This window comes from Lithobates pipiens, unplaced genomic scaffold (assembly GCF_037356315.1).
Source record: "Lithobates pipiens isolate NorthernLeopardFrog02 unplaced genomic scaffold, aLitPip1_a1.2 Scaffold_16, whole genome shotgun sequence".
Taxonomy (NCBI): domain Eukaryota; kingdom Metazoa; phylum Chordata; class Amphibia; order Anura; family Ranidae; genus Lithobates; species Lithobates pipiens.
Window position 1 is genome coordinate 580,312,729 of NW_027507748.1, and position 72,089 is coordinate 580,384,817.

Consider the following 72,089-nt stretch of genomic DNA (forward strand, 5'->3'; position numbering starts at 1 on the left):
TGCGTTATACATTCCTTCAGATTATTGGCTCTTGTGACTCAGCTGACCATTAGCAAAGGCTATGCACTGCATTATAGATTAGTTGTTACACACCCATGTCTGCTGACTGGACAATATAGATGCTGACCATCCCTGTCCCACTCTTGATGTGTAGAGCATGACAAGACACTGATATCAAGGCCAATCCAGGCACTTATGCTAGGTTTATTTAAAGTACATGTAAACCCTAGCAAAGAGGTTCTCTAATTTACTCCTTTTTGGTCTGCCAAATATATCAGTGAAAGTGTTCTGTTGTATCTGAATGAAAAACTGCAAAATAATACCATTTTATTCTGCTATGAATCTACTGTTGCCCCCTGTCATGTACAATTTTCTGTCTTATCTCAAACAACTTTGTTAAGAGGTCTGTTAGGACTATAAAATACCCACCCTATGTTTTGGAGGTGAGGTGAAGGGGAAGTGTTCTGTAGCCTTAACACACTCCCTGTCCTAGGAAGACAACACTGCTCCTCCATTGATACAGTACAGTGAGTAGACCTTTTCACCTTAGGACAGGGAAAGTGTCACTGGCTGGATAACTAGGTAATGATGGTAAGAATGAGGCAGGCATATTGTGGTATTGAGAAAGTACGAACTTCCATGTGAAACGCATCTACCTAACCTTTTCCCTCCCCTACCTGATCAGTTGTGGCTGTTTTTTATGGACTTTGTTCTACAATAAAGCTGTTTTCTGCAAGTATTGAGTGTGCAGCCATCCAATCATTCGTATACCAATGAGGCAGGCATGTTTTAAGTCCAGACTGTGTGGCAACCATGGATTCCTTCACAGATACAATGGAGAAATGAGTGTAGACACCCAGAAGCATTACATGTGTTATTTGCAAAATCACCATATAAAAATAATGAGGAAAGGGACAAAGAAAGTTAAAAATGTATGCAACCGCCACTTATAAAGACTGGTAAGCTGCAATATTACATATTGGTTCTTGGCTTTAGATACACTTTTAGAACAAAATGTAATCTTTTTTTATTTTTTAATATATATGTAATTGCATTTATTGCTGTATTTTTTATATCTGCATGTTTATAGGAGAAATAAGGGTTGGCATACAAGGCTCAGTGGCATATCCTCCATGGGTGTAATTTTTGCCCAAAGGAGTGGGCCCATTGTACTCTCACACATTGCACAACAACTCTGTGAACTCTGTGTCACTCCTGATCAGAGTTGAGGGGTCAAGAGTAAATGATGCAGAATATAGAGGTCAGTAGTGGCACAGAGTGCAGAGGTCAGAAGTAGGTCAGAAGTAGGTGACACAGAGGTCAGTAGTAAATGATGCAGAGGTTAGGGGGCCGGTAGTAAGTAAGTCACTTACTACTAACCCCTGAACAGGTGCCCAAACATCTAATGTTGGATCATGGCCCCTCCAATGTACCTCCCCAACCTAACCTTCAGGGGTTAGTAGTTAGCAACTTACTACTAACTGCTTCATAGGTGCCCCAGCATCTAATGTTGGCTCATGGCCCCTCCAATGTACAATACCTCCCCAGATACTGTGCTGTACACTCTTTATTCAACACTGTCTCATTCTATATTATGTAAGTAAACTAAGGGGGGTACACACTATGAGAAAATTTGAAGAAAAATTCCATACGAGGCACAATCATTCGAATTTAGTATAGTCTGTACACAACTTTCAAAATCCAATTCAGACTTTGCAAATTAAAATTTCCGAAGGAATAAACCCAAAAAAATGTTCTTGTTTGTGATGAGTGATTTTCATTTTACGTATACAGTTTTTGTGCGATTTCTTTATGAGAAAAATCAGAAATGAAAGACTGCACATGATCAGAAACAACAAACAAAAAAAAGCCTTTTTCCTTCTTTGGTTCTGACTTGGTTTGAAACTAGAAAAATCGGATGATCGTTCTCCCGTTTTTCTCATAGTGTGTACCAGCCTTTAGATTCTTTTTAGCCACACACCCTTAAGCCATACACAATACTCAGCAAAATTAGAAACATGCCCATTTTTTTCCCGCAGAGCATGCTAAACTTTCTTGTTCACGTGCAAGGGGGCACAAATTATAATCTTGCACACAGGCCCTCTGCTTTCAGATAAAGACCTAATGCTGGTCTGACCTGAGGAATGCTGATAATAATTAGGCCATGTAGCACATCCCTTAAGACCCCTACTGTAAATAAGCACCAATTATTCATTTTTTTTTTTCAATGGAGAAGAAAAAAACTAATTTATTGTGTGTACATCACACATGTTCATTGTTTGTGCTCAGTGGCCAAGCAGGGGGACACACATGGGCAAGTCCTGAGGTGCAAAGAGAGGGCAGCAGTTTATGTCCATTCTGAGTATAGGATTTAAATAGTAGTTTACTCCATCCCACTGACCCATTCATTTAGAAATGTTCCAGTGTCTCTTTGTCCTGCAGATGGAATCAAAAACTAGATTGAGAATCAAAAGCTAGGTGTTGAGAAAGAGCCATCAAAAGCATCCTACCTTTGATGATATATTGCTAAAAGAGCTATATGGAAATCAAGAGATGCTTTGACAGCCCAGCTCTGAAGGTGCAATAAAACTAAAGGAAATTGTCTGCTTTGTCATCACTCAGTGTACATAGTGATAACCCTACTCAGTGATTGCTTACTCTATCATTCTGACAGAATTTGAAGTTCATGGTGACATTTCAGTATCCCACCCACCATAGTTTATTTCACATGTGCACTTGACATTGCTTAAGGAAAAAGAGCATGACATATTTGCACCAATTCTGGGATTTGCACACGGAGGAAGTATACAGCATGAAGGATGATACATGTGAAGGTCACATTTCCAAAATATAAAATAGATATTATTCGAAAAATCATTATAGTATGCCAAGTACTGCAGGGGACACACGAAAGATTATGATTATTAAAGCAGAACTTTACCCATAACAACTTGATAAAAAATAATTATGCTACCAAAATGAGTGTGTGCTATAAATTGCCTCCAGCATTGCTCCTATTTCTTCTTGCTGGAGGCTGCCATTTTGCTGAAGCCCAAAGCCCCAGCAGTAAATCATAAAGCGGAACTAAACCCATCAATTTACTGGTTTAAAAAAACAGTTACCTTCCTGGACTGCTGGAAATGCAAACTGTCACATTTACTTGTGTCCTCAACCACACTGTCAAACCATTGATTGCTGTAGTCATAACTGATCACATGTGCAGCACCATGGCAGTGCAGTTCAAACAAAAGCAGCTTCCTTGGTTGTAAAGGATAGGAGCGTTGGGGGGAACAAGACCTGGGCGAAGTTGGGGGACTGTAAATTGTGTTGGCAGTCTATGCCAACCATCTCAGTCTCCCCCTCGTACAGGCTCTCTCAGCTGTTCATCCACAGATTGCTGTGGCACTGCCCCAAACTCTTCAGATATTGGAAAGCTATAACCGATATTATATCATCTGTTTTTCAAACCACTCTCCCTTTGCATCCAGATACTTGCTTACTAGGCATGGTTGATGAGGAATTTTTTACCCTTCCAATTAATGTGGCAGTATTGAGATTACTGTATATTGCCTGCAAGCAGATAGTTAGTTTATGGCTATCGACGAAACTGGATTGAGCAAGTAAATACCATTCTTTTGAAAGAAAAGCTGACGTATCAACATAGAAACATATAAAATGCTAATACATTTTATAAAATATGGCAACCTTGGCTAGACACTTCAGGCTTATTAACACCCTCCCAACTAGTCCTCAGTCAAATTCTTTAAATGTAATCTCTTAGTTTCTTTGAAACCATTGATATTCATTCTCACCATAACACAACAATGTATAGGCGTTGGGCTTGATCACGGAATTAAAGATCATTCTAAGTATCCCCCTTTTTCATTGGCCAGCTAACAGAGATATCCGTTGTAATCCCTTAGGTCTTTGTTACGGTAGAATTTCCAGTTTGTGTACCTTCCCGTTGGAAGGTAGCTAGTTTATCTATATTACCTTAGCTTGTTTAATTATGATTGTGTCCGCTAATCGGTTGTCCGCTCATCGTTTGCATTTATGGTGACAAAATCTGGGAAGGGGTACATTTGTTATAAGTATTCTCTGCTGTGACTGGAAATGGCATATCTTTGCTTGAACCATCTCATGTATAATACACAGTTTTTACTGTATATGCGGATATTTTCTTCTGTGCTATTCTTTTTGTACAACTGACCTTGTGACACAATAAAATCAAATCATGTGAAGTCATGACGTTCGTGGTGATGTTTACTGGAGATATAAGCTGCTCGGGTTGGCCAGCTGACCAATTCACATGGGCCATTCACACAAGCGGGATTCCAGCCATGCACTCGGCCATAGAATAATTCACAAGATAATTGAGTTTCACTCATACCTATACACAACACTTTTTGGGTCCATTTAAGCTTCACATTTCACAATTCACCACCATATGGTGCGTGTGGTTTTGGATTTATTTGTTGTGGGCATATGTATACACATTTTCCCTGGTTGTAGTCCCCTTGGCTAGTACACTCAATATCACTACAGTAATCACACACCATTCATCACTTCCACTCAGTCACAGGCATAGGTTCATCCCATCAATAGTATATTCATTTCACATGGTTCCATCTCCATATCCTTGCAGAGCAGTGTGGACTGTTAACCCCCCTGACAGTATTCCCGAGTGTGGCTTGGGGTGGATTTTTAGCACCAAAAGCGGTAACCCTGAGCCACACTCGGGATTGCATCGAAGGATCCAGGTACAGTTACTTACCTTGTCCCCAGGATCCTGTGATGTCTCCCTGCTGTGTGAGCGAGCCGTCCTCCGCTCGATCTATCACAAAGCCGAGCTTCGTTTCCTGCAAGCGTTGCGACGCATGGGGACAGAGAACGGCACCAAATTCAAAAAGCAAAAAACACAATACATATACAGTACACTGTAATCTTACAGACTATATTACTGTATCAATTAATTTCACATCCTTTTTGTCCCTAGTGGTTTGTCCAGTGCCCTGCATACAGTTTTATATTATAAATACTGTTCATTTCTGCCTGGAAATTGGAGATTGTCCATAGCAACCAAAACTGTCCCTTTACATCAAAAGTGGTTTTAGACCAGCTAGAAAACAGAGATAATAAATTAGAATCACTTGCAGAATTGAGCGATAGTGATTTGTGGGGAAATCCATCATCTAACACTGAAAGTAATGACAGCGACAATTCTGCAACTGAGCAAATTTCAGTGTTTTTGATTTGATTACATTATTGAATATTTTTTATTATTATATTATTATTTATTATAATTATTTATATTTATTAATTATATTATAATTTATGATTTAGTTTTTCAAACTTTATCATACCCGGGATGTCTACTAAAACTCTTGTTTGGACAGATTTAAGTGAGTTATTCCTATGAATTACAGACCTACAATATAAAACGCCAAATTTCCATGCAAAATAATTGTACCGCTTTCAGCATAAAAAATCTGAAATAATCATACCGCCTGGGAGCTTAAGCACAAACCAGATTCACATGGTCGTGATATGGTCGCCTGGTCTTCACCTGGCTGCTGTCTCTGGTCTGGATGGGATTCCTCACCTCAGATCCGGGAAAGATTTCCCCCTGTCTTCCCTTGGACATAGGTTGGGTGTCAATACTGGGCCGCATTGTAAGTTATAGACCTTTTTTTGAGAGATACCCAGACAAGTTTGGCTCACCATGAGCAATTGCTTAGATTTATTGAATCATTATGAAAGGATGCGTGTTTTTATGTACCTGTACTGCCAATCACGTTGTATTTTATTTTGTATAACAACTGTATATTAATACCAGCATATCATAGTAAATTTTGTCCTGTATCACAGATTGACACTTTTTATAACGTGATTTGTAATTAATAAACAATTCAATAAATAATATGAATAAGGTATCCATTCAGTGACATGCCTCACACAAAGTCCCATTCCTTTTTCTTCCGTATCAGGGATGAAGGCTTGCCATTGCTATTACCAGGTTGTGTCAGGTCGCATTACTATATAGTTTAGCATGATGATCAGTATATGCTTGAGCTGTACTTTCTTATCAGTTCAGTATTCTCCGAATGCTGAATCAAATTAACAGAATTTTAATTACTTTATAAAGCTTGGTGGATAATGTATCCTGTTATGTTGCTATTAGACATGTGCAATTCGTTTAGTTCCGTTTAGTTCCAAATTCGTTTATTAACGAATTTTAACAAACTTGTTAATTCCGAATTTCTGAAAATAAGAAAAAAAGAAAGAAAATCTGTTTAATTCTAAATAATAATAATAATTTAATAGTTGTTATTTAGAATTAAACGGATTTTCTTCTTTTCTGATTTTCGAATTTCCGGGAAATCCGAAAAATTGAAATGTGAAAATTCCCGAAATTTCCGAAAAAAGTGAATGAAACGAAAATGAACTCATTTTTTGTCAGTGCACATGTCTAGTTGTTATGTTATGTTATGCTGTTTGAGTTTTTTTTTTTTCTATGGTAAATGCAGTGGACGTTTAAAAAGTGTGTGCCAAACTAATAAAGTTTCTTCGAATTTTGAATAGAATGAAGAAGAATAAGAACTCCTGTATAGTTTGTACTGCAACCCAGAGCTGTGTTAGGCCTCGTTTACTACCACTCTGAAAAGTGATCTGCCCTCTGAAAATCTATACAACAAGGACTGCTTTTCATAGTTAGTTTTTCAGGTGTACAGCAAGTAATACTGCTGCCTTCTTAAGTGTCTGTTTTTTCTTTTTGTTTTCAGTAAAAATCTCTCTAAGGCTAGGTTCACACTGCTGCAATCCTATTTTGATCTGATTTTCAGTGTGATTATGTGATGCAACTCAGATGTGGTTTGCATATTCTATGGGGCCAAAATTGCACTGGGATCACACCAAAGAAGTACAGGAGCCAACATCACACTGTGCTGAGTTGTATAGATGTGAACAGGCATCATTGAAAACAATATGATTTCTGTTGTCATGCAATTCTGTGTGACTCAAGTTGCATCTGAAATCGTACTAGTGTGAACGGAACGTCGCTGAACTAGGGAAAGCAGTACAAAGCTGACAGGGACTTCTTGTCTTTCCCCACTGTATCCAAAACTAAGGAAAAAAAATGGCTGGACATACACTTTTAGACCCCTTTCACACTGCCAGTGTTTTTCAGGCGGTACAGCGCTAAAAAAAGCGCCTGTATAGCACCTGAAAAAAGCGGCTCCATTCACTCCAGTGTGAAAGCCCTCAGGCTTTCTCACTGGAGCGGTGCGCTGGCAGGGCGTCAGAAAAAGTCCTGCCAGCAGCTTCTTTGGAGTGGTGAACTTACTGCTCCTTCACTGCTGCTCCCCATTGAAATCAATGGGGCAGCGCTGCGATACCGCCAGCAAAACGACACTCCGGCGGCGTTTTGCGGGCAGATTTAACCACTTTTTGCCCACTGTTCGGCCCCTTTTTGCGTGCTAAAAAGACGGTAAAGCGGTGCTAAAAACAGCTCCAATTTACCGCCAACGCCCGGGGCAGCTCGGTGCGAAAACCCTCTAAACTTTTGCAAAGCAGCAGTTTTTCCTGTTTGGCTTATAATGTATACCTCTGCCTTGCCAAAATTATTGCATCAGTGCATGAACTGTAAATTGTGTGTTACACTAATTACATATTATCCTAACCATTCTTAATTAAACAACAAGTTGGGCTTACAGGGAATATATTATATCAAATGAAGCAAGATATCATTGCACATCAATTTTCCACAGTAAACAGAAAATGTAAATCTTCATTAAATATAACTTTGCCTTGTGGACTATTGTAAAATATTAGTTACCTGTTGATTTTCATATATCAAATCTCACCTGATTCAGTTGTATTCATTGAATGGGAGTGGGGGGACCTAGACAAGTCCATGTATAAGCAGAGGGCTTTTAGGCTATAGTAATTAAGTCTTCAAAAAGCAGACTTTAGAACATTGGGTTCTGTAAAATGATGGTTACAAATTAAATGGAAATACAAGGTTGTTCACCCTCTGTCACTGGGGCCATGCTTAATTAAACAACAAAAGCCTCCATAAATCTAGTATTTCTACTCAGATTTTAGAAGCTGAAGTAATTTAAGACCTTGCTTATTCCTTAGTGACTTGTCTTTTTTCCTGAAAGGGATTCTTTTTAATTTAGAAGATAATATATGTCTGGGTAACATGTTCTATTAAATCTGCTGCAATCCACTGGGCCTTCTCCCACTGTGGGCTTATAGCCTATCTCTAGTCATCATTTTTGTAGATTTGGATAGAATAGAGAACGGTTAGAAACACTTTTGCATCTTTATTTAATCTGTGTCCATGTTAGGGAGACTTCTGCTCATTTCCTGTCTAGGTGCCAGACAGTGCAGGAAGAGATGAGGAAATCTCCCCAAAGAGAACACAAACAGACCATTTGGCATGTGCTCCAAAACGTTTTGGCCGATGATGGGCAATCAGTATTGTAATTTATAAGTATATTTGGATTTGGAAAATATTTACCCTAAACAATATATAAAAAATAAAAAGAAATTAAATGTAAGCAGTCAGCAGTATTGCCTAACTGGATCTAAAATTAATTACAAAATCCTAAATAGTATACAGTATATGTTAGTTGATTCTCTAAAGGTAAATGGACTGTTCACTTGATTGAGCTTTGTAAATATGGTGAAGCTCTGCTGACTTCCATCATCCAATCATGTTCAAGTAAAAATTTAGTTTTTTTCCTTGCACGTAAATAGGAATCCTTTACAAAGTGAAACTTCATCCTATTTACTAAACTCTTGGACAAATTCCCCATTATGTCTACTGGCCAACTTTCCTAGCAAATATGTTTTGAGAACACCTCTGATCCAATCTAACCCTACTTAGAGACATAAAACTCTCAAAGATATTGGTCTTTAAATAACTAGCTACAGGATAATCTAGGACATATGGGATAGCTGGCAAATATGAAAAGTGTGGTCGTCATCAAATCAAAATGAATAAGTTACCCATTAAAGTGATTGTTAAGCCACTATCTCATCTTTATATTATCCTCATACTAGTGCTTGTGCTTTATAAAAAAAAAGAAGAGATTTCTACCTTTTAACAGAATCTCCCAGCATTAAGATGACTCCAGGCTCTCGGCTTTCCCCATGTGATATCTCCAGTGGATGGGACCGAGATTCCACCGGCTGACGTCAGGCAGAGAGGAGGGGAGGAGAGGAGCTGAGAGCCTGGAGTCATGTGATCACTAAAAGACACCGTTAAGACAGGTAGAAATCTTTTTTTTTTTATAAAGCACAGGCACTAGGACACAGCTTTTTATCTGACAGAGAGGATGATATACAGATCAGTTTGGTTTTAAGCAGTGGGGATAGGAGCAGATCAGCCATACTGAGAGATGACAGGCAGGGAGGGGCAGGAGGAGGACAGAGGGAGACAGGAGAGCTGCACATAGCAGCATATGATGGAGGCACATACGCTGACAACAGTATCAGGGCTTAGCAGCCCTGATATATCGTGGTCACTGTACAGAGGTGAGGGTAGAACCAGGCAGGATCAGCCAGGTATTTCAGGTGATACGGGGGGGGGGGATACAGAGCACAAGCAACGTGCTGTATAACATGCTTTAAAGGATCTTTATTTATTTTTTTAGGGTTAACAAATGCTTTAAAGGGCTGTACACACTGTACAACCACTTTTACCTACAGGTAAGCCTGTATTAAGGCTTACCGGTAGGTGCTTGAAATATCTTCTAAACCTCTACGGTTAAGGAGTTATTTACTAAAAAGAGAAACGAGGACTACGACGAATGTGCCCTTTAGAAAGGACAAATCGTACCGTTTCTAATAGGGGTCATGCCGTGACTAGTGACTCCCGCGTGCGTACGTGGAAGTGACGTCACATGACGACCAGTCACAGAGCCGAAGTTCGCGGCCCCAGAAGGAAGAGGGGCGAAGATGGACGCTCTGTGCTAGTGGGGACAACGGCGACATCGTGGGCATCGGTGTCAGGTAAGTGACAAATAATGGGCTACTATGTGATGCATAGTAGCCCATTATGCTTTACCTTTGCAGGGAAATAAAGAGGAAGTAAAACCCACCAGGGTTTACCTCCTCTTTAAGTACTTCCAGGAAAAACTGTAACTTTGCTAAAGTTTGAAAGTCCATTTAATTTACCATAGAAAAGATCACTCAAACTGTATAACTTACATTATACACTAAGCATTAAAAAGAATTTGCGATTGATTACATACAACAGAGAATAAAGAATACCACACTGATAAAGCTACCCAGCTACAGCGGATACTGATCTACTTGCGAAACATGTGAGTATAATAATTATAATAATAATTGTCATCTAATTACCAGAGCAGACCTTATGCTGTTTTCATATTTATAACTCAAAATTGTTTTGCCCAGACCTTCTTGTCTATTCCATTATTGCTAAGTCCTGCTGAAAGGGGCCTTGTTGAACACACAAAACAGTCTGGCTGTTTTTTTTTTTAAAAAGCCTGTGATGAATGAATGTTATCTGGTCTGTCAACAATATCTAAGAGGGCTGATAATGTTATGCCAAGTAAATTGATACCCAACATGTCATGCTTCAAAATTGCGCCCGCTCATGGAATGGCATCAAATTTTTACCCTCAAAAATCTCCATAGGCAACGTTTAAAAAATTCTACAGATTGCATGTTTTGAGTTACAGAGGAGGTCTAGGGCTAGAATTATTGCTCTAACGATTGCAGTGATACCTCACATGTGTGGTTTGACCACCGTTTTCATATGTTTGAGCTACTCACTTATGTGTGCCCTTCTGTGCGCGAGCTCGTCGGGCGGAGCGTTTTAAAAAAAATAAAAATTTCTTATTTATTTTACTTGATCTTATTTATTTTTACACAGTTTTAAAAAAATAAAAATAATAATTGGGTCACTTTTATTCCTATTACAAGGAATGTAAACATCCCTTGTAATAGAAAAAAGCATGACAGGTCCTCTTAAATATGAGATCTGGAGTAAAAAAAGTCCTCGGATCTCATATTTGGACTTGAATGCAATAAAAAAAAAAAAAAAATTGTCATTTGAAAAAATTACATTGAAAAAATGTGCCTTTAAGAGGTATGGGCGGAAGTGACGTTTTGACGTCGCTTCCACCCTGCAGTGTCATGGAGATGGGTGGGGGCTATCTTACCCTCACTCGTCTCCATGCACAGCAAGTGAGAGGACACGAACGCCTCTGCCACTGCTGACGGAGGGCACCTGATTCGGTAAGCGACAAAGGCCACCTGATCGTGGCGGGAGGGGGGCTTTGGGGCTAACACTGTATTTATGCTGTGTATATATGTGGCTTCCTTGTGCCAATAACTTTTGTATTTTGACTTTCTTTAATAATAAAAAAGATTGAAAGAAAATTGTAAAATATCCTTTATTTCCATCAAACTTGAGCTATAGGGCCCTAGTTTTGTTAATAAAAAGGTAAAAAGGCTACAGGGAGCCCAATAATATAAAAAATCCACAAAAAAAATTAGCAAAGCATTTAATAGACAAAATTCAACCACCTTAGAAAATTTGTCTCCGTGATGGATTTACATGTGCTATTAAAAAAAAAAGAGACACTCCACAATCCTGGGAGCAAAAAAATCCCCCGAAATCGAGGAGGTCACTGTCCAAGGCAAACTATTGTGGATGAATAAAATATCCCCAATTTGTTTCGCCGCCAAGGCTTCTTCAGGGAAGAAGATGGGAAGTTGTAATCAGAAAACAAAAATTGTTGTTGAAATGGTAGGACACTAAATGGGTTTAAAGTGGATGTAAATCCTCACATATACCCAGAGATGAAACAAATCTCCCTATATAAGTTTTAAATGTATATCTTCTGTCTTCACCTTTATATACTGTTTAGAAAGTGCACATCATGTTAGATTTTTCACTTCCACCATTGATCTGTAGGAGTGGATTATTGCTAGACACTGTGAGACAGCTGATTGGAGGAAAGGCATGCACCAGCTCTCCAAACATGCAGAGCTTGCCTGCGAAAAGTTTAGCAGTCTGCTAATCTATTTATAGCAACCTCCCCGACACACACTTCTATCTCCTGTCTCGGAGAGCTTGTCAAAAGTTATCAGGCTAATAAGAGAAGAATGGAGCAGGACAAAGCTATGGGACTCAGTGCTTTGAAGAGAGATAACAAAACACTACAGATACAGTATATGTGCCCAGCTCAAATTTCATGAATAGGGTTTACATTCACTTTAACCGCTTCCCGCCCGCCCTATAGCCGAATGACGGCCTTAGGGCGGGCGGCTTCCCTCGCCTGGCCGTCCCTGGACGGCCTGGTGTTTACTTCCGCAATGCGCGCCGCCGCGGGCGCGCATCGCGGAAGTTCTGTGTTTGCCGTGTCCCCCGGGGACAGGCAAACACAGATCGCTGTAAACGGCCAATCACAGTGGCCGTTTACAGCGTGATCGGCGTGTCCAATGGGAGATGATCTCATATGTAAACATATGAGATCATCTCTCAGCGCCGATCTCCCTCCTCACACAGACAGCGTGTGAGAGGGGAGAGAAGAACGGCTGCAGCAGCCGTCAGTGTACAAAAGAAAAAAAAAAAAAAAAGTAAAAAAAAAGTTTAAAAAAAAGTGCCATCCTCCCCCAGAGCCATCCTCCCCCAGTGCCACCCCCCCAGTGCCATGCCCCCCCAGTGCCATCCTGCCCCAGTGCCATCCGCCCCAGTGCCATCTCCCCCAGTGCCATCCTGCCCCAGTGCCATCCTGCCCCAGTGCCATCCGCCCCAGTGCCATCCACCCCAGTGCCATCCACCACAGTGCAATCCACCCCACCCCAGTGCCACCTGCCCGCAGTGCTATCTGTCCCCAGTGCCACCTGTTGTCAGTGCCATTTGTCCCCAGTGCCATCTGTCATCAGTGCCACGTATAAGTGGCATCTGTCATCAGTGCCACGTGTTATTAGTGCCACATAGTGCCATCTGTCATCAGTGCCACGTATTAGTGCCATCTGTCATCAGTGCCACGTATCAGTGCCATTTGTCATCAGTGCCACCTGTCAGTGTCACGTGCCATCTGTTGTCAGTGTCACGTGTCATCAATGTCACTTATCAGTGCCATCTGTCATCAGTGTCACGCGTCATTGGTGCCACGTATTAGTGCCATCTGTCACCGGTGGCACGTATTAGTGCCACGTATTAGTGCCACATGTCATCAGTGCCACGTATTAGTGCCACGTGTCATCAGTGCCACATATTAGTGCCACGTGTCATCAGTGCCACGTATTAGTGCCACGTGTCATCAGTGCCACATATTAGTGCCACGTGTCATCAGTGCCACATATTAGTGTCATCTGTCATCAGTGCCACGTGTCATCAGTGCCACGTATAAGTGTCATCATTGCCACGTATCAGTGCCATCTGTCATCAGTGTCACGTGTCATTGTCCTGGTGCTTCAAAAGTGTAATAAATAGTCAACAAGTTAGATGTGTAATTTATGCTTCTAGAACACGTGATGGCGCTCCCTGCATGTTGGGCCTCTCTATGTGGCCAGGCTGTGAAAAAGTCCCACACATGTGGTATTGTAATACTCAGGAGGAGTAGCAGAATTTTTTGGGGGGTGTCATTTGTGGTATACACATGCCACGTGAGAGAAATAACGTATTACAATGACAATTTTGTGGAGGAAAATAAAGAAAATGAAAAATCTTCATTTTGCAAAGAATTGTGGGAAAAAAATGACAACATCAAAAAGCTCACCATGCCTCTTACTAAATACCTTGGAATGTCTACTTTCCAAAAAGGGGTCATTTGGGGGGTATTTGTACTTTCCTGACTTGTTCGGGTCACAAGAAGCGAGATAGGCCACCAGTACATCAGATGTGATCAATTTTGTGCGATTCGCACCACAGCTTGTAGACTCTCTAACTTTCACAAAGACCAAATAATATCCACTAATTTGGGTTATTTTTACCAAAGATATGTAGCAGTATAAATTGTGGCCAAAATTTATGAAGAAAAATTAATAATTTGCATAATTCTGTCACAGAAACAAAGAAATATGCGTTTTTTTTCAAAATTTTCGGTCTTTTTTCATTTATAGCGCAAAAAATAAAAACCCCAGAGGTGATCAAATACCACCAAAAGAAAGCTCTATTTGTGGGAAAAAAAGGACACAAAATTCATTTGGGTACAGTGTTGCATGACTGAGTAATTGTCATTCAAAGTGTGAGAGCACCGAAAGCTGAAAATTGGTCTGGGCAGGAAGGGTGTTTAAGTGCCCAGTAAGCAAGTGGTTAAAGACCGTACTGCCCAAATTCTGCTTTAAACGATGGAAAACCTAATCTAAGAAATAAATTATACGCTGAGGGTACGTCAAGTGTCCTCATGTTGTTCAATCAGGGTACGTCCTGCATTTAGGCCAGTAGCAGTTAAATCACTTTATACACAAAAAGCAAAGAACAGAAACACTTTCCCACTGAAAAACAAGTTCAAACATCCAACACTTTTGAGGACATCAAAACACACTCAAAGTAGTTCTTTGGAAATGGAAGACGGTGCCAAACAACCCTGTAGTATGGTCTGAGCAGTGGATGGGGACATAAATCTACAAATGAAAATAAGGGATGTGGTGGTGAATACCGAACTCTGCCTCTGACATATTTCATGTAGGTCACATGATGGTTTACATGTAAAACTAAACAATTTGCATAAAATAAATCATACTGTCATTAACTGAAATTACTTCAGATTATTCATTTAGATTATATAATCATCATCTTCTGTATGAACACAATAATAGATGAGAGCAAACAGAAATAATTGTATAGACAGGGCCCATTGAGAACTTTACTATGCTTTCATGTGCAGCACACCATCAACTCAATCGAGAACACACTGTTTAGTCACAGCATCAAAGAACAACAATATATATACCGATGCCTCTCGGTCAACATTTAAACTTAGGGCACAAGGCAAATGCCTCCTTAAACTCACCTTTGAAAGTCTTCTGAAAAAACAACATAAATTTGCCGACATATTCACCCGAGCCATAAAGAGACAGCAGCCGCTTAGGCCAATTGTTCTTAGAATTGGATTTCGATGACAAGGTTAATAAGTTATAACATCAGTGTTCAGAAGTCCATGACTGAGGCAGCCACTTCAGAGGAACAATTGTTACATGTTCACGTAACACACGGCTCTACATCATTGTAATCCGAATGTGAAAAAAAAAAATGATTCCTATCAACAAAATTCATATTAATTAGAATGTGTGAATGTACAGAATGTAATATGTAAGGTTCTCCTTATGTATGTAAGAAGCTGGGAAAAGGTATACAAGGCCCCATGCACATGGCCCAGGGAAAGGGAAGTAATGTACTCAATTGAAGTAACATTTACCCATGTACGGCATATGGCCAGGTAAGAACACTCTTATCTGAATCTTCCAAAATTATCTGGATCAGGTGATGTGGATACTAGACATGTGCATTCGTTTTCGTCCGAATGCATTTTTTGGCCGAATTTCAGGTATTTTCGTTATCGTTTGTTGCAGAATCCGAAAAATGAAAGATCCCACATAAACAAAGGCTTAATTTTCGTTTTCGTTGTTACAACAGTTCATTATAGATGGATGATTCAACGTGACACTGACAATAACAATCTGTGTCTATCGAAACTGTGGTCGAATGTGCCTAACCTTAACTCTATTAGTCCAAGATTATTCTACATAGAGAGAAAAGATTTGACATAGAGAGAAAAGATTTGACATAGAGAGAAAAGATCGCTGCTGGAATTGGGTGGGGGAAGTAAAATAAAAATAATGATGATGATGAATATTATTGGCTGATTGTAACCAAAGAGGAGGAGCAGTAAAATAGCTAGAACTGAGTACACACGTACAGCCAACTTACTTTCACTTATGATTGCTAGCAGAAAAACACACACACTGAATCATATCAGAAGACAGTCAATCTTAGCTGGTCCGTTTGTCAGAGAACCTGAATTATTTAGCAATTAAGCATAAGCACAGCAGCAGAACAATAGTGAAGCAAGCTACAGTTCAACTTAACTTTTTCATAATAATCTGCTGCTATTGTGTTAGTGTTGTGATACTAGTGTTGCAAGTGTTGTTATAGCCTCAGAGGCTACCCGTGTTGTGGGGGGGGGGGGGGGGATTTATTATTATAGATTCTATATTATAGATTGAGATTCTATATACCCTATCTTGTTACCTGTCTGATCAGCGATCACTATCACCAGTCCATTTTCTGTTTGAACTATATACATTCAACATGAACGACAAAGATTCGACAAAGCAGCAAAAAGCATGCAAATGTCGAATCTTTGGCTTATGGTGTCTGTCGACAGTTCTAAGAAGATTAGACGGAGCAGCTAAACTATACGGCGTCGTAGAGTTTAGCTGCTCCATTGAATCTTCTTTGAACATTCGACAGACACCATAAGCCTTTAATGACAGATTCGACCTGAATTAATTTGGATTTTCGGACGAATGTATTTTCTAACGAAAAACTAAGTAAATAAAAACGAATTTTGGGAGTAACTAAATAAATGTATTTTTCGGACGAAAACTAATTTCGGAAACAAAATATTTCAGTGTGCACGTGTCTAGTGAATACCATTAGGTGCCTATGAACATAATACATTTATTTCTCTCATTGAAGAAAGCATGATGCCTAACTTGCTGGGTATTTTTGTTATTATTCTACTGAGATAAGAAGGTTAATAGGGAGGACCTGCAGTCCATACAGACATGCATGCTTGTATAATATGAGTTTGCATTTTAAATGTATAAAATATATGGCTATATGTCAGAATTTCAGAACACTTAAAAACCCCAGCTCACCTCTCTAGCCCCCTAACCTAATGTAAGCTAGAACTATCCATGCCCCAGTACTTATTTACCTCTTCGTAACAGTGGCAGCCTCCTTCAAAGTTTACATTCTGTAGTCCAAAATCTTCTACAGTGCTGACTGTTACTGCTGCACTAAAGTTGATGAAGGGTTTGTAAATGTATAGTTGTCATTTAAATAATTGTCTTACGTCCACCCTGGTTCTGCTGCAATTGTGTGGCAAAAGAAAACTGTTCAGTTTTGCTTGAACAAAGTCTTGTGCGCCTGTGAACTACTGTTCTGTAGCAACTGTATGATTGTAAACGGTGAAATTAATTTAGATCCTGGAAAGGGAAGATTAGAGGTCTATATTTAGGACATACTATTCTAGCTTTGTGGAATACCAAAATGTTATTCTACAATGTACTTTGCCAGCTTTTTGTTGTCCTGTCCCAACTTTTTTGAGATGTGTTGCTGCCATCATTTTCAATATGACCTTATTTTCTTTCTTATAGTTTAATATATTTTCTCAGTTTATACATTTGATATGTCTTCTATTTTCTATATTATCAATAATATATGGTTTTATGAGATTTGCAAATCATTGCATTTTGCTTTTAAGAAGAATTTACACCGTAGGGTTGCTTTACTAAAATTGGAGAGTGCAAAATCTGGAGCAGCTGTGAATGGTAGCCAATCGGCTTCTAACTTCAGCTTGCTTAATTAAACTTTGACAAAAAAATAACTGGAGGCTGATTTCTATGCAGAGCTACACCAGATTTTGCACTCTCCAGCTTTAGCAAATCAACCCGGTCCCAACTTTTTTGGAATTGGGGTTGTAAGAATGGTAAGCTGAAAAATTGTGGAGGAACTATAGGCCTGCAGGAGAAAAGCTAAACCCTTACCTAAAGATGGATACACTCTGGTTTTCGACCATTGAAGTATGTCAATAAATAAAGCTACAGCGGGACCATGTTTGTTTGACAAATTTGGACAGCAACCAGGCTATTAGTGGAGCAATAACAACTGCAGAGTTTAACCACATGGTTCTTTTTCTTTAGCCCTAGACTGGGCATTTTCAGTAGACAGACAATTGTTTCAAAGATGCAGTTAAAGCAACATTATAGGAAACAACCCTTAATAGATATATACATAAACACTGGATGTACTTGTATATGTGTATTCTAGGCTAAACATAGATTACTCATTGCTTGGCACATTACCAAAGTGACAATTTATGGAAAAAACTTACACTTATACTAAATTCATTTTCTTATCAAGCCAGGGTGGCTAACTGCACTGGGAGATCAGCATTCATATTGTTAAAATTTTACTGCACCTTGATAGCAGATCATTTAGCATGCACTGATTACTACATGCTTCAGCATGAGCTAAAGGTAGGGATATTACTTGTGGTCAAATAATGATATATGATGCCTGACAAATAATATAGTGGTCACTGCTGTAAGTGTTACAGTAATTTCATCAATGTGCTGCATATAGCCTGTTCAGAGAGCAGGGGCACCATAGAGCCACCCACTAAAGGCTCCCTACAGAATACTACAGAAGAGGGTGGATACAAGACCAGTCACCCTGTACAAAGAGAGAGCAGCAGTGACCTGTCTGTGTTTAAGGAAATGCTTGCAAAGAGTCAAAATGAAGGAGTTGTTTCATGCTGGATTACTGAACAAATGTGGAATACATGGAAGAAGGACCCCAAGATTCCGGTAAGAATGCACATGGCTCCTGTATGTAGACAATGTTTGTTTAGCCTACAGCTCAGCTTTAAGGGCTTGTTCACACCAGCCCCTTTGAGCTGCATTGGGCGCTATTGACCTATGCTGTCCAAACCCAAGAACAAGAGATATTACTTTATGGCCCATTGATTCAGTTCAGACAAATGTGCTGTGCTGGTGGTAAAAAAATAGGACGTCTTCATGTAGGTCAGCGCGTTTCAACTAGCTGCAACGCATTGTGATTGCACTGCAGCATATAGGAGTTACAATAAGCAAAAAGCTAGCAATGCCTTGTAACAATGCATTATGTGCTGTATAATGTGAATGAGCCCTAAGGGGTCAGTCATACATTCGTTTTATTTTTTTAATTACAAAGAAGTTCATCAGGTAAGGGTGAAAACTCTTTTACATTCAATGCTGTCATTTGTTGACTCAGACATGTTCTCTAATATAGTTAGATTATTTGATACATTTATAAAGTACAGAGCAGAAAATGTTCCAATGGCCAGCTTTAAAGTAATTAAGTATATTTTCGGTTAATAAAAATTTGTTTGAATACTATGTCTATACAAGAGCAATTCCCCTTCCTGGCTCATTCTCATTACCAAAGAAGGCATTTTTCTTTCCAACTTGTTATATACTCATTATGGTTTTCCAGAACACAGAAGATAAACTGTGCAGCTAAAACTTTATAGTTACTAGAATACACATTTGTAATAAACATATATGGGAAATTTGAAAATGACCTCTCTTCAAGGCTCTTGAAAAACATTAACCCAGTGACTGCAATCTACAGAGCCTTATTTATTGAGAAGTGAAAGAGAATTGTACATTTTACAGAGACCTGAACTTAAACAGGTCTTATTTGGCGCTTACAGATTAATTATTTAAATGAGGGTAAGCTGTTTGTCAGGAAGGGTAGTCCTTTTTTTGTACAAAGCATTTATCAATTATTTCTTTTATTATCACACCACACACATCAGACACTCTCAGACAGCTGGCTATAAACATATATCTAGCTTTTATAAACACTTCTAAGGGACTTGCAGTTTTCTAAATAATAGAAATGATGCGTAAAAGTGAAACAATTCCCCGTACAAAGTCCAACCCTAGACACAAGAAAAATATTACCCTTGCCCCTCTTCATTGCAAAAGTTAACTGCTATTAAGTCTAGGGGTACAGGGATAAGAAATAATTCTTGGGGTGAATTCATACAGGAATGGAGAGCTGCCAGAGAACTTTGTCACTCTGACAGCTGTCTGTTCCCCGCTTCAGTGGGGGGCAGTGTAGTGTGCGATTCAGCACATCACATGGCTCCCTTTCTTTTGTACAAACTTTATGTGCAGTGTACAAAACATACACTTCATTCATGGCAATGTATGACACTGTGATACGCTGCTGTACAATATCATGCAATTTGGCACCTTGCACTGCAATTTCATTTAGCATGTCTGCATTTTATAGCAGCACAGCCCTAGGCTGCATTGCAGTGTGAATGGGACACATGGGAAGCAATTGTTTCCTGTGTGCCCTTGCGGTGACAGATGTTTTGCGATTCGGTAAAACGTCTGTCACTGCACATAGTTTGAATTCAGCCTTACTTTGCTCATCGCTTCTGTAGGCTGTGTGGGGGATTTTTTGATTGAGGGGTACCTCCAAATTCAGTGGTAACTATGTGCTATGTTTTACTAAACATTTTACATATATTATATCTTGTTTTTAAACAAATTTGATATATTACTATAAATCTTCTCTCTCTTAGCAAACTCATCCTCTGAAGAGACCCCAAACATTATGGGTCGAAACACGTCAGAACTGTTATGCAATAGTCATTATTATATGCTGTGTATAACTCCCATGTTTGCTACTTCCTGGATTTGGTATGGATATATTCCCATTCAAGCTCATATTTTAACACTTATGTTACAACCCATTCCACCTTTCAATAAAGAAATTTTTATTCTCTACCCAACATTCATCTTTCAAATTTTTTACATCTAGCTGCCTAAAACCATCCCTAGGGAAATCTGCCCATTATCTCTGTCTATATTGGGGTGAGCAGCACCAGCATCTCTCCTTAATGTGTCTTCCCTTTGTTATCGCTTCTGTAGGCTTCCTCTGTCGGCATCTGGCAAAGCCTTCTCTCTAAGGTGCTCTTGACCACAGTTGCATTCCTGCTTCTTCTTTGTACAATGCAGCGTTGATAACTCTGCAGTGTACGTGATGATCCAGAGGGACCACCCACAGTCCAGAGCATCAGGAAGATAAAGGTACTGCCAGTGTAAGGGTTAGCCCCTCCTAGATGTGCAGTGTCAGAGGGAGGGGAAACAAACAGGTTTTTTGTCTCCCAAATTTTGAGTTTTGGTGTTTTAAAACTGAACTCCAGGCAAACAGCTAAAAAAAACTTTTAAAATACATATACAGTATCTCACAAAAGTGAGTACGCCCCTCACATTTTTGTATATATTTTATTATATCTTTTCATGTAACAAGACTGAAGAAATGACACTTTGCTACAATATAAAGTAGCAAGTGTACAGCTTGTATAACAGTGTAAATTTGCTGTGCCCTCAAAATAACTCAACACACAGCCATTAATGTCTAAACTGCTGGCAACAAAAGTGAGTACACCCCTAAGTGGAAATGTCCAAATTGGGCCCGAAGTGTCAATATTTTGTGTAGCCATCATTATTTTCCAGCACTGCCTTAACCCTCTTGGGCATGGAGTTGACCAGAGCTTCACAGGTTGCCACAGGAGTCCTCTTCCACTCCACCATGATGACATCACGGAGCTGGTGGATGTTAGAGGCCTTGTGCTCTTCCACCTTCTGTTTGAGGATGCCCCACAGATGCTCAGGCGTGAAGACATACTTGGCCAGTCCATCACCTTTACCCTCAGCTTTTTTAGCAAGGCAGTGGTCGTCTTGGAGATGTGTTTGGAGTCGTTATCATGTTGGAACACTGTTCTGAGGCCCAGTCTCTGAAGGGAGGGGATCATGCTCTGCTTCAGTATGTCACAGTACATGTTAGCATTCATGGTTCCCTCAATGAACTGTAGCTCCCCAGTGCCGACAGCACTCATTCAGCCCCAGACCATGACACTCCCACCACCATGCTTGGCTGTAGGCAAGACACACTTGTCTTTGTACTCCTCACCTGGTTGCTGCCACACACGCTTGACACCATCTGAACGAAATAAGTTTATCTTGGTCTTATCAGATTCAGACCACAGGACATGGTTCCAGTAAGCCATGTCCTTAATCTGCTTGTATTCAGAAAACTGTTTGCAGGCTTTCTTGTGCATCATCTTTAGAAGAGGCTTCCTTCTGGGATGAGAGCCATGCAGACCAATTTGATGCAGTGTACACTGACAGGCTGACCCCCCCACCCCTTCAACCTCTGCAGCAATGCTGGCAGTACAGCCGTTTTCTCTTCCAGTCTAAGCACTGCTGAGCGAGAGAATACAAGTCTGATACAAAATTTATTTCAGATACTTACAATATAGTAGCTGCATTTAAAAAATACTTTTCATTGTGTTTTCATATAATAAGAAATATGGATTCCCATTACAAAAATATATGCAGAACTTTTATAAGTGAATCTGCACTTATAGTTTTTACCTAGCTTCCCTACAAAGTCCCATAAATACCTATTGATCTTGCCATTAAAGCCCACCTAATGCAGCCCCCTGCAATTTTGTGACAACTATGCTGCGCTTCTCCTAAATTCAGAGCAAAATTGCCACTCACGTGTAGGCTGTGCCTGTTTGCATTACAATGGGATGAAACAAAATTTTAAAAGGTTATGGAAGTCTGCGTTGCTGCAGTTTCTGAATACATAAGTGTCAATATATATATATATATATATATATATATATATATATATATATATATATATATATAATGATGGCCTGAGGAAGGAGAACACAAACCCACCTCCTTTGCCCAGCACCCAGAAGTGACCATTCCCATGTCCCCAGCCGGAAACCACCAATGCCAGCCGCCAGCTGGACCCCCGAGACATGGACACACAGAGAGACCTCCCCTGGATGATACTGCAAGATCATTTCTGATCACAATGCGTTTACCTGTATTCCTTTGTGAGTAGCCTATTTACCATTTTTATCATTAATCACTTGCCTACCAGGCCAATTCTGACATTTCTCTCCTAAAAATCATAATTTTTTTGCTAGAAAATTACATAGAACCCCCCAAACATTATATATGGTCTTTTAGCAGAGACACTAGAGAATGTCAGAAAATGGCAGTCGTTGCAACTTTTTATCTCTCAAGGTATTTTTAAAAAAAAAACAGCAACGTTAGCCAAATTATTTTGCACAATGTGAAAGATGATGTTACACCCAGGGGCCTCATGATAGTCTTGCATTATATCATACTTGCCAACTGTCCCAGGATTTGCCGGGCCAGTCACGCTTTTTACTAAGCAGTCCCAGGATGGCCGTGTCCTGAGCAGCATCCTGGAAGCTGTACTGTGCCCTCCTGATCCCAGTATTCTTCCCTCCTGACCCCCCCTGTACTGTGCCCTTCTGCCTCCACCCCTATACTGTGCCCTTTGTGATTTGATTAGTCTTTGATTTATGGAATGCTTTTTGTATTGTTTCAAATCAATTTTATTGAACGATTTAATAAATAAATGCTTAATTCCATCAACTATGGAACTAGTGCATTCCATCAACTAGGTGCATACTAGTAGGGGCCAAGTGCATTACTTTGCTCAAGGGCCCATGATGCTGTTGATTTGGCCCTGCCTACAGGGCGCTGGGCAGGCTAGTTTCAGGCCAACAGCACCCCAGACCGGCTCCTATAAATGATCCGGTTGGTGCCGGTGTGCAGATCTGTGCACTGTCAGAGATGGTGGTGACACCATTGCGGTCAGATATCACTTCCTACTTGATGGTGTCACCCCCTCACCCCATAGCGACGCCTCTGTTACTACCTTTGTACTTGGTATGCTAGAGCCATCATTTTAGTGGATCAATGGAACAAAAAGATGCATTTCTATGTTTCTGGATGTGCTGTAAAGATATACAGTACCAGAGCTTGTTTCGTATGTATGGTTGGTTTGCTGCAAATTCCTTTCTACAGGCTGATAAAACATTGTTTTATAAAGCATAGTATCTTGCAGGTTAGCGATCCAGAGAAAGGGTCACTACGCCTCAGGAATCTCAGTACACAGTGAATGAGAGCAGCTACCATAGATCACTCAGTCATGCTGAATTAACCCATAACCCCACATGTACGCTGTAATAAGGCAAAGCTCTTAGTGCTGACTGATATATGTCTCACATGCCTTTTCATCAAGCTCTAAAATTGCTTTTGGGTGTTATAAAGACTTTAGTAAAGTCATTGTGATCATATAACTCAAAAGTACTTTGCACCTACTATATTTTGTGTGTTCACATTGTAATTTAATGTAAAAGATTTTGTAATGCTCTGGGGAAAATTCTGTATATTTTTTTGTTTTGAGGTCTGTTAGTTAAAGGCTGTTTATTTTGCTGTATTTACCCAAAATAATAATAAAAAAAACATTCATCTTTGCCTGCAGGTATTCACTGGAACAAGTTTTCTGAAATGTAACGGCTACTGTAAATGGGATTTTGAGATCAGTTTGTATTGAGTTTGTGATGCATTACATTGATACCTTCATTACCACTAAAGCAGAATCCAAGGCAAAAAAATATCAAGATGACAATAAATAGCCTATTAAAATATAAAATAACAAAACCAGCTTTTGCTGCAATATTCAGCTTCAATCCACGGATTTGCACTTTTTACTGCCACTGGTGTGCTCAGTCTGATTGCCAGCATCAATCAACCCACTTTCTCTGAGCCCAGGTTGCCCTGGATAAGCCCCAGCGTTCGATCGGACAGTGAAAGGAGAAGCAACATAGTTATAGGCTCATCTCTCTGTCACTTTCTCTTCTTTTCAGCATTAGTCATAAGCCGAGTTGGGTTTGGGGTGGGCTTAGTAGACTGCACTTAACCACATGACCTCCAGAAGATTTACCCCCTTCACAACCAGGCTATTTTTTGTGATATGGCACTGCATTACTAAAACTAACAATTGCGCAGTCGTGCGACACTGTACCCAAATGACATGTATGGCCTATTTTCCCACAAACAGCTTCCCAAATAGCAAGCAATTGTGCTGTAAGTTTGAAAATGACTTGCTAAGCTATTGTTAGACTTGCCAGGCTTCACAAGTTTGTTGCACAATTACAGCAAGTCCACATTGCATGATTCCAGATCAGCTTTCTTTGTAAACAATCTGCAAGTCAGCTGCGAGTTCTGGTTCAGTTATGTTGTGCAATACTTCACAATAAATTCATACGACAACACCACCCTGTTCTCTATATAAATACAAGCGCTTATAAAAAATTATTATATATATCCGTGCATAAAAAATGCAAAGAAAATGGAAGCGGTGAAGTTTCAAACAGAGTGACCAAAAATAAATAGATTCTCATAAACAAACAGAGATTCAAACTGCAGCTGCTTATACAATTATTCAAAAACTGAATAACTCCAATCACTTAATCATTTCCAAACAGATGAAAATCCAGCAGCACTTATTCATTAAATAAAAAACAAAATCAACTTGTTATAGTGCAATATAGCCAAGACTAAAACATTAAATGCTGTCCTTATAGTCCATATATTTCAATGTCAGACCACTCCAGATTTTCTCTCTCTTATTCACAAGTGAATATTACAAACGTCAGTTTCACTGTAGCCAAGAAAGTGAAAGGCTGACACCAATGATGACCACCTCCACACGTGCGTAAAAATGTAGGTAAACTCAAAGGGGAATCTGTGACAGAAGAATCCCCTTTGGTGTTGTGCTTACCAGACTTTCAGGGTTAATTAGGCTCATCAGACAACCGTAGGTGTGGTGTGGTATGGGGCTTATCACTACTTCCAGTTCTGTATATCCTTAGTATCTCAAAGGAATATATAAAGACAAGCAAAACATAGTGTAATCCCGCAAAGGCATTGATTCAAATCCTTTTACTCAGTGCTAGGTGTGCATAGGCATTCCTACCACCATCACAGGTGTTCGTAGACTCTGTTGCAGCCAATGGGAGAAAGCCCATCAATCATACACAGCTATCGTCAATCCACGTCGTATGGCTCCACTCTGACGCGTTTTGTCATTCCGACATCATCTGAGGGTGGAGCCACACAGCGCTCACTCTCATTTATGCTCACGGGAACGGCGGATCAGACATTAACCCTTTACTGTCACATTATATCACATCTGACCCATCCCACCAGCATTTAGCCATATGTTGTGCAATAGTCATCCCACCACAGGGGGTCACTGTGGCTGAATTTTCATGCTGTAGACTTGCAGAGCTCATGCTGTAACTGCAACTTTGCTCTTGCTAGAGACTTGTCATGCAAATTTGCTACAAATTGGGAAAGTTTCAACTAGAACTTGTGCTTTAAGTGCTCTGCAAGTGTACAACATGCCAGTGATCTATCTGGGTTTCTTTTGGTGGTATTTGATCACCATTGCTTTTTTATTTTTTGCACTCCCTCCTGTCAGAACGGCGATTTGCCTTGTTTACATAGGCGGATCGCTGTTCTGTCTCTTTGGCTTATGACCGGCGGGTGCCGGCAGACATCTAGTCAGCGGGCCTCGCCGATCAGCTTCCACTGTGTGTAAACACAGTGGTGGCGAGCCACCGGCAGCACGCATGGGTACCCCCTACCCGGAAAGAGTCGGATTAGATATATATACCTGATCTGGTGTAGAGGTGCCACCCTGTATCAGTAAAACGGTTATGTTCAGATGCTGAATCTGAATCCCTATGAAGCTAATAGGAGCCAAATCTTAGAAATCAGTCATCTAATTTTTCAGACTAATAGGCAGGGGAATGTCACACAAAGGACATGAAAAAGCTAGGCACTAACATTGGGGGACATACCCACCAAAGCATACTAACAAAACAAAAAAAAATGAACTTCTGTTTGGGAGGAACCAGAGATTTGAAATATTTCTGAAAGTAAGATTTTAAAAATGCAAAATTCCTTAAAATAATATTTTGGGGGTGCCCTTAACCTGCCTGTGAAATGGTGCATCTGTATGATGTAAGCAACCCACTGCAGCAAGACTGACAAAGAGAAAAATAAATGCCATTTCAATTGCAAGTAAATGACAGCTGCCTGCTTACTTCTTTCTTCCACACAGTGGCTGGCAATTCCCTTCATCCATACCTTTATACCAGACCCTTATGCTAGATGTTAATGGAGCCCCCCCCAAAAAAGGCATGGGGTCCCACCAAAAAATGGCAAGCCGGGCAAAGGGAAACAAGCGTGTGCCCCCCTCCTGAAACATAAGCAGGCCACGAGCCCTAAATAGGGAGAGGGTACCTTGCCAGGGGGGCTTTCCTAGCAAAGCACCTTTTATTTGTATTTAGTTTTCATTTACGTATGCATGCTACAAATAATGTTTATTTATCAATGAAGCCCCTATATAATCTGCAGAACAGCTGCATTTTATAAACAAGCATGAGGTTCACTACAAAACCTGACAGAGTCCAGAGGTGCTGAGGATTTAGCTGTAATCTGCTAAAATAATGAGAGCTGGACAATGTGTAATGTCATTGTCTAGCTCCAATTTCACCCATTCATTATATGGAATATTTTCTCAACCCAAAAGCTGTTGGCTCCTGTTTTTTGTAAAAAATATAGGAAATATATTTTTACATTTAAAGTGACAATGAGCTCTGGTTTAAAAATATAATCTACTCAACTAGATATTTTAGAATTCCAAAAAGGAGATTCTATTGTTCTTAGCATCCTCCAAATTCATTTTTTGCTCTAGAGGCAAGTGTTTGTTGCCCCCCCCCCCAAAAAAACTATACCTTTCACCAAGCTTATTTTTGATGTTTCAGTTGGGTTAGCTATGCAAAGGGGGAGATTGACTAAAACTGGAGTACTCAGAATCTGGTGCAGTTGTGCATGGTAGCCAATCAACTTCTGGCTCGGTTCACATTGGTGCGATGTCAGACATAGCATGTGATTTGCACCGCACTGTTGTGCAAATTACATGCGATAAACCAAACTGTTGTGCATTGGCTAATTATGCTGCTGAATAAAATGCATATTTTCAGGAGGTGATGCCATTGGTGGGATTTGAACTCATGGCTTAAACCTTTGAAGGTAGCAGGGCATACCACTATGCTACAGAGCTGAGCACTATATGGAATAAACCAAACTGTTGTGCATTGGCTAATTATGCTGCTGAGTACAATCTGCATGATTAAGGATGTGATACCATCAGTGGGATTTGAACTCAAGGCTTAAACCCTTGGAAGGTAGCAGGGCATACCACTATGCTACAGAAATGAGCACGTTACTTGCCATGTCTGTGCAATGTGAATTCAGCCAAACAGATTGTATGGCTGAATTTGCATCACATTCAGACCAGAGTCGCGCAGGACCCTTTTTTTGGTCTGCACTAGAATCAGATTGCATGGATGTGAACACCCATGCAAAACAACTCCTTCCTGAATTGACAGTTCGCACTGCAATATGTGAACCAATCTGGGGGTGTCATTAACTTTGTATTGACACCTGCAGCAGTTCGCATAGGGCAGTGTGAAATGCCTGCGTTTTGTATGCGATGCAGGAACATATAATTGATTTGCACGGGTTCTCACATCGCACCAGTGTGAACTGAGCCTCGAACTTCAGCTTGTTCAATTAAAGCGGAGTTCCACCCATATTTTTAATTTTTTTGTCACCCGTTCTGCTGCTAGGACTTAATACTGTAGAGCATGTGATTAATAAAATTGCTGTTCAATAAAAAATTTTTTTAACCATTTGCTGACCACCCGCTACAGTTATACTATAGCTGGCCAATGGCGCCCACAAAAGCTGTGCGAATTGCTGTACATGTACGACAGCTCGTGCACTAGCTTTTGTGGGTGCCAGTGGCCAGTGGGGAGCCAATCTGTGGGTCCGGTGGACTAGATGTCCGCAATCATTCCCCGCAGTGACAGAACGGGGATCTGCCTGTGTAAACAAGGCTAATCTCCGTTCTGACAGGGAAGATCACACAAATCCTGTCTTTCTGCTATGCAGGAAGACGGATCTGTGTGTTGTCCCAGTGAGCCCTTCCCCCATAGAGTTAGAACACACAGTGAGGGAACACAGTTAACCCCTTGATTGCCCCTCATGTTAACCCCTTCCCTGCCAGTGTCATTAGTACAATGTCAGTGCATATTTTTAGCACTGATTACTGTAGTAATGTCACTGGTTCCCAAAAAGTGTCAGTTTGGTGTTTGATCTGTCCACCCCAATGTGGCAGTCCCACTAAAAATCACAGATCAATGCCATTACTGGTGAAAAAAAAATAATAATAATAATAATGCCATAAATCTATCCGCTATTTTGTAGATGCTATAACTTTTGCGCAAACCAATCAATATACGCTTATTGGTATTTTTTTACCCAAAAAAATATATGTAGCAGAATACATATTGGCCTACACTGATGAATACATTTTTTTTTACATTTTTTAGTTAATGTTTTGTAGCAGGAAGTTTTTCTTCTTCTTTTTTTTTTTTTTTAAATTGTCGCTCTTTTTTTTGTTTTATAGCGCAAAAAATAAAAAACGCAGAGGTGATCATATACCACCAAAAGAAAGTTCTTTTTGTGGGAAAAAAAGAGCATCAATTTTGCTTGGGTACAACATCGCAAAAAATGGCCTGGTCATTAAGGGGGTAAATCCTTCCGGGGCTGAAGTGGTTAATTGACTTACGTTTGTTTTGTGCATTCCTGAGCACTTCCATCTTTACTCTGGGCATGTGAAGCCTACTAGGACTCAATCCCGGGATAAGGTGCTGCTAGCTACTCAGTATGCACCTACCAATCTCGCACGTGCACATTCCACACAGGTTGTAGCGCAGAAATATTATCCGCGGCGATGCCCACTGACTCCTGGGAATGATGACACACATCGCCAAGGCGCCGCAGGATATGATGTACATCGCCGTGGCCCAGAAGAGGCAGATTACAAAGGGACACCCTAGCAACAAGCCACAAACAATAAGACATTTTTTATTTTTTTTTATATACCAAATGTTGTTATACTTGCAGCAAGGGACTGATCCATATAAAGATTTAAATAGTGATGGCACTCTGCTTTAAAGCGGAGGTTCACACAAAAATGGAACCTCTGCACTCTGCACACAAAAATTTGGCACCTTTCAGGGGGGGGGGGGGGGCAGATACCTGAATAATACAGGTATCTGCACCGAGTTCCAGGCATAGACTCCCGTGGGATTCACGCCCCTTCAAGTCCCCCCCACCGCTGTGTTCTGGGAAACACACAGGTCTCGGAACACAGAACGCGGATGGTGGCGGCGGCAGCTGAGAGCCAAGCGATTGATCAGTTTGGTTGACGACATAGCGGGCACCCTGGCCAGGTAAGTGTCCATTTATTAAAAGTCAGCAGCTGCAGTATTTGTAGCTGCTGGCTTTTAATTTTTTTTTTTTGAGTGGACCCCCGCTTAAAGCATTTCCAACAAAACCTGGAAGCCGATTTGTTTCTTTGCATAAATGCACCAAATTTGACATGCTCCAGTTTTAGTAAATCTCCCCCCATTGTGTGCAACTTGACCTCTTCCTCCCACAGGCCCCACACAGGGGGATAAATCAATAGGTTCTCAATGGGTGTAGTCAGTGGCAACCTGTCCATAAGGGGTGCCCGGCCCCTGCCCCTCTCTCCACTCCACCCCCCTATATGCAATGGATAGATTCTTGCATAGCATGGATCTATCAAGGCCTGCCGTGACCACCCCCTATTTAGGCGTCCGGCCCCTTTCTGGGCATCAGGCGCATTAATTACAACGGCCAGGTTTTTTTTTTAAGTACCTGATTAGAGCCAGAGGGTCTAATAGGCTTCAAAATAGGGTGGGCTCGGGTCGCAGAGAATGTGCTCCGATCCCACCCTGGTGTGTTACAACAGCGATTGAATATTCGCTGTTGAAACACTGATCCTCAATCCAGCCAATCAGAAGAGAGTGTGAGACCCGTTTTCCGATTGCCTGAAAAGAGAAAACTCCTGATTGGCCATTGACGTGGAGGGAGGAAATGGAAGCCGCCACTGTCGCCGTGATGACTGTGGAGTGCAGGAGAATGGGAAGCCACCAAGCAGGGGAAGCCGCCTGTGATGGGGTAAGTACTACTAACCAGGGGGTGTTGACATACTGCTTGTCGCCCCCCCAAAAAATAATTTCCACTGGCTGCCACTGGGTGTAGTGCTGAAATGAATGACATGACATTGTTGAATATTAATTTTTGTCTTATGTTCTCCTGAAGAAAGTTTTTTGGGATATATTGACTAACTATTAGCCCCTGTTCACACGGGTGCGACATGTTGCACTCTATTTGTGTCAATGGAACCATTCAAATTGGTGTGCCTCTGAATTGTACTGATTTTGAAAACGTTCCTGCACTATTTTTGTTGATTTTATGTGTGACTTGTGGCTTAGGTCATACATTTTAAACCTTTTGTTCTTATGTAATAAAGATTACAATGTATTTTATATAATAGTTTTGTGTGGCATGTTCTTTGGCATCTTAAAAATGCCTCACCCAGGCCAAAGATATTTTGTTGTATGCGATTTATACAGGGATGTGGTACCCAATGGCCACCACCTGCACCAATAGATTCTTATGTAATATTTACAAAGTATGGAAACTCATAACGGGCAATCAGATTTCACTTTCACGAGTTAAAAATAATGAGAACAATGAATGAAGAGTCCGCTCTTTGCACTAATAAACAGTCATAATTACTCACTCTCTGGTTAAAAAGGGTAGCTAAGATAGCTGAGATGGAGGAACTCATTTACATTGCCAAAGACTCACCGCACAAATTCGCACAGATCTGGGATAAATGGATAACTTTTCAAAGCTGTCACCCCTTGAACTCCGGAGCTAACCCGACTAGTCCTTCACTTGATGGGTGATCGCATGTCTGAACTGGGTAACCCCACCTGCCTCGACTCACACCGATCGTGCGGTCCCAGGATGTATAGGCTAGATCGCTTTATCGTTCTCGCCCCTCATTCTGCACATGGACAAAGGGGGGAGCCCGGAGAGAATACCCCCTCCCCAACCGGGGCTCCCACTACCCACCCCCCCATCCCCTCCTCTGTTGTTCTCCCTTTCATACCTGTTCTTTCCTTCTTTCTTTGGACTTTGCTACCCCCCTGTACGGGGATTAGACCTTTGACGCAGACACCCATCCCTGAGAACGGTCGACGACTTCCCACTGACTAAGTGAACCCCTCCCCGGCCCCATGCGCCTCTCTTCTGGCTAAAGTTTTACCACCTTCTCACCACTTCCCTCCATTATGACTGGGGGTAACGGACCGAATGACATGGGAGACTGAACATCCCCGGGTCGAGCAATAATGTTACTGACCTGATGCCCCTTAACACTTATTATGCTTGCAATCGTGGAGAGGAAAAGGAAAGGAGTAGAGACGTAAGGGATATGAAACTATGTTAAGTTTGAATAGGAGATGCTGGGAAGGACTCACCTTCGCTCCCCACTATAAAACCATGCCCTGTTTGACTGTTCACCTGTTTTATCTATGCCATTGTTATTGTCTGTGATACCGACTTGTACTTTTCTTACTTAGTACATCAAGTCATGCTTGTTAAACCTTTTTCTTTGAAAATAAATAAACATTTTATGGAAAAAAAAAAAAAAAAAAGAATATCACATAATTACTCACTCTCTAACATTGGAAACCTTCTACACAACCAAACTGTTGCTCACTAAGTGCAAAGTGTGTAATGACATGCAATTTGGCATTGTCGTGAACTGAACTAATGGGACATAAGGCAAATTGTCTTGCACGTGCATTGGGACTGCGTTGGGCAATGCTGTCCATTTCATATGATGTAAATGGATTAGCACACTGTTCAGTCCTTGCTTCTGCTCCTCTATCAGTCCCAGCTGTTTCACTGAAGAAATATCTCACATGGATCACATACTATAAACAGTAAAAGTGGAATTTTTTAACTGGTAAATCTTTTTCCTGTTCCCTGAGCTGACAGTTGGTTTGCACAGTAAAATACAAGTTGATATGACTCTATGCAATTACCTTGTCGTTCCTAAGTAATACAAGAAGTATTGTTTCCATTTGGACACTGACCTAACATCATATTAAGAATGCGACAAAATCAATAGGGTCATTGACAATAAAATATACTTTTACTAACTGATCAATGGAAAGGAAAATGTTATTCATCCCTTGAATTTTTACATCTGATCTGAACTGTTTAGCCTTGATAGCCATGATTGCTTGTAGTATTCTCATAGCTCCTGGGATTATCCCAAATTATTGGTACTGAAACATGGAGCATTTCACAATGGGGTGTGCCAGACTAAAGCCTTGTACACATGATCAGATTTTCCAAAGACACAGCAACAGACTTTTGTCCGAATGGCATGTGCCGTGAACTTGTCTTGCATACAAATGTACTCAATTGTCAGCCAACAAGCGCGAACGTAGTGACGTACTACAAGGAATTACAGCTCTTCAGAGCCACCCTTTGGTCACCTTCTGCTAATGTCGTGTTTGGTGAGCACTGATTCTGAGCATGCGTGTTTGTACTTTTGTATGACGGTCTTGTGTACACACGATAGGAAAATCTAACAACAGACCGATGTCCGCAGAAAATTTATAATCCTGCCATCCAACATTTGTCGAGCGGAAAGTCTGACAACAATTGTCTGATGGAGCCTACAAACGGTCAGACTTTCGGCCAACAGTCTGTCGTCACACAATTCCCGACCGAAAATCGAATCGTGTGTACGAGGCTTAAGGGTGAAGCTGTCTTAAATGAACAATATTTATAAAGTTAGGTTGCCATCTTATGTATATTATTTCAAAGAAAACATGGAAAATGCTTTTTCCAAGTTGTTCTTACGGGCATAAGACTGACACTTCCCAGATGTTAGTTCCAGGGGATCTCAGTGCAGACACTGTGAAGTTTCATAAAGTAGAAATACAATGAAAAGAATGGTCATACACGTATCAATTTTCAGTAAATTTTACACATTCGAACCACAGGGAATCGCAAATAACATTTACTGAAAGAAAAAAATTGATAAAACTATGGCAATTTTGGAACAAGCAATTCAATTGTTCCGCTTCATTTTATCAAAGTGATTTGGATCCCATTTCCTTGAAGTTTTTAAAATCCGCCATTTGATGTATTTTATAGAAAGATCAAATCTCTATAAAATTTTCAGCTTTAGTGGCTTTAAAGAATGAATCTCAATTCAGTTTTTTTCAGTGTTCTGTCTCCATGTAGTATTTTGTCCTATGTTTCTACATGTTTTGTAAGCCCAGCAATGAGTGTAAGTGGGGATGCAGCATGGTGCGGTGCCACTAATTCACAAAGCTAGATACAAAGGAAAACAAACCCAGTGGTACAGCTGCCCAACTGGGTGCACTCACAGTTTCCAGTTATTTGAAGAGATCGGGTATCAGCTGACTTGACAGCATCTGTAAAGTGATTGGAATATGTCCAAGGAAGGTGCGGATCTACATTTTCCCTTCTCGTCAGGAACCTTTTCCTTACCGCTTTTACTTTCCCTAACAGGCGGGGTACCTGTTCCTACTCTACCAAATTGCATATGTGCACCAAACCTGAAAGCCAGGGCCTTAAATAGGCGTTGTCTGGCCCAAGGTGGCTGCTGGAGCCACATGGGGCAGAAGCATCCAGTAGGATTGCTTTCACAATGACCCAGCAAACCATAGAGAAATCCTGTTCCTCTTGACTTCCTCTCCAATAACATTGGCGCTACAGAGAAAGTAGACTGCATCTGCCTACGCGTGTCTATCTGGAAGGGAAGAGAGGCACTCTGTCCAACCTTGCAGCTAGTTTTACAAAGCACATAGGAACATGGTACAGAGTGCTACAAATACTTTGTGTCCTGTGAAACTGAAAACTGAAAGAAATTAAGCGAGGTTCTTCTTGACTAATAAAGTTAACCTATGAGGCCATTCAGGCTGCCCTTCTTGTGAATATGGGACAAAAGGTATATAGCATAATCTTGGTAATTAAAGCCTAACAAAACTACATTTTAAAGGGTTTAAAAAATGAAGCAGGAAGAAGGCCAGAAATGTATTTGGGTTTTTATTGCTTATCATGATCCCAATGGGAAGATTTTTCCTCATTTTTTTTATCCATGTGACATCAGAAAAAGAAATGGGGGGAATGAAAGTTCTGAAAGTCCTCTGTAAAAGGACGTCACAGACACCAACAAAACAAGACAGGGGTTCAAACCTTTCACCACTCAACTAAAACAAATTTTGGTTCTCTTTCTGACCCTACTAAATATATATTTTCCACTACTTCCTGTTCCTTCAGCCCCCCCATCCCAGAACACAAACAATTATAACAATATTCTAGAAAAAAATGGGAATTCTTTACAATATGCACGCACCTTGCATCTGCACAAATGCTTTACCCTTCTCCAAGCACTATTCTCCTCCCCCCAGCAAAAATGGCCACCATCCCTCAGCAAAAATCCCATAAATTCCCCAAAATACCCCATCCCCTATCAATCCTTGACCCCTCATCCTCATCAGTCAAGCAATAGTTCCCCCGCACCCAACCCTGCAAACAGCCCTCCACAAGGGCCTGCACAGGGTGGATACTTTACCACAATGTAGGTGCTTCTGTGTAGCCATGGACAACATGATTCCCAGCCTTGCAGAGTGGTTGACCTCCCTGGTAAGTCACTAATCTAATCTTGTTTTTTTTTTCTAACTAGATCACATTGTCACTTATTCAAGTAAGTCTACAGTACTAGAAGATCTCAGAGGTGCTTGTATACAGTTTCTGGGCATGTGGTTGTTACATTAGGAAAATTACAATTAGTTTCAACCCATTAAATACATTGCAATGTGTTTTCCTGGTGAGGGAATTTGAAAAAAAATCAATTAATCAATGCGTAATTTGCACTTAAAACTGCTAACTACAACCCTTTATGGTCTTATTACCACAGGATGTATTGAAGCGTTAATTTCAGTCAGCACAGTTAGCGTGTAAAGGGAAAAGTGCCTTCATCGTGTGTGTAAATATACTTCCAATAATGCTGGAATATATAATGAATATATATGTATTTAGCTACCAGAATTAGTCGTGTCTGCATTCCCCTTCTGGCAGAATATTTTCTCTATAAATAAGGTAGAGAAAGGAAGTAAACAAATTCCTTTCCTAAAGCGCATTTTATTTTGTTAGCAGGAAATATGGCCATGCTCAGAGAATCAATAGAAGCCCATTCCTCTTAGCAGAAATATTACTGCTGGGCTGGCTTATCTCTCTGCCAAACTCTACATTATTACACAGATCAGGTTGAGTACAGCCAGTGTACTGTCTAAGGACATTTTGTGGGGGTGCCCCAGAATCTTCGGGGGGTGTCCCAGCCACACATGTGAAACATAGAGCCATAGAGTCACCCTATTTGTGCTAAGTGCTAACATCAAATTAAACAGCTGCTACCAAATACGTTTTTTTACTTTCTTGCACCAACATTGTATACTGCTATACTTCTGCTCACTTGGCATAAGATTTGTCAAAGTGTACATTAAAAATGCATTTAAAGCCATACTGACTTTTCACTGAGACAACAGTTATATATTTACACACCGGATGCACACTTTGAAAATGGCAATAGGTGTTTGAAAGCATCTCTGATTTAACACAAGCTCCTGCCAAGCTGGCCAGGGGTTCTTCCCATCTTATTCATGCTCAGAAAGGGAATGGGGTATGCACACACCTGTATAGCTGTATTCTCTGCCATCTTTGCTACCAACCTCTGATAATAAAGGAATGTCCACATGAGCAGCCTTTTCATGATTTTACTGTAGCAACAACATATTAGGGATCTTTACATCACACTCTTCAGCTCCATAACTTCAAGTGCACTAATTCAGTTCACCGCAGGATAGGGACATATGAACAGAGTGGGGGTTATTTATGAAAGGCAAATCCACTTTGCACTACAAGTGCACTGCAAGTGCTCTTGGAAATGCAGTCACTGTAGATCTGAGGGGGATATGCAAGGAAAATAAAAAACAGCATTTTAGCTTGCACATGATTGGATGGTAAAATCAGCAGAGCTTCCCCTCATTTCAGTTCTTCCCCTCATATTTATAGTGACTGCACTTCCATGTGCACTTTCAGTGATCTGTCAAGTGCACTTGCAGTGCACTTGTAGTGCAAAGTGGATTTGCCTTTCGTAATTCAACCCCAGAATGTCCAGTCCTCAATGTAGCTTCCCTTAACAATGAGTTCTCCTTCAAAGTCTATCCAGGCATACCCCCAAAGGGTTCTCTTACTCAGGCTACAGACTTATATGATGTACTGTATATCAGGGGTAGCCTGTTCCCAATACTTTTCTGTCCATGAGCCCTCCAACATCAGATTATATAGGGGTACCATACTCACCCATTAGCTCTACCCAAAGGAGGGACCTTATGAAAAGGGTTACTAACCTCTGCTTACATGCTTATTAGGGCAAAATGTAAAATAAAATTCAAACACGTGGTGTTAGGCATGGGCTAAATCCTTAGTGGTACTCTAATGCCGCGTACACAGGACCGGACTTTTTGACGGACTAGGTCCGACGGTCTTCCCGACAGATTTTCAGTGGAGTTCAGATGGACTTTCCGGACGAACGAACTTGGCCACACACAATCACACCAAAGTCTGATGGATTTGAACGTGATGATGTACGACCGGACTAGAATAAGGAAGTTCATAGCCGGTAGCCAATAGTTGCCCTAGCGTAGGTTTTCGTCCGCCAGACTAGCATATAGATGAACGGATTTTTCGACCGGACTTGAGTCCGTCGGAAAGATTTGAAACATGTTTTATTTCTAGGTCCGTCTAACTTTTGGGGAAAAAAAGGCAGCTGGAGCCCATACACGATCGTAATATCCGACGGATTCATTCAGTCGGACATAGTCCGTTGAAAAGTCTGGTCGTGTGTAGACAGCATAAGGAGAACATCTGGCACCATGTTTTTTTTATTTTTTCAATATGACAGGTTCATATTTAAGTAAATAGCATACGGGTTTGTTTAAAACTGTTTATCCACATTTAATGTAAACTGGTACTTAAAGCTGAATTCCAGGCAAACAGCGGCATACATATACATAAATACAACAGATATAAATATGTATATGGGTTAATAAATTTGCCACATCCACTGTCTCATGTAGCACACCTAAATGTCTTCTAGTTCTGGTCCTCCCTTCTTTAGTCTGACCGGTACTTAACAGAACAAAACAAGTCAAAGGCTTTACAGGCTAATATCAGGTTCAGGTGCATATACTAGTTGCATTTAAAAATATATTTCATGACTTTTTAAATAATACAATACATGCCTACATAATTTGGGATCTTTTCTTTATTTGCTTGAAGTTCATCACCTGTGAAAAGTAGTAAGCCACGGTTACCACCAACATAGGGTTCCAACTCTTTGAAGGGTATCATTATCTCTGCTTACTAGATAAATTCCCACAATAATGAAGCATTTGACAGTCATGTGAAGGGTAGCAGTGATATCTCTTTGTATATACAGTATATGTATCTATCTGCAGCACCAGATTGGTATCTATGGTTGTAACATCTGAGAGATTTTCACTCCTATATACCCTCATGGCTCTTCTCCATCACACACTGGATGCCCCTGGCATCCGCCTGGTAGACAGTATTAAGGTAGCAGTGTCCGATATTCCAGCTCTCTCACATGTTTTCTACCTTTAGTACATCTCCTCCAAACTCCTGAAGAAGTGGAAATCAAATCAGTTGGGCTAGTCACAGTCATGGATGTTTAATCCACTATTGCAGCTATAGTCATATAATTGTGAATTGTTATTACACTACATGCATGGGAATATGACTTTATAATACTGGAAGTGCGACATATGGAGGTTGATGTTCTTAAGGTGTATACTTGGCTCATTTTAAACAAATATGTTGTTTTTAATGGATGTACAAATAAAATATGTTCTATTTTATATTTTTGCCAGTGGGTGCCTTAAAAGTTAGTTTTGGTGCATATGTTGATTTCTTCATTTTGTGAAATACACCACAAGATAAAATGATGTACATCAAAACACATTTGTTAAATTTCTGTAGCTGCAAAAACTACACAGTGGAACAATGTTTAAAGTGTTAATCTAGTACAGTGGTCCCTAAACTGTTGCTGGGGGGGAGGGGGGTGCAGATTCGGCCCTTTGCTGTCCTGTATCCTGCCCTTGAGGCACTTTGCCTCCCACTGACATGAGACTCTAATCCTCCCCCTAAGGGGTCATAATATCTGCTGCTGACATCAACAATGGGATACTATTTCCCCCACTGAAACCAACAATGGGGCACTATTCTTCCCACTGAAAACAACGAATCCCAACCACGACACTACCTGCCTGGAGTTTGCATGTTCTCCCTGTGCCTGCGTGGGGTTTCCTCCGGGTATTCCAGTTTCCTCCTACACTCCAAAGACATGCAGGTGGGTTAATTGGCTTCTGTCCAAAATTGGCCCTAGTATATAAGTGGGGACCTTGGATTGTGGGCTCCATGAGGGTAGGGACCAATGTGAGTGTGCAATGTACAGGGATAGGGACAATTGTAGAAACTCACTCAGGTTGAACTGGATAGACTGGCGTCTTTATTCAACCTTACTAACCATGTAACTATGTAACGTTGGGGTACTATTTTTCTCCCTTTTACCAAAGATGGGGCGCTGTTACTCCCATTGACACCAGGATATTTTTTATTCCTACTCCCCACAGTCTGGTTCCCCTAAAATCTGACTGGCCCTTTGTTTAGAAAAATTGGAGACCCCTGACCTGGACTGTACCTATCCCTGATGCTGGTTGAAAGCATGACAATGGTTAGGTAATATCAGCCACATTCAATTAATTAAAATTATAAACACAAACATAGATCAAGGCAACCTACCACAAATGGTATTTGTGTAACAATCCACATTGTTATTAGTGGGCTTTCTAAATCCATTATTTTTCACTATAGAAAGCTTTTAAAAAATTGTAAAATTTATGCCAAAAAACCTCTGTGTATGGCCAGCACAACAGTGGGAGATCGTCAGTGGTCTTTACACTTTCATATTAAGTCCCATTGTGCACTAAGGTATTTTTGCCATTTGATTTTCATTAATTGGTGGCAATCTAAGGAAAGTTGCCTATTATTCTAATAACAGGCACTGTATACATTTGTTCTCCCCTAAAAATCTCTAAGTTAAAATACAGAAACCACATTTTTATTTGATGTATTAATTTATACAGCTCCATACAATACAGTATATATAACTATTTATATCAGTTCATGGCCCCAGTGGAGCTTACAATCTACATATCACTGTTACAGTCCTACAGTTATACAATGCTGTACACATACTAGAGTCAGATTGGGTAGAAGTAAACTCTCCTTCTCAGAGCTAGTTTTGAAAATTATTTGGTTGAACTCTTCTCTTTTTGGAGCAGTACTAATGAGAAACATATAAAATCTACAGTAAAAAAAAATATATTTTCCCAGGGTAGCTATAAAGTGTATACAGCACTGTGAATACTTATTATGGGCAGTAGTCCAATTTTCCCATTGTCTCCTGGTTTCTTCTGCCTTCCCTGAATGGGCAAACTAGGAATCCAGTTGCTGTCAGTTCCCGCTATAGTATATTAGCACATATGTTGGAATGTGGTAGAAACATAAAGAGCCTGTACAAAACTCAGGCAAGCATATGAGAGACTATAGAAACACCATACAGAGAGTGTCCCTAGTGGGATTTATAGGGAGGCATTCTGTAGATGTAAAATGAATTTCACTGCTTGTTTTTCAAAGGAAGATTTATCACCATTTTCGGTATACTCTCACAGAAAGAAACATTCATTTCCAATAACTTGGCCAACTACATAAATGATTTTGAGAGTCTTCAGTGAATGAAAATGTTGAGTGAGCCAGAATTTTAAAAGAATTCCTGAAGATTTTAGAGAAATCCTTTGAAATTGTTTTTGTTGTGTTTATTTACTTGCTGCATATACTGTACATGTCAAGCTTTTCACCAGCATTGTCCAGATTTTCATCTGATCAGCTGAAAATTTCTGGCCAGCACACGTTTGAAATGTGAGTTCATAGCCTTTATTTTGCTATGAGTCATTTCAGGCTTTGTTAAAAAGCAAAGAGTGGTTTCTTTTATTTGAACATGCACTGTACAACTTGGTGGCTTTTTTTCAGTTCAAAAATTGGGGATCAAATTTATAGGACTTGTAATGTTGACTTACAATACAAACATCGCTTCCCTAATCCTAGAATATGAACACATGGACTTCATTATTTTTCCTTACTGAGAAGTTTGCCCATGAAGATTTGTATAGAACTGTTGCACGTAGCTGTTTTTAGTACAGATTCAAAGGTCTCACTATAGTCATTCTTTCAGAATCCATCTCAAAGTGTAGACTAAAGAGCTGAACCGGATCATGTAGGAGCTCATTTGGTCTGCACTGTCAGTGGTCCTTATTGCTGCATGTGCATTTGTAGTTCCTACAGAAACATCACCCTCCATCCAGAGGGTTTGAACCACATGTATATCAGCTGATGTGGCTCATGGCTGCATCTCAACAAGTGATACCTATCCATGGACAGTACTAAGGGGGGCAATGCAAGAACAGAGAACCTTCTGAACATCGTGAGGCACTGAAATTAATTCTCAGACATATAACTATGTCTAATCTTCATGCACACATTTATTCTCCATACTGAGAAATTAATTATTTTTAGTTTGTGTGTTTCAAATACACCCGGGGTGTCCACACTTTTTTCAAAGAGGGCCAGATTTTGATGAAGTGAACATGCGTGAGGGCCGACCATTTTGCTTGACATTTTTTGAACCATTAAAATTTGGTCTAAGGCTCCTTTCACACTACCGATCCGGTCAGATCCGCCTGTCAGTTTTTTAGGCGGACCTGAACGGATGCTCCATAGAGCTCTATGGAGCATCGGATGTCAGCGGTGACATATCCACTGACATCTGACCCGCTCTGATTATAAAAAGTGTGACGGAGGAAAAAGCTATTTTTCCATCCGTCATCGGATCAGATCGGGTGACGACGGACACTGCGACGGACACATCTCCCATAGGGGAGAGCGGCGCTGTGACAGGTCCGTCCCTGCGCAGTGTGCAGAGACAGACTTGTCATCTTCCTGCTCAGCGGAGATCGCTCCGGCGATCCGTGATGTGCAAGCGGATATCATCAGTGCTGAGCCGCCACGTGTGAAAGGACCCTAAGTGTGTTCGTCCAAGCACTAATATACTGCCCAACAAGAATTATCTTGCTTTTGTGGCTGTGTGTGGTGAAGAGATGAGCTTGGGCGTGTTGTTTGTGTATATATATATATATATATATATATATATATATATATATATATATATATATATATATATATATATATATAATGAATCCGCTCAGGGCTAAGGATGAGCTAGGGCGTGTTACATGGAAATACCTTATATATATATATATGCACCTTCACTTTAACCACTTGCCGACCAGCGCACGACGATGTACGTCGACAGAATGGCATGGGCAGGCAAATGGGCGTACATGTACGTCCCTTTAAATTTGCCGCCCTGCCATCGGGAGCGCGCCGCCGGCGGCGCGCTCCCGCGCTGGTCGGGACCCCCGTGAGTCCGGTCGCGGGACCCGCGGACTCGATCGCCGCGGGCATACCCGCGATCGTCTCACGGAGCGGCCAAATGAAGAAATGCCGTTGTAAACAGCATTTCTCCATTCTGCCTAGCAACTAGTGACGCTGATCTCTGCTCCATGTGATTGGAGCAGAGATCAGTGTTCACTAAATGAAAGCCCAACCCCCCCACAGTTAGTAACACACCCCTAGGAACACTTAACCCCGACACTGCCACCCACTGGTTAACCCCTTCACTGCCAGTGTCATTTACACAGGAATCACTGCATTTATATAGCAGTGATTACTGTATAAATGACAATGGTCCCAAAATGTGTCAAAAATGTCCGATGGGTCCCCCACAATGTCGCAGTCACAATAAAAATCGCTGATCGGCGCCATTACTAGTAAAAAAAAAATAATAAAAAATTATTAATAAAAATGCTATAAAACTATCCCTATTTTGTAAACGCTATAACTTTTGCGCAAACCAATCAATAATCGCTGATTGCGATTTTTTTTACCAAAAATATGTAGAAGAATACCTATCGGCCTAAACTGAGGGAAAAAAATGTTTTTTTATATATTTTTGGGGGATATTTATTATAACAAAAAGTAAAAAATAATGCATTTTTTTCAAAATTGTCGCTCTATTTTTGTTTATAGCGCAAAAAATAAAAACCGCAGGGGTGATCAAATATCACCAAAAGAAAGCTCTATTTGTGGGGAAAAAAGGACGTCAATTTTGTTTGGGAGCCACGTCGCACGACCGCGCAATTGTCAGTTAAAGCGACGCAGTGCGGAATCGCAAAAAGTGGTCTGGTCTTTGACCAGCAAATTGGTCCGGTCTGAAAGTGGTTAAAAGGGAAGTTTCAGGAAAAAAGACAATTTTAAATAAAGAACTGTGAAGCAAAATGAGGGTCCGTGCCCATCAATGCAGCCTCACCATTGCCATAAATGCAGCCTCACAATTGCCATGAATGCAGCCTCAAATGCAGCCTCACCATTGCATGAATGCAGCCTCACCATTGCCATGAATGCAGCCTCACCATTGCCATGAATGCAGCCTTACCATTGTCATGAATACAGCCTCACAATTGCATGAATGCAACCTTACCATTGCCATGAATGCAGCCCCACCATTGTATGAATGCAGCCTTATCATTGCCATCAATGCAGCCTGATCAATACCTATCTGCAGCCTTGGATGGGACAGGGGGGAGGCGGGATGAGCGCCAACCGATTACATACAGGAGAATCTCCAGTTTGCTTAGTGGCCTTTTTTAATACAAAGTCCTGCCTCCTATGATAGAGCTCCAATGGCAGCCCAAGAGACGGGACTTCCTATTAGAGAGGCCGCGGTGTAAACAGGAAATTCTCACTGTATGTATTCTGTCGGCGCTCGTCCCTTCCCCTCTCTGTCCCCTCCAATGCACATATATAACATAAATATGGGTATATATGTTTTGTGGCCCCCACGGTGCTTGGGGATTCGTTGGGAGCCATAAAGGACATGCCTGAAATACACCATTATCTTCTCCATTGTTACTATTGCAGAAACAGGGGCACTGTTAGTAGACCAGTTAAAACAAAAAACAAAAAAAAAACACACAAATGAGCCCATTAAAAGATAAAAATAAATAAAGTTTTGCTTAAGTATTCAACTTTAATGCACAGCCCACCCTGGTAGTACTTCCATTTCCCCACTAGATGTATTCAGTCTGATGGCCATCATTATTCATTCCACTTTCATCAAGCCCAGGTTGTCCTGGACTTGCCCCAGCCTGTGGCTGGATAGTGAAAGGAGGAGCAGCTTACTGATGAGCTCATATCTCTGGCACATTGATTTCTCCTCCTATCAGCATGCATCTTTTCAGCACAAGAACTACTTGCTTCCTTGTACTAGTTCCTTTCACACTCCATCACTGCTGTACAGGGAGTGCAAGAAGCTTATACCAGGTCAAATTCAGGTACTTCAACTGCTTGAATTTAACAATACATTTATTGATCTATTTACAGTAAAGAGCTGCATTAATTTGTGCCTTTTATCTCTGCCTAGAGTTTAGCATTTAATTATATAGCAACATACTGTATAATATAATGTATTGCATATGTATATAAAAACAACTGAACAACCAGTACATGCACGTATATGAGGAAAAACATAAAAAAAAGGATTTAAAAAAAAAAACATGGCCATTCAGTTACATTATAGAAGACAATACCAAATTAGATTATTTGTTCCACGTCACCCTGTACTCAGGATGTAAATAAATCAACAAAAAATTCAAACCCCAGAATATCACTGCAGCTACCTTAAATAACAAGCCATAAACAACATAAATGAAAGATAAAGTCGTGTAATATCTACTACTCCCAATTTTTCAAGCAGCACTGTGTTATGAAATTATACAAATATTTATCATCGTGAAAAAAGTGAAAGCTTTTTTTTTCACAAAATGAGTCCCAATTTTTTTTCACAGTAGTGTTTATATAACATAGCGCTGCTTGAGATTTTAATTATTCAATTTTCCATTTTTGGTTTATTTTTTTTAAGAAAAATCTTTCTTATCCTGCTGCATATTCTGTGATATAAATTAATTTCACCCCTAATATTGGCATTCATTTCCATGAGGTTTTATAGTGGTTTTGTATACATTTCATTTCATGGTGAGGACTGAAAAACAGAATTTATAAAGGTAAAGGTATGAAATATTTAATATTAAACTAATCCTATCACAAAACACTCGTTAAAGCTATGGGACAGGTTGCGTGGCCCCTTTGGGATGATCTCTCCACATTCCCCTTTACTTTGGCCACCCCCGTTTCTATCCTGCCTTTACGGAACCTGGGTCTTTTCGCTGCTGGTCCCAAACCGGCCTCCACAGAATACTTGATCTCGTCACTAGTACCTCCCTTAAATCTTTCTCGGTTCTTCAGGCCCAAAACGGTTTACCTTCAACTGAAGCCTTCCGGTACCTCCAAATAGCCCACTTCGTCAAGACAACAATTGGCTCTTGCTCCTCCCTTGCCAATATGTCTTTCTTTGAAAAAATATGCTCCTCGAATCCTCACGCCCAGTGTACCATTTCAACCATCTATACTCACCTAACCAATCCTTCAACCGCCCTCCCTCCCTATGCTGCGCAGTGGTCCAAGGACTTGCAATTGACTCTTGATGCGGAAGACTGGTCCCAAATATGGGCCAATACCAAATCATCCACCCAAAATATAGTGGCTCTGGAGGCTAACTATAAAGTGCTCATGCGGTGGTATCTGGTCCCTGCTAGGATCTCCAAATTTCTACCAAATTACTCTCCGCTATGTTTCCAAGGCTGTGGAGAACGGGGTACACATGCTCACATCTGGTGGACATGCCTGATAGTACAACAATTCTGGCTAGCAGTATTTCAAATAGCTTCCACACTACTTCACGATACCCTAGCTCCTGACCCGGCCCTAGCACTTTTAAATCATATACCGGGAGACTACACCAAATCCCAATGTCGTCTTCTCCTTTAGTTGACTACAGCTGCGAAACAGACCATCGCCAAAGCCTGGAAAGCCCCGAACCTACATATAGCTGAAACTAAACACAGAGTGACCCGAGCCATGATCCATAGCAAGATTGAGGCAACATTACAAGATCGTGTCCCTCACCATTCTCGAATTTGGACCCCATGGGTAGATAACTTTCTTCCTCTAGACTTTGACACAAATCTCCTCGTACCATAAACTCAGTCTATCCTGCAATTAATTAGTCTGATGGCTCTCTGGGGCCCCGTGTGGTCCCGCCGACACTGACTCCCTCTCTCCCTCCCTGTCCCCCTATCTCATACTACCCTCTTTCTTCCTACTCTGTCCCCCTCTCCTCTCTCTCTTCTTAGCCTATGGCTACAAACTGTCTAACTGTGTTCCTTGTGCCATGAACAAGGCCCGTCTACTGATAATTCCTCTTGCCCTGCGTTTTCCTCTACCCCCACATCGTAGGTTTGCTGTTTCACGTTGATGTTGCGTAGGGGGTTCCTCTCCTTCTTACCGGATGTCATATTTTTAAATACGCCAATTTACTCCCTTGTTCTAACCTAAAGTGCGCTAACAATGTGCTTAATGTTATGTAAACTCCGTGATATATATGTCATGTTTTCTCTTTTTTTCTTTTTTTGTTGTAATGACGTTATGCGCCGCGTTCGCGGATTTGAATACTTCCGTCTGTAACCTTTATTCTTATGCTATTTACAATAAAAAATTTAAACAGAAATATTTAATATTAATTATATGCATTTTCACATCCAACCAGCAGGGGAAGTGTTAGGTACTTTTTCACGCTCTTTTCTTTGTCTCCATAGCTCATTTATTGTAAAGAGCCTGTTGTTTACAGAGCCCAATAGCTTAAGCTGAAATGTTAAATCACAAGTGAATAAGTTAGAGGACTAATTTCCTCCACCCTCCCAACTAGAAGGTTTAAATCAGAGTGAGCTCAAATTCAGGGAACGTCTTCTGTACCCTCTCTAAAAAAAATCCATGGTACTCTGGGAATCCTTTGTTATGTATTAAATGTTAATTTGTAAAAAAAAAGCTTGTATATCTAAAAATTGAATATATGGCAGCCACTTTAAGCAGCTATAAACTTAAAAAATAATAACTCAAATCCATCATAGTAAGGCCTCATTCACCCGGGCATACTTAAGTGTACACCCATGTGAGGGCTGCATCTTGCCTGCATGGGATGCACAGGTGACATGCATGCACAGGTGATATGCAGAAAAAAAAATTGTGATCAATATCTTCTATTTTCTGCTCCCAGCCTCCTCCAAAACTCAAAATTCCTCTTTTATTTATTTTTTGCTGCTGCTGTGATCTGATTTCCTGTTACAGGACTCTGACTTACTGTTACATTTGCTCTGCATGGTCCTACTGTATGGAGGAATGTAGCCCTCCTCTCTTGCTTACTCCAGATATGAACTATGGACTATGGGATGTACAGTGTGTGTATAGAGCAGTGTGTTGGCAGGTGTAGTGTCCCTTTGAAGATCCTCCTGCGGTGATACAGTGGGTGGAGTTTATGACTTTTTTTATACCAGCTATGTGTGGGGCCTGGTGGAGTTGGGGTATGGGAGCAGGACACCCCTGATCAGCAATATGTAGACCGGCGCTTGTGGTGAGAGAGATCATCCTCCACAAGGCTGAACTGCCAGGCTGACTAGAGCAGAACACATAGGGGGAAGATGGAGGAACCCTGACCTTCATTTAGAAGGTGTTGTGGCTTGGTTCAGGATGACCTGGGGCCTAAGTTGAGGAGCACCCTATGTGTGGAACCATCTGTGGGGACTGACTGGTAACAATTGGGAAGATGGCTGATTGCAATGGTATTGTGTACTTCACCACTGTGTCTATAGTATTGGTACTAAGTGATCTGCACTAAGAATATGAACCAAAGGGGGTAAGCCTGTCTTAAGGCCCCCCTTTTCCTTATGAGATCGGAGTAGGAGCAGTTTCCAGGCCTCTCACTGTGAGAAAACTGTGGGAAAGCCTGGGGTCGTTTGTTAAAGGTCAGCTGGCCTGGAATCTTCTAGAATCCGGGAGCCCCTTGTTAGGATAGGTCAGCAGGGGTCACATGACCCCCTGGAACATTGTATAATTACAGGGGGTCCCTATATATAGGGCTAGTCCAGGGAGTCCGGGACCAGTCGCATTAAGAGGATCAACAGTGGAACTTTCCACCCTCCCTTCCCTTGTTGTGGCTATATTATGTCGTAGGGTCCTTTTTACTTTCAAAGTAAGAGGGGACAGTTTTGTGAAATAATATTGAAGACAGATTGTTTTTCAGCTTGAGTCGTAGTGGCTGAGCGGTATTTTCTCAAGTTTTGGTGTATCCTCCTCAAAAAACTCAATTTGCTTGGTCTCCATGGCTGCACTGTCCGTTGGTTTGAATCTTACCTATCTCATCACACCTTCAGTGTCACTTACAACTCCACTTCCTCTTCTATAACACCTCTTTCTGTTGGGGTCCCCCAAGGTTCTGTCCTTGGACCTCTATTATTCTCGATCTACACGTCCTCCCTGGGTCAGCTGATAGCCTCCCATGGCTTTCACTACCATTTATATGCTGATGACACCCAAATCTATCTCTCTGCCCCTTAGCTCACCCCATCAATCTCCTCACGCATCACTGATCTACTAGCAGACATATCAGCCTCTATGTGAAACCACTTCCTCAAACTTAATTTATCTAAAACCGAGCTCTTAATATTTCCTCCCCCACATGCCCCTTCCCCTGACTTCTCTGTCAAGATCAATGGCACATCTATCAGTCCGTCTCCACATGCCAGGGTGCTAGGGGTAACCTTAGACTCTTAACTGTCCTTTCAGGCCCACATACAATCCCTGTCCAAATCATGCTGCCAAAGCATCCGCAACATTTCCAGAATACGCCCCTTTTTAACTAATGACACCACCAAGCTTCTAATAACCATTCCCTGGTCATCTCTCGCCTCGACTACTGCAACTCCCTCCTCATTGGATTACCTTTACATAGACTATCCCCCTTTAGTCCATAATGAATGCCGCTGCAAGACTCATCTACCTTACCAACCATTCAGTGTCCTCCAACCCTCTCTGCCAATCCCTCCACTGGCTTCCACTCACCCAACGAATAAAATTCAAAGTACTAACAATAATTTACAAAGCCATCCATAACTCTGCTTCCAGCTACATCACTAACCTAGTCGCAAAATACCAACCAAGCCGCTCTCTTTGGTCATCCCAAGACCTCCTGCTCTCTAGCTCCTTTGTCACCTCCTCCCATGCTCGCCTCCAGGATTTCTCCAGAGCTTCTCCCATCCTTTGGAACTCCCTACCTCAATCCGTCCGACTGTCCCCTAATCTATCCATCTTTAGGCGATCCTTGAAAACCCTTCTCTTCAAAGAAGCCTATCCTGCTTCTAACTAGCACTGTTTTGCTTCCTCTATCAGCTCACCCCCCCTCCCCCCCACAGCTATTACCTTTTGTATCAATTGACCCTTCCTTTTTAGATTGTAAGCTCTAACGAGTAGGTCCTTCTGATTCCTCTTGTACCAAATTGTAATGTGACTGTAATGTCTGCCCTCATGTTGTAAAGCGCTGCGCAAACTGTTGGCTCTATATACAGTGCCTTGCGAAAGTATTCGGCCCCCTTGAACTTTTCAACCTTTTGCCACATTTCAGGCTTCAAACATAAAGATATAAAATGTTAATTTTTTGTGAAGAATCACCAACAAGTGAGACACAATTGTGAAGTGGAACGAAATCTATTGGATATTTTAAACTTTTTTAGCAAATAAAAAACTGAAAAGTGGTGCGTGCAAAATTATTCGGCCCCTTTACTTTCAGTGCAGCAAACTCACTCCAGAAGTTCAGCGAGGATCTCTGAATGATCCAATGTTGTCCTAAATGACTGATGGTGATAAATAGAATCCACCTGTGTGTAATCAAGTCTCTGTATAAATGCACCTGCTCTGTGATAGTCTCAGGGTTCTGTTGAAAGCGCAGAGAGCATCATGAAGACCAAGGAACACACCAGGCAGGTCCGTAATACTGTTGTGGAGAAGTTTAAAGCCGGATTTGGATAGAAAAAGATTTCCCAAGCTTTAAACATCCCAAGGAGCACTGTGCAAGCGATCATTTTGAAATGGAAGGAGTATCAGACCACTGCAAATCTACCAAGACCTGGCCGTCCCTCTAAACTTTCAGCTCAGACAAGGAGAAGACTGATCAGAGATGCAGCCAAGAGGCCCATGATCACTCTGGATGAACTGCAGAGAACTACAGCTGAGGTGGGAGAGTCTGCCCATAGGACAACAATCAGTCATACACTGCACAAATCTGGCCTTTATGGAAGAGTGGCAAGAAGAAAGCCATTTCTCAAAGATATCCATAAAAAGTCTTGTCTAAAGTTTGCCACAAGCCACCTGGGAGACGCACCAAACATGTGGAAGAAGGTGCTCTGGTCAGATGAAACCAAAATCAAACTTTTTGCCCACAATGCTAAACGATATGTTTGGCGTAAAAGCAACACAGCTCATCACCCTCAACACACCATCCCCACTGTCAAACATGGTGGTGGCAGCATCATGGTTTGTGCCTGCTTTTCTTCAGCAGGGACAGGAAAGATGGTTAAAATTGAGGGGAAGATGGATGCAGCCAAATACAGGACCATTCTGGATGAAAACCTGTTGGAGTCTGCAAAAGACCTGAAACTGGGATGGAGATTTATCTTCCAACAAGACAATGATCCCAAACATACAGCAAAATCTACAAAGGAATGGTTCACAAATAAACGTATCCAGGTGTTAGAATGGCCAAGTCAAAGTCCAGACCTGAATCCAATCGAGAATCTGTGGAAAGAGCTGAAAACTGCTGTTCACAAACGCTCTCCATCCAACCTCACTGAGCTCGAGCTGTTTTGCAAGGAAGAATGGGCAAGAATTTCAGTCTCTCGATGTGCAAAACTGATAGAGACATACCCCAAGCGACTTGCAGCTGTAATCGCAGCAAAAGGTGGCTCTACAAAGTATTAACACAAGGGGGCCGAATAATTTTGCACGCCCCACTTTTCATTTTTTTATTAGTTAAAAAAGTTTCAAAAATCCAATAGATTTCGTTCCACTTCACAATTGTTTCCCACTTGTTGGTGATTTTTCAAATAAAATAAAAATGTTATATCTTTATGTTTGAAGCCTGAAATGTGGCAAAAGGTTGAAAAGTTCAAGGGGGCCGAATACTTTCGCAAGGTACTGTAAAGCTTGTATAATAATAATAATGGAGTTATTTTTATGCTGAATAAAATACATATGGCAATTTAATATTTAATGAATATGTTTATAAACCAATAATATACGTCAGGTTTTATCCAATAAAATATTTGTGTTTAAAGTAGTCTTTTTCATTTGAGTTTTCATCTATGTCCGGGCATTCCTGCCTGCGATCCCATATGTTTACAGAGAAGATATAATGCTTGTGTGCCTAAGTTAATGCAGTAAAGTGTTAAAATGCTTTTGGCCTAAACATTTTATTCCAGGTAACAGGCCTCAGGACGGGAATATGTGAGATGGCGTTCCTTCAGGCCAGTAAAGTAAGTGACACAGGATTGCAGGGTATCTCCCTAAAGACAGGTATATGACTATTCCAGAAAAAGGGAGGACCTGGGCTAGCTAGGTGTGAATCCCTGCCCAATTCTGGTCCTTTACAAGTGACTGCAACTAATGTGCACTGGCCATTTCAAACAAATGGAAGGGAGGCAGCCCATCCATTAGGGGCACCTGGGCACCACCCCCTCTCTCGAGGTCACCCCCTATATTCAATGGATAGATTCATGCATAGCTTTCAGGGCACCAGGTGCATGAATTACAGCAGCAGGGTTTTTTAAGCACCTGATTAGAGCCAGAGGCTCTAATAGGCTTCAAAATAGGATGGGCTTGGGTCACAGAGAATGTGACCGGAGCCCACCCAGGTATGTTACAACAGCGAATGATTATCCGGCCAATCAGAAGTGGGTGTGAGACCAATTTTACGATTGGGGGAAAAGAGAAGACTCCTGATTGCCCGCTGAGGAGGGAGGAAACAGAAGCCGCCGACACCATGATTACTCGTGGAGAGAAGGAAGACAGGAAAACGGAAGGCCGCCACTGCCGAGCAAGGGAAGCTGCTGGTAATGTAGCAAGTGCCACTGACCGATCGGAGGGGCATACTGTTTGCGCCCCCTCAAAAAAAAAATTCCACCGGCCACCACTGAAGGGAGGGGTAAAAAGCGAGGATCAGGAGCTTATAGAAGACATTAGAAGGAGGCAGAAAAAAGCAGTAAGAAACAATTTCATGAAAAATAGATTAGGACCATTAAGCAGTGGATGTGTATTAGCCCCTGTACACACGGTCAGAGATTTCGACAACCAAATCCGTCGGATTTTGTCCGTTGGATCTTGTCCGAAACTGTTGCATACACACGGTCAGACTAAGTTGTCGAAAAATCTGATCATTCAGAACGTGATGACGTAATTTCGTTACAATGGGACTACATTCAGGCTAGTAGCCAATAGCTTTGATGTAGGAATTTGATCTGAGCATGCGCGGCACTTGGTCCGATCAAAATTATCTACACATGATCGGAGTATGTCCGATCGAACCAGTTGGTCGGAAAATATTTCCAACAAGTTGGAAAATTGGGTCAGACAGATATTCCGACGGAATCAGTCCGATGCATACCACACACAGTCGGATTATCCGACAACACGGTCCGATAGGACACATTCCGACGGATTCTCCGATCGTGTGTACAAGGGCTAAGAGTGGGTAAGTTGGTGTCGCGCTGTTCTAATTTGGAGTATTAGTTCAAAAAAATTATTAGATCCCTATCTACCTGGCTCATAGGGGGGATTGCAGATAATAAACCTAAAAATGGGGGGTATATAAACCTCTATAAATGTTAAAAACTATCGGGAATATTTTTAGACCCACTAGTAAAGTACAAATCTGTTCACATGTTATTCTGAATGAATTGAATAGAAATGTGCAAAGTGCTGACTAGATATCAAAGTGCAATGTGTTATATAAAAAAATTTGGTAAACACACTACAGAGGTGTCTAAAATGCATTTACCAATTTTTTTTATATAACACATTGCACTTTATATCTAGTCGGCACTTTGCACATTTCTATTCAATTCATTCAGAATAACATGTGAACAGATTTGTACTTTACTAGTGGGTCTAAAAATATTCCCAATAGTTTTTAACATTTATAGAGGTTTATATACCCCCCGTTTTTAGGTTTATTATCTACAATCCCCCCCTATGAACCAGGTAGATAGGGATCTAATAATTTTTTTGAACTAATACTCCAAATTAGAACAGCGCGACACCAACTTACCCTCTCATTGCATCAAGTGGATACGGTTTGATCCTTCTCGGTGAACGCAGCAGTTCCTTGATCTACTATTTAATAGTGGCAGCGCAGGAATAACTATCCTATCAGTGGATGTGTATAGATTTTTTTGGGAGAATAAGGCGTTGGTTTAATGTCACTTTAAAGGTCTATTTTTGTATCTCATTTAGTGGCACCCAGATAGGTTGTTGGGTATATTTAGTCTGCAATTTCTGTTCCATGATCCAGCTCTTTCAAAGCACTGTTCCTGGCAGATCAGGTCAGCTGGCTGCTTCTCATCACCGCCCCATGACTGATGGTCCTGTTCAGTTCCATTTTTACTTACTCTGCCTGCCAGTGTATTTGGTACTGTGATATCTCATGTGCCACTGTGATTTAGCAATTGTGCTGTCTTTCTCTTGTCACTCTATTTTAACTCCTGCTGTATGTGTTTATTTTCTCCTTATTGTATATTGTAGAGTAATGATGTTGTTTCTCCACTTTGTTAAACCATGATATGTAGCTGAGCAGGGTTTATCTCACTTTCTTGGCCCTGATGTCCTGGGTACCATTTACACAAATCTGTATAGCAGACTGGTGTATTTTGGAGTCATTGTATCTTCCTTTTACAAAAAAACTGTAACTTTCAGAAAAATACACAGTTGGCTGTTACAGATACAGTATATATGCATATGTGTATATATATATATATATATATATATATATATATATATATATATATATATATATATATATATATATATATACACGCACACATACATTTTATTTTACTTTAACCAGTCGTGGGCCTTTTCACACCTATACGCAGGCAAAGGATGTAATTAGAAAACACAACACAGACAATTCAACTTGTATAATAATAAAACTGAACTCCGGGCAAACAGCTAAATTAACAGATGGCATACACTCATCAGTCAGTTTATTAGGTACACCTATTCAGTTGCTTGGTAACACAAATTGCTAATCAGCCAATCACATAGCAGAAACTCAATGCATTTACACATCTAGATGTGGTGAAGATGACTTGCTGAAGTTCAAACCGAGCATCAGAATGGGGAAGAAAGGGGATTTAAGTGACTTTGAACGTGGCATGGTTGTTGGTGCCAGGCGGCTGGTCTGAGTATTTCAAAAACTGCTAATCCCCTGGGATTTTGATGCACAACCATCTCTTGGGTCAGAAAAAAAAGAGAAATTATCCAGTGAGCTGCAGTTGTGTGGAGGAAAATGGCTGATTGATGTCAGAGGAGAATGGGCAGACTGGTTGGAGATGATAGAAAGGCAACAGTAACTTAAATAACCACTCATTACAACCAAAGTATGCAGAATACCATTTCTGAATGCACAACACGTTGAACCTTGAAGCGGTTGGGCTACAGCAGCAGAAGACCACAACGGGTGCCACTCCTGACAGCTAAGAACAGGAAACTGAGGCTACAATTCACACCGGCTCACCAAAATTGGACAATAGAAGAAGGAAAAACGTTGCCTGGTCTAATGAGTTTCAATATCAGCTGTGACATTCAGATGCTAGGGTCTGAATTTGGCTTAAACAACATGAAAGCATGAATCCATCCTGCTTTGTATCAATAGTTCAGGCTGGTGGTGTAATGGTGTGGGGGATATTTTCTTGGCACATTTTGGGCCCCATAGTAGCAATTGAGCATTAAACACCACGGCCTACCTGAGTATTGTTACTGACCATGTCCATTCCTTTATGACTACAGTGTGCCCATCTTCTGATGGCTACTTCCAGCAGGATAATGCACCATGTCACAAAGCTCAAATCATCTCACCACTGGGTTCTTCAACATGACAATGAGGTCACTGTACTCCAATGGCTTCCACAGTCACCAGATCTCAATCCAATAGAGCACCTTTGGGATGTGGTGAAACGATAGATTTGCATCATGGATGTGCAGCTGACAAATCTGCAGCAACTGCATGATCCTATCATGTCAATATGGACCAAAATCTCTGAGGAATGTTTCCAACACCTTGTTGAATCTATGCCATGAAGAATTAAGGCAGTTCTGAAGGCCTAAGGGGTCCAACCCAGTACTAGCAAGGTGTACCTTATAAAGTGGCAGCTGCATGTACATTCTGTATAATGGAGCTGTTTTACTTGCCAAAGAATATGTATATCGGTCCATCCACACCTGATATCAACACAGCTCTGCCACACCACACAGCCCTGCCTGGCAGGCAAAGACCTGTTTTTTCCCTGCTGCAGTTCAGTAACACAGAGCTTGTTTCTACCCCAGCATGTGATCAGACAATCATAGGAGAAGCAGAAGATTGATGACCTCATCACTCAGATTTTTCCTCCTTTCAGCCTGCTCCTTGCACTGCAGAATAACTGACCGCATCCATGTGCTGCTTCTCTCTTCCATAGTTTGAGCTTTGCTGTACTGCAAGTCAAATTCAGGTGCTGACACTAATTGCCTTTAATAAAAACACAGTTAATGGTTTCCTGTCTAAATTTGCTCTATTATGTGTGTGAGTATGTATGCATGTGAGATAGGGAGCTTAGACGGTTAGCTCCATGAAGGCAGGGAGTGAGGTGAATGTATAGCATGTAAAGAGTTGCATAAATTGTTGGAGCTAAATAAATACCTATTATAAATTAAATGCATTTAATGAGGTATAGTTGAATATGGAGCTGCAGTTATTAGTTTTTATCTGCCTAGAATTCTGCTTTGCAGAGTTTACAGAACCATCTGCATCAGTACCTGCTTCAAAAGAGCCTACAACCTATTGTTTGTAATGCCCCGTACAAACGATCGGACATTCCGACAACAAAATCCATGGGATTTTTTCTGACGAATGTTGGCTCAAACTTGTCTTGCATACACACGGTCACACAACGTTGTCGGAAATTAAGAATGTCAAGAACGCGGTGATGTACGGCGAGTCGAGAAACGTTCAATAGCCAGTCCGATGGAGCCTACACACGGTCAGAATTTCTGACAAAAAGCTCCCATCGAACATTTTCCGTCTGAAAATCCGACTGTGTGTACGCGGCATAACAGTCATGAAATCGAACACTCTATATGGCCACTTTTATCAGAAGCCAATGCATCTGTTTTGATCATGAGAAGAAACTCAAGGATAGCATCCAAACTTGGATGGTTTTTGTGGTTATAAATGAACCATAACCTGAGTACTGCCAGACAAATGTGTTAATGTCTTAGCCACCATACTTGGTTTCCGTAGTTATTTACAGACTTCATTCATGTAGCAATCATGCTTAAAGATCAATTCCAGGTATTAATATTTTATATATTGTGACAGTGGTCCAGCTTGGAACAGTGTAACTATCTGACCCCCGGGTTCAGACTGCAGTAGGGCAGCCACTTGGTAAAGGACCTGGAAGTAAATGGAGATCACTGGAGTATCATCAGTGTTTACTTCAGTGGTTTGCAGCTTCCGGTGGGATCAGCCAGGTACTGCATATGTACATATATATATAGTACCAAGCTTATGTATATACAGTATATGTACTGTATACATATACATATCTATACAGTATATTCTCAAGGGCATATAGTGGTCCCAAGCTGGACCAATGTAACTGCAGTGGAACCTTGGTTAACAAGTAACGCGGTTAACAAGCGGTGAAAGATGAGCAACAATTTTTTTTAAATCCTGACTCAGTTTGCGAGTGTTGTCTCGCAAAACGAGAAGAATTCAAGCTAATGTGGTATGCAGTACCGCATTTCAGCAGAGGTCTGGGGACGCCAGTGACACTTGGAATGGTTCGGAGCCATTCGGAAATACTCGGAATCACTCTAAAATACTCAGGCCGCGTACACACGGGCGGACTGTTCGTCCAACTTTGTCCGCTGAACAGTGTTTCAGCGGACAGTCCGCTCGTGTGTGGGCTTCAGCGGACAGTTTCAGCGGACAGTCTGACGAACAAAGTTTTTCGGAATTTCCGTAAGACTGTCCGCTGAAACTTGGTTTGAGCGAACAGTCCGCTCGTGTGTAGGCTTGTTCGGCAAACTAAGTCTCGCGCATGCTCAGAAAGAATTTACACGGCGAAGGTTGCATTGCAGTGTATCGGACGCCGAATCTCTCGTCCCGTCGTACGTGCCATTCACGTCATCGCGCAAGTTTTCAGCGGACTGTTCGTTCGTCGTGTGTGGTCAAGTCCGCTCATGCTAATTTTGAGTGGACTGTTTGTCAAACTGTTTGACGAACAAAGTTGGGCGAACAGTCCGCCCGTGTGTACGCGGCCTAAGTTCCCGAGCCTTTCTGAGTTCAGCCGAGCTGTCCAAGTATTTCCAAGTCTCTCTGGTGCCCCCCCCCACTTTTGGCCACATGCGGTATTGCATGTAATAGAAGTCAATGTGGAACAAATTATCTTTGTTTCCATTGACTTCTATGGGGAAACTCGCTTTGATATGCGAGTGCTTTGGATTACAAGCATTCTCCTGGAATGTATTATGCTCGTAATTCAAGGTTCCATTGTACTTTCTAAAATATTCACACCTGGAATTCATCTTTAAGGCAGGGTTCCTACATATAATATAATCCTAGAATTAAGTATACAGTATGTACAGTTCTCTCAAAAGCAATGATCAGAATTTGGACTCTTCCTTTCTGGACAGTGGTTGCATTAGAAACCTGTGCAAGTAAGAAAGGGAAAAACTATCGCTACTGTTTTATAAGTTCTCGTTGCTTCCCTGGCTGGAAAAATCATATACCGTAAGCTATAAAGCTGAAGCATAGTTTTAATTTATCCAATTCAATCAGTTTAGATTCGACTTATTACAACAAATCATTCAACAATAAGGATTATCTGAGAAAATATCTATCTGGATTAATTCACGGAATCTAGATGAATTCACTGTTTTCATCTAGTATGTTTGGCAAAATGGTCCCCAATGTCTGTCAGTCTTGTTGGCTGTGTATTTCTCACAGCATAGCCCTGAAGCCAAGCGCCTGTCCACAGCATAAACCTGCTTTCTGCTGCCTGGTGATAAGGCAATATTGGCACCAATATAAATTATTATAGATAGGGAACAGAGAAGCCCGACATGCAAGGCGCTGAGAATAATGGCTTTGCCTTAAATTTGATGGCAGACAGGCAGAAAATGGGCACCCAGGAAGAAGGAAAAGCACAAGGAAAGAAGTGGGAAGCACAGCTTGGATAGTGAGAAAGCCAAATACATAACGCGGACGGGAAAGATGTATTTTTAGGTTTATCAGCCACTGGCGGTACCAGATGTGTAAATGAGCATCGGACTCTGCTGGCATAGCTCCTAATGAGCAGAGCAGATTACTGTAGCTGAAGGCAAATGTTGTGCAGAACGCCTGAAATTTTGCTTGTGTTCTAATTTTCAGAATGCGCATTTGCATAACTCGGTGTCGGGAGTGTTATTAAATTACTTTGACGAGATTTTGCCTCGTACAGATTTGCTGCTTTCTTCCAAGTAAGAGAAGGGAAATTAGATGATAATTAAAAAAAAAAACCCTCAGAAAGTCATTAAGGATGTGTACTGACCATTGGCCCATTATCGCTGTGCAATTTTTAGATGAATCTTCTTCTCTAATTATGTGTAAGTACAGAATAAAAATGTGCTATTACCGAACCTTTCTGAGGGAGTTAAAGCCCACCAGTGCAAAGATAGTTGAATGCTTGGCAAAGTTCCGTAACTCTTAGCAACCAAATTTTCAGCAAAATATAAGTTATGATGGGTTGCTATGTGTTTGATTTTTTGAATGACACTAAAAGTTATTTATTAATGCTTCTGTTTCATCTGCAAGAATTGTCACCTTCTGTCATTTCAGCTGAGCTTCACAGGGTTTATTTAAAACCACTGGGCAAAACAAAAGGGTCAGAGTAATTCAAAGCAACCAAATCCTCCCAAAATTGATTAGAAAGATTTCTTCAGAGCTGGATGACCCTTCAGGTTGCTCAAAGTGTCCATGACCCTGGTAGGCATATCTAATCAATGGAAAATCTGTTAGAGACCAGTTTATGGTGAGTATTCAATCTGGTAACAGATATAACATACATTGAATACAATCGGTGACACAGGGCAGACCTCTAATCTCTGGAGGCTTTCGCAATGCATACTGCAGATGATTGCCGGCCACCATATTACAAATTACCAAAGGTTGCTATCATGCAGATCCCTTCCAAGATTCAACATCACTTGCTAGTGACTACTGTGGAATTGCTGGATTATGTATCCTATTTTGTGTTGGAGGATTACCAGCGACTAGGATAGAACAAAAAAGTAGCAATTAGAATATGGCCCTTAGTATTTCTTGGGTATAGCCCAAGGATCTCATACAAGTAGCAATTAGAACATGACGCTTAGTACATCTTGGGTATAGCCAAAGTATTCTATACAAGTAGCAATTAGAACATGATTATTAATATTCCTTTGGTATAGCCTAAGGATCTTATACAAGTAGCAATTAGAAAATGACCCTTAGTATTTCTTGGGTATAGCCTAGGGATCCCATACAAGTAGCAATTGGAACATGACCCTTAGTACTTCTTGGGTATAGCCTAGGGATCCCATACAAGTAGCAATTGGAACATGACCCTTAGTACTTCTTGGGTATAGCCTAGGGATCCCATACAAGTAGCAATTGGAACATGACCCTTAGTACTTCTTGGGTATAGCCAATGTATCTTATACAAGTAGCAATTAGAGCAGAGCCCTAAACAAACATTCCTGGGTATAAAAAGGGTTGAATTTCCCAAAAGTCAAATATACAGGCCCTCTGTTGGACAAAGAGACATTTTTTTATTATTAATATTTATTTTGTTAGAGGATTACCAGAGGCTCAGATAGAACAAAAAAGTAGCAATTTGAATATGTCCCTTAGTATTTCTTTGGTATAGACAAAGTACCCTATACAATTAGTAATTAGAACATGGACCTTAACGTTTCTTGGGTATAGCCAAGGAAGGATCTCATACAAGTATGAATTAGAACATGGCCCTTAGTATTTCTTGAGTATAGCCAAAGGATCACATATAAGTTGCAAGGAGAACATGGCCCTAAGCATTTCCTTGAAAAAGTATTCATACCCCTTGAAATTTTCCACATTTTGTCATGTTACAACCAAAAATGTAAATGTATTTTATTGGGATTTAATGTGATAGACCAACACAAAGTGGCACATAATTGTGAAGTGGAAGGAAATGGTAAATGGTTTTCAATTTTTTTTACAAATAAATATCTGAAAAGTGTGACATGCATTTGTATTCAGCCCATAATTTGTAGAACCACCCTTTGCTGCAATTACAGCTGCAAGTCTTTTGGGGATGTCTCTACCAGCTTGGCACATCTAGAGAGTGAAATGTTTGCCTATTCTTCTTTGCAAAATAGCTCAAGCTCTGTCAGATTGGGTGGAGAGCATCTGTGAACAGCAATTTTTAAGTCTTGCCACAGATTCTCAATTGGATTTTGGTCTGGACTTTGACTGGGCCATTCTAACACATGAATGTGCTTTGCTCTAAACCATTCCATTGTAGCTCTAGCTGTATGTTTAGGGTCATTGTCCTGCTGGAAGGTGAACCTCTGCCCCAGTCTCAAGTCTTTTGCAGACTCTAACAGGTTTTCTTCTAAGATTGCCCTATATTTGGCTCCCTCCATCTTCCCATTAACTTTGACCAGCTTTCATGTCCCTGCTGAAGAAAAGCATCCCCACAACATGATGCTGCCACCACCATGTTTCACAGCGGGGGTGGTGTGTTCAGGGTGATGTGCAATGTTAGTTTTCTGCAACACATAGCATTTTTCTTTTAGGCCAAAAAGTTCTATTTTGGTCTAATCTGACCAGAGCACCTTCTTCCACATGTTTGCTGTGTCCCCCACAATGGATTCTTGAAAACTGCAAACGGGACTTCTTGTGGCTTTCTTTCAACAGTGGCTTTTTTCTTGCCACTCTTCTACAGATTTGTGGAGTGTACAACTAATAGTTGTCCTGTGCACAGATTCTCCCACCTGAGCTGTGGATCTCTACAGCTCTTCCAGAGTTACCATGCACCTCTTGGCTGCTTTTCTGATTAATGCTCTCCTTGCCTGGCCTGTCACTTTAGGTGGATGGCCATGTCTTGGTAGGTTTGCAGTTGGGCCATACTCTTTCCATTTTCAGATGATGGATTGAACAGTGCTTTGTGAGATGTTCAAAGCTTGGGATATTATTTTATATTCTAACCCTGCTTTAACCCTGACCTGTCTGGTGTGTTCATTGGTCTACATGATGCTGTTTGTTCATTAAGGTTCTCTAATAAACCTCTGAGGGCTTCACAGAACAGCTGTATTTGTACTGAGATTAAATTACACACAGGTGGACTATATTTTCTAATTAGGTGTCCTCTGAAGGCAACTGGTTCCACTAGAGTTTAGTTAGAGGTTGCAGAGTAAAGGGGGCTGAATAAAAATGCACGCCACACTTTTCACATATTTATTTGTAAAAAAAAAATGAAAGCCAGTTATTTTGTTTCCACCCCACACACAATTATGTGCCACTTTGTGTTGGTCTATGACAGACAAATGACAATAAAATACATTTATGTTTTTGGTTGTAGCCAGGGGCGTAACTATAGGGGGTGCAGCAGTCGCGACCGCCACTGGGCCCTGTGCTGCAGGGGGCCCATGCAGCCCCCTCTACATATGGCCTGCAGCAGCATAGGCAGCTAGGGGTACCAGTGCACCATGCACACGGGTGGCTGGAGGTGGAGGGTGACTTGCAGAGCTCCATGCTCGACTATCGCACTGGCTGCTCTTTAGTTGTGCATTCCCCGCATGACCTGTGTCCTCGGCTGGCTCCTCAGAGTACCTCTCTCCTGCTCCATGCATTGCCGCTCAGTCTGATGTCTGTTCTCCCCAGCCAGAGTCTCGCCCCCCCCCCCCCCCAGTCTGGCCCACACTGCACTGCATACTTCTCCCGGGTAAACAAACTTTAAGCACACAGATACAGTGCAGCCCTATGAGAGCCGGCTCCCCGGAGGACACTGCAGGCTTGTCTGACAGCCCCCCTCCTCCCCCGTCATACACAGATGATGAAAGGTCTTCTTGAGTCATCTCTGGGAGATATGCTGATCACCCGTCCAGCACACTGGATGGAGCACAGGCCAACATGGATGAGAGAGCGGCCTGAAGCTTGGTCATGGTGAGTGAGATGACCCCATCCCCCACACACCATTACTTACCCCCTCCATCTCCCCCTGGGGACAGGGGCCCCTTCTCACGTGGGGACAGGGACCCCCATCTCCCCTGGGGACAGGGACCCCTTCTCACCTGGGGGCAGTAACTTCATCTGCCCGTGAGAAAACGACCTCACCTCTTCTGGGTACGGGGACGTCATCCTGCCTAGGGACAGTCCCCCAATAGGGCACCTAAAAATTAAAAAAAATAAATAAAAAAAAACTACTGATGCCAGTGGTGGAACTACAGGGCTCACAAAGGTCATACTTGTGACCACGCCCTGGAGTTCCACCGCCGGACTCGGAGGGAAGGGCCCTGGCTGTGGTTCAGGGGGGCCCTTCATGGTTTCTTGCATCGGGGCCCTGAAGGTTCTAGTTACGCCACTGGTTGTAGCATGACAAAATGTGGAAAATTTCAAGGGGTATGAATACTTTTTCAAGGCACTGTACAAAGGGTTGCATTTGCCAAAAGACAAATATATAGGCCCTCCACTGAACAAAGAGACATTTATTTATTTATATTACAGGTATTTATAAAGCGCTGAATATGCGCAGCCCTTCACAAATTGTACTTTCACATCAGTCTCTGTCCTCAAGGAGCTAACAACCTAAGATCCTTATCTCACATGAATACATACACATACTAGGGCCAATTTAGACAATTAACCTACCAGCGTGTCCTTGGAGTGTGGGAGGAAACCTGCACAGGCACAGGGAGAATATGCAGACTTTGTGCAGATGGTGTTCTGACCGTAACTAGTACAATAACCCTAAGCATTCACACAAACAGCTACCTAAGTACTGCACAAAATGCTTTCAGAATCAGACCCCGGACACAGATTTTTCTTGTTTTGGTTTATTCAGCAAGAAGCTACAGAATAAACGGCAGCTTTGTGAATGGGCCCATAGAATACAATACTGCTGCGTTCAGATCCAAAAACTGTACACAACACGGATCGGAACACAACATATTTTACACCTGTGCATCATTCATAAGAAACCAATCAGAAATCACATGTCAACAGTTTAGACTGAGCAGATAAATGAACTAAGATGACTGAGGCTCGGCACAGTAGGCGGCACGACTTGCAGCGCCGCGACCTGCCGCGACCTCAGCGGCGACTTGCAAAACGACTTCTGTATAGAAGTCAATGCAAGTCGCCCGAAGTCGCCGCAAAAGTAGTACAGGAACCTTTTTTCTAAGTCGGAGCGACTCGAGTCGCTCCTATTAGAACGGTTCCGTAGTACAGAACGGGGCGCGACTTGTCAGGCGGCGAAGTCGCCTGGACAAGTCACCCCTGTGTGAACCGAGTCTAACAGTATTCTCAAACTCGATTACTAGAGGTTAGTGCAGTCTGCACATCCCTTTGCTCTTTGTGCTAGGGGCCCGATTTATTAAAGTGCGAAGCTTTGCAAAGTGACAGGGAGGGAACATGTGTTTACCTATAACATCCTGCTATGTGCATGAGAGGTTTGAAAAAACAGAGCTTCATAGCTCCCAACTGTCTCTGATTTCGAGGGACTGTCCCTGATTTGGAACAAAGTCCCTCATTCCTCCTCATTTGTCTGTCATTTTGGTCTGATCTATATAGCTGTATATAAAATGCACTTTTTATCTATCAAAAAGTGTTTTCCAGCGCTAAACCTTTCATCTGGTTTCTAAATTGCTGCATTTGTAAATTCCAAAAGCCAATATAAAGGAATAGTAGTGGTAAAAAAAAGCACTTGTGGGTCTAACCAATCTTGTTTGTTTTTTTGTACAATTCTCCTTTAAGAGGCGTAACAAGGGGTGTGTCCTATGCCTGCATACTTTTGCTGATAGGTGTCCCTTATTCCCATCTCAAAAAGTTGGGAGGTATGGAGCTTTGCCTCCTCAGGATTGGATTTGAAAATGAACATGGATGCACATCAGTACACCAGGCCCAGGAAGTGCTGAAACCATTGGATCAACATGATAACCAGGCAACTGGCTTTTTACAGGTTTTCCCATTGGATATAACTGGCTTAGCAAATGTTACCAATAAGTTAACAGTGTGAGGGCCTACTTGGTTGGATGGAAACTGAATGGATTTTTTTAGGTGGGCCATCTCACTGCATAGCTATTGGTAACATTTGTAAATAAATGTACAAGTCAAAATGGTATTTCTTTTAGATTGTAGAAGGTTGATTTTTGCTGTCAGGTTTTTATTGCTTGTTGCGTCCCCACTGGGATTCAACCTATTTGTGTTATTGTAAGTGTGAGAACATCCAACATTTTGGGTTGTCATTGAACAATAATAGAGGGTAAATCATCAAACAGGGGGACTGGTACTGGTGACAAATAGGAGGAAATTTTCCTCACTTTAGAGAGATTTTCTCTCACCTCCTGTATAATCGACAGGACAGAAAGTGAAATATCCCCAATAGAACACAGCAAACAAAATAACATTTTTATCTATTCCCTAATTCAACCCCCCCCCCCCCCCCCCTATACAATGTAAAGCATACTATAGATAACGCCTACAGTTGTGCCCATAAGTTTACATACCCTGGCAGAATTTATGATTTCTTGGCCATTTTTCAGAGAATATGAATGATAACACAAAAACTTTTCTTTCACTCATGGTTAGTGTTTGTCTGAAGCCATTTATTATCAATCAACTGTGTTTACTCTTTTTAAATCATAAGCACAACAGAAACTACCCAAATGACCCTGATCAAAAGTTTACATACCCCAGTTCTTAATACCCCCTTTAACATCAATGACAGCTTGAAGTCTTTTGTGGTTGAGGATCTTTATGATCTCAGATGGTAAAGCTGCCCATTCCTCTTGGCAAAAAACCTCCAGTTCCTGTAAATTCTTGGGCTGTCTTGCATGAACTGCACGTTTGAGATCTTCCCAGAGTGGCTCATGGATATTGAGGTCAGGAGACTGAGAAGGCCACTCTGGAACCTTCACTTTATTCAGCTGTAGCCAATGACAGGTCGACTTGACCTTGTGTTTTGGATCATTGCCATGTTGGAATGTCCCATGCGCAGCTTCCTGGCTGATGAATGTAAACGTTCCTCCAGTATTTTTTGATAACATACTGCATTCATCTTGCCATCATTGTTGACCAAATTTCCTGTGCCTTTGTAGCTCACATATCGCCAAAACATCAGCGATCCACCTCCGTGTTTCACAGTAGGAATGGTGTACCTTTCATCATAGGCCTTGTTGACTCCTCTCCAAATGTAGTGTTTATGGTTGTGACCAAAAAGCTAAATTTTGGTCTCATCACTCCAAATTACTTTGTAGCAGAAGGTTTGAAGATTGTCTCTGTGCTCTTTGGCATATTGTAAGCAGGATGCTTTGTGGCATTTGCATAGTAATGGCTTTCTTCTGGCGACTCAACCATACAGCCCATTTTTCTTCAAGTGCCTCCTTATTGTGTATCTTGAAACAGCCACACCACATGTTTTCAGAGTCCTGTATTTCACCTGCAGTTATTTGTGGGTTTTTCTTTGCATGCCAAACAATTTTCCTGGCAGTTGTGGCTGAAATTTTAGTTGGTCTACCTGACCGTGGTTTGGTTTCAACAGAACCCCCATATTTTCCACTTCTTGATTAGAGTTTGAACACTGCCGATTGGCATTCTCAATTCCTTGGATATCTTTTTATATCCCTTTCCTGTTTTATACAGTTCAACTACCTTTTCCCGCAGATTCTTTGACAATTGTTTTGTTTTCTCCATGACTCAGAATCCAGAAATGTCAGTGCAGCACTGGATGAAAGATGCAAGGGTCTGTCAGGAGTCCATAAACTCATTGACCTTTTATACACACACACTAATTACAAACAAACAGATCACAAGTGAGGTTGGTTTCCAGTGGCGGCTGGTGCTCAAAATTTTTGGGGGGGTGCAAACAAACTGAAAAATTCTGAAAATTACTGAACTGCAACTGTGCCCATCAATTGCAGCCATTGTGCCCATCAAATGCAGCCACTGTGCTGTCAAATGCAGTCACTGTACCCTTCAAATGCAGCCACTGTGCCAGCAATTGCAGCCACTGTGCCCATAAACTGCAACCACTGTGCCCATCAAAAGCAACCACTGTGCCATCAATTGCAGCCACTGTGCCCATCAATTGCAGCCACTGTGCCCATCAAATGCAGCCACTGTGCCATCAAATGCAGCCACTGTACCCATCAAATGCAGCCACTGTGCCAGCAATTGCAGCCACTGTGCCTATAAACTGCAGCCACTGTGCCATCAATTGCAGCCAATGTGCCCACCAAATGCAGCCACTGTGCCCATCAAATGCAGCCACTGTGCCAGCAATGTCAGACACTGTGCCCATAAACTGCAACCACTGTGCCCATCAATTGCAGCCACTGTGCCATTAATTACAGCCACTGTGCCCATTAATTGCAGCCACTGTGCCCAACAAACGCAGCCACTGTACCATCAAATGCAGCCACTGTGCCCATCAAATGCAGCCACTGTGCCAGCAATTGCAGCCACTGTGCCCACCAATTGCAGCCCCTGTGCCCATCAAATGAAGCCACTGTGCCATCAATTGCAACCACTGTGCTATCAAATGCAGACACTGTGCCAGCAATTGCATCCATTGTGCCATCAAATGCAGACACTGTGCCAGCAATTGCATCCACTGTGCCCACCAAATGCAGCCACTGTGCCCATCAATTGCAGCCACTGTGTCCATCAAATGCAGCCACTGTGCCCATCATTTGTAACCACTGTGCCCATCAAATGTAGCCACTGTGACATCAATAGCAGCCACTGTGCCCACCGAATGCAGCCACTGTTCACTTCAATTGCAACCACTGTGTCTATCAAATGCAGCCACTGTGCATCAATTGCAGCCACTTAGCATCAAATTCAGCCACTGTGCCCATCAATTGCAGCCACTTTGTCATCAATTGCAGCCACTGTGCCCATCAAATGCAGCCACTGTGTATTCAAATGCAGCCACTGTGCCGACAAATGCAGCCACTGTACCTATCAAATTCAGCCACTGTGCCAGCAATTGCAGCCACTGTGCCCATAAACTGCAACCACTGTGCCCCTTTAAATGCAGCCACTGTGCCCATCAAATGCAGCCACTGTGCCCATAAACTGCAACCACTGTGCCCATCAATTGCAGCCACTGTGCTATTAAATACAGCCACTGTGCCCATTAATTACAGCCACTGTGCCCATTAATTGCAGCCCCTGTGCCCATCAAATGCCACCACTGTGCCCATCAAGCCACTGTGCCAGCAATTGCAGCCACTGTGTCCGTCAAATGCAGCCATTGTGCCATCAATTGCATCCACTGTGGCATCAAATGCAGACACTTTGCCAGCAATTGCATCCACTATGCCCACCAAATGCAGCCACTGTGTACATGAATTGCAACCACAGTGCCCATCATTTGTAACCACTGTGCCCACCAAATGCAGCCACTGTGCCCATCAAATGCAGCCACTGTGCCATTAATTGCAGCCACTGTGCCCATTAATTGAAGCCACTGTGCCCATCAAATGCAGCCACGGTGCCCATCAAATGCAGCCACTGTGCCAGCAATTGCAGCCACTGTGCCCACCAATTGCAGCCACTGTGCCCATAAAATGCAGCCACTGTGCCATCAATTGCATCCACTGTGCCATCAAATGCAGACACTGTGCCAGCAATTGCATCCACTGTGCCCATCAAATGCAGCCACTGTGCCCATCAATTGCAGCCATTGTGCCCATCAAATGCAGCCACTGTGCCCATCAAATGCAGCCACTGTGACATCAATAGCAGCCACTGTGCCCACAGAATGCAGCCACTGTGCACCTCAATTGCAACCACTGTGCATCAATTGCAGCCACTGTACCCATCAATTGCAGCCACTGTGCCATCAATTGCAGCCACTGTGCCCATCAATTGCAGCCACTGTTCCCATCAAATGCAGCCACTGTACCCATCAAATGCAGCCACTGTGCCATCAATTGCAGCTACTGTGCCATCAATTGCAGCCACTGTACCCACCAAATGCGGCCACTGTGCCCACCAAATGCAGCCACTGTGCCCATAAATTGCAACTACTGTGTCCATCAAATGCAGCCACTGTGCCATCAATTGCAGCCACTGTGCTCATGAATTTCAGCCACTGTGCCCATCAAATACAGCCACTGTGTCCAGCGCCTGGTCACTCTCAAAGTGACCTTTTTTTTTTTAACAGCTTAGGGGGGGGGGGGGCACACCTATGGACGGGCTGCCACTGATGGTTACCTTTAATAGCCATTCCAACCCCTTTGTGTCACTTTGTGTGCATTTTATCAGGCCACAATCACCAGGGTAAGTTTACATACCCTGGCGATTGTGGCCTGATAACATGCACACAAGGTGACAATAAATGGCTTCAGCCAAACACTAACCATGAGTGGAAGAAATGTTTTGTGCTATTCATATGCTCAGAAAAATGGCCAAGAAATCATAAATGTTGCCAGGGTATGTAAACTTATGAGCATAACTGTATATGAATATACAGAATTACAAATTAAACACAGGAAAGGGTTTTCAAAACATAACACATTTGTAGGCAGGTGCCTATGTTATACTTTATCTTGCCTGTTCCTGTGTAATGTGCCTTTAATAATTATACTATCATATGTCTTCCCCTGTGTATGTGAGTCACTTCCTACTCAGAAGCCATATACACAGGGGAGTTTGGTGTGGGAACTAAACAGAAATAGCCTGTGTGACATGTAGCCCTTTCTTCTGGTAGCAGCACCCTCCAATGCAAACTCACTTTTGGGCAACTTCAGAAGGGACTCTTATGTAAAGACCTTTCTTACTCAATGGTATGGGTAGCACCAATACAACAGCACCAGTACAATAGGAATGTGCAGTTATGGCATAGCTCCCAACTGTCCCTGATTTTGAGGGACTGTCCCTGATTTGGAGCAATGTCCCTCTTCCCCTCTCATTTGTGCCTCATTTTGGTCTGATCTATAAAGTGTTTCTCTGTGCAAACCTTTCATCTAAATTCTAAATTGCTGCATTTGTAAATTTGTACATTTTGAAAGCCAATATAAAGGAATAGTAGTGGTAAAAAAAAGCCCTTGTGGATTTAATTAACCTTTTTTTTGGTTAATTCTCCTTTAAAGGGGTGTGGCAGGAGGCATATCTTATGCATGTATGCCTACATAAGTTTGCTAGTAGGTGTCCCTCATTCCCATCTTAAAATATTGGGAGGTATGAGTTATGGTGTATGCAGAACAACTAGGAAGTGAAGAGCTAAACCATAAGTAATCCTCAGGAATGAGCAGGGACGAAAAGGAGAACATATAGAGTAAGTATATAGAGAAGAAAAAGCAACCAGCTGGCAGAGGAATCAGTGACAGTGGCTGGTAACAGAGACTCTGGTAGAGAGGTGGCAGATTAGTATGTTCTCCCTTAGACCCCTTTCACAACGCCGAGCCTACAGCGTCGGCGGTAAACCGCAGCTATTTTTAGCGCCGTTTTACCGTCAGATTTGCGGTGCATTTTGACCGTTAGCGGGGTGCTTTTACCCCCGCTAGCGGTCGAGAAAGGGTAAAAAACACCGGCAATACGCAGCAATACGCCCCTCTGGGCTTTCACACTGGAGTGAATGGTGCAGCAGTTTGAGGGCGGATTGCAGGCGCTATTTCTAATGCTATAGCGCCTGCAAAACGCCCTTGGCGTGAAAGGGCTCTTAGTGGCAGGGTCTCCATAATGGAGTCTGCTGCAGTACAGAGTCCTCCCAGGGACCAGGCCTAGAGGTCAAGTTGTGCAAAGCCTTGCGAAGTTAGGTGGCTTCTCCCTGAGCCTGTGGACAGAACACAGTTGAAAAGCGAGTCAAAATAGCTGGTAGAGTGAAGTGGGTGCAATTCGTTTCTGTCCGAATACAGATTTGGACAAATTTTTAGTTATTTGGGGATTTGGACGTATCTGAATCTCTGAATGAAATAGTAATGAATAGTAATGAATTTCCTTGAAATCTGTTAACATTTGTTTTGTTTACTAATGAATTCCAACTTTTCAGAACAATTAGAATTCAGATCGGTCGACCGATTCAAATTCTGTGTGAAGAAATAGCTGGTTGTTAAGCAGCAGGCTTACCCACTGACAGAAGAATTCAAAGATAAAGAATGCTGGCAATTGCCCGGCAATAGAAAAATGTTTTTAAAAAATGGCGTAGGGTCCCCCTCTCCCCAGCCCTTTGGGCCTGGTATGGACTGGGTTTACCAGGACAGGTTTAATGGTTTAACAGGACAGGTTCCACTCAGAACAGGCCTCCCCATGGTCAACCAAAGATGCATGCACGTGCTCAGCATCATATCCAGAGGTTGTCTTTGGGGAAATAGATGTATGAGTGCTTCCAGCATTGCTGCAGAGGTTGAAGGGGTGGGGGGTCAGCCTGTCAGTGCTCAGACCATACGTTGTACACTGCATCAAATTGGTCTTCATCACTGTCATCCCAGAAGGAAGCCTCTTCTAAAGATGATGCACTAGAAAGCGCACAGTTTGCTGAAGACAAGCAGACCAATGACAGGAATTCCTGGAACCACGGCCTGTGGTCTGATGAGACCAAGATAAACTTATTTGGTTCAGATGGTGTCAAGCGTATGTGGCGACAACCAGGTGAGGAGTACAAAGACAAGTGTGGTGGTGGGAGTGTCATAGTCTGGGGCTCCATGAGTGCTTCCAGGAACTGGAGAGCTACACTTCATTGAGGGAACCATGAATGCCAACATGCACTGTAACATACTGAAGCAGAGCATGATATATATATATATATATATATATATATATATATATATATATATATATATATATATATATATATTGACACTTTGGGCCCAGTTTGGACATTTTCACTTACGGGTGTACTCACTTTTGTTGCCAGCAGTTTAGGCATTAATGGCTGTCTGTTGAGTTATTTACACCAAATTTACACTGTTATACCAGCTGTATACTCACTACTTTACATTGTATCAATGTATCATTTTGTTCAGTGTTGTCACATGAAAAGATGTAATAAAATATTTACAAAAATGTGAGGAGTGTACTCACTTTTGTGAGATACTGTATATATTGTACATTCACATCAATCCCTGCCATCAAAGAGCTTACAATCTAAGGTCCCTAACTCATATTTATACACTGGGGCCAATTTAGACAGGAGCCAAATGACCTACCAGCATGTCTTTAGAGTGTGGGAGAAAACCGATACAGGCACAGGGAGAACCAAGCAGGTGGTGCAATGGTTGGGATTCCAACCGACAACCCTATTGATGGCAGGCAGAAGTTCTAACCGCTTAGCCACTGTGCTGCCCATAAGGCTGCTTTCACACTGGGGCGGTATTCAGGCGTTACAGCGCTAAAAATAGCGCCTGTGTAACGCCTGAAAAAAACCGGCCCCTTTAACTCCAGTGTGAAAGCCGGAGGGCTTTCACACTGGAGCGATGCGCTGGCAGGACGGGGAAAAAAGTCCTGCTAGCCGCATCTTTACAGCGGTGAAGGAGCGGTGTATTCACCGCTCCTATACCGCTCCTACCCATTGAAATCAATGGGACACCGCGGCAATACCGCCGGCAAAGCGCCGCTGCAGCGGCGCTTTGCGGGCGGGTTTAACCCCTTTTCGGCC